This window comes from Mustelus asterias, chromosome 17 (genome assembly GCF_964213995.1).
Source record: "Mustelus asterias chromosome 17, sMusAst1.hap1.1, whole genome shotgun sequence".
NCBI classification, from domain to species: domain Eukaryota; kingdom Metazoa; phylum Chordata; class Chondrichthyes; order Carcharhiniformes; family Triakidae; genus Mustelus; species Mustelus asterias.
Window position 1 is genome coordinate 69,164,492 of NC_135817.1, and position 71,660 is coordinate 69,236,151.

Here is a 71,660-nt window from a genome sequence, read left to right on the forward strand (position 1 = left end):
GATCAGACAGCTTTGTCCTGAGCTAACTGACTATTACCTTGGAGCACAATTTCTTATATCTTGCTCTGTGCATGCTCCCAGTGTGATCGGCTCTGGATAGGCTAAACCTACCACCCCAAGGCTCAGTGATTGGCCAGTTGTCTGTTGACAGATGTCACGGCTGCGGAACATCAGTGAAAATCTGTCGGCCCTCTCACTGGTCTCATCATCAACCATCCGCTTGGGTTATTGGCTTTGACCACATGGCATTGCTCAAGTTCCTTGATCTTCAGCATTTGCATGATAACCAGACAATACACAACTCCACCAATGTCTCAGTCTCCAAGCAACCAACCCACATAGTGTTCCAGCTTCGAATTCAATGATGATTTTAGCAATATTTTGACCGCTCTGTACAACCCATGCATTTACTTCCCTTTTGCAATTGCACAATTACAACAGATTCCAGACCTGGTTAATCCACTGGTTCCAACTTCCAGACACTTGCTCACTACACTTTTAGTGTACATTGTTTATTTATTTATGTACATTGTTTCCTTGACACCAATCTGTTCGCAAGTTGGATGGAGGGGATGTCACTTACAATGATGGGCAGGCTTTGGGGAGTTGGGAGGTCAGTTATTCGTCACAGGACTCTTAGCCTCTGACCTGCTCTTGTAGCCACAGTATTTATATGGCTTGTCCAGTTCAGTTTCTGGTCAGTGGTAGGCCCCAGGCTCCTGGCTCTCTACGTCCTAGTCCCTCCCATTACCCCACATTATCACATGACCCTGCATATCTAAATCCACCTTCTATTCCTTTAATCAAACCCCCAGAGACCATTTCTTTTTTTGTAAACAAAAGTCCATTAGCTCCATCCTAAGTAAACACTGTATGATTAAAACGAGTAATTATCCTGCTCTCCCAGCATCTGACTTGCACTCCCCCGCCAGACATACCAGCTGCCTGTAGAAAAAAACTGCATTTTAAAACAGTCCCCTTAAACATAAAATATATATATATATATATATATACAGCAACTACTATCATTGCAATATAAAAGAGAAGTTCCAGTCAAGCTGAAAAGATTTAAAACAAATAAGTCTCCCAAATGCTCAGAAAATCCAGTGAAGAGATTTGCATGCCACTGACAATCTTTGTTCGGGAGGCAATGAACATGAGAGACCTACTAGGAAATGAACTGGTATAGTGCAAAATCGATCGAAAGGCAACCGTGCATAATTCTAGAGCCTTGGTCTTATTTCAGTTTTGTGTAAAATAATGGAATTGATTTATCAGGACTAAATTTTTCAACAAAACATAATAAACATCAGTCACCATTGCTTCAGGTAGAGACGATCCTGTTGGATGAATCTATGATATACTTTGAGGATGTGACAACCCTTCTGTACCCTCTGGGCAGCACGGTGGCACAGTGGTTAGCAGTGGTCCTAGAGCTCCAAGAACCTGGGTTCGATTCCCGGCTTGGGTCACTGTCTGTGTGGAGTTTGCACAATCTCCCCGTATCAGCGTGGGTTTCCTCCGGGTGCTCTGGTTTCCTCCCACAGTCCGAAGGTGTGTGGGTGAGGTGCATTGGCCATGCTAAATTCTCCCTCATTGTCCTGGGATGCATAGGTTAGAGGGATTGGCGGGCTGAATTTGTGGGATTGCGGGGATGGGACCTGGGTGGGATTGTTGTCGATGCAGACTCGATGGGCAGAATGGCCTCCTTCTGCACAGCAGGAATTCTATGATTCCATGATACTTAAACTTCCAAAAGGCATTTGATAAAATTCTGGATGAAAAATTATTAATGGAACTAAAAGTTGTGGGAATTCAAGCTTCAACATGGATAAGAAATTGGCCAAAGGGTACTGACTACTGAAGCATGCTGAGGCGAGGGCAATACTGAGTGGGTGTCTGGGAGCTTGGTATTTCAACCACATCTGCTTCTAATTTACATCATATGAGGTGGATTCCGAAACTCTTGTGCAAATGAGTTAGACTTACAGATAATACCAAACTTCGAGGAAAAGGAAGCTGCTGAGAATCTTATATAATGAAATGTATATGTGGGTGGAATAATGCCGACGAACTTTGTGCATTGCATTGCACAGAGGAATGAAACATTAGCTAAGGATGAGATTGGAAGAGACCAAGGGACCCCCGTAGGCTCAAAGTTCTATGTTCAGCGACATAGAGCAGCAATCAACAAAGCCAATAGAATAAAAGCAAAAAAGTAAAATTTATTTATTAGTCACAAGTAAGGCTTACATTAACACTGCAATGAAGTTACTGTGAAATCCCCCTGGTCACCACAGTCCGGTGCCTTTTGGGTCAATGCACCTAGACAACACATCTTTCAGAATGTGGGAGGAAACCGGACCACCCGGAGAAAACCCACCCAGACATGGGGAGAATGTACAAACTCCACACAGACAGTGACCCAAGCCGGGAATCCAACCCAGGTCCCTGGTGCTGTGAAGCAGCAGTGCTAACCACTGTGCTGCCGTGCCGCCCATACTGCAGCTGCTGGAATCTGAAACCAAAGAGGAAAAGGCGGTAGATGTTTGTCAAAGCTTTGACAAAGGGCCGTCTGGACTCGAAATGACAGCTCTTTTCCCTCCTTATAGATGCTGTCAGACCTGCTGAGATTTTCCAGCATTTTCTCTTTTGGAAACCAATAGAATGATGAATTGCAAGGCCAAAAGAGTGGATTGTATGTCAGGGAAAGTCATGATCAAATGGTCCCGTTCATTAATCAGAACCCATCCTGAACACTGCATCAGCTGCTGAAAAATAAGGGAGATAGTGAAGTGTTGGAAACAGTGGGGAGAAGAGCGACACGGCTGCCACTTGTGTCAGTTAAGAGGAAAGATTAGAGAGGATTGGGTTGGGAATTTCTTCAAAGCTGTCTTTGCATGTTTGGAAGTGAGGTGGAAGCTTCACTTCCATTCACAAATGGGGTTTCCATGACACTAACGGCAGTGGAGCAGGCAGAGCTCAAAGGAATTTGCCCGTGGACGTTTCAGTCTCATGAGGTGACTTTATTGGCTCCGGTGGCATCACTCTTGCCTGAGTCAGAAGTTTGTAGATTCAAATCCCACTCCAAGGTTTGATGTGTGTAATCTATGCTGGTACTTCAGTGCATACCAATTGGAGGCCTGTATTTTTTTTGTATGTTCAACCAAAGCCCGTTGGCAGCTTTGAAAGAAAGGCAGGGAGTTCTCTAGTGTCCTGGTTGTCACATCCTCACCAGTACCTAAAACAAATGATCTGGTCTTTTATTTCATTAAATAAATAAATGAAGGTGGCACGGTGGCACAGTGATTAGCACTGCTGCCTCACAGCGCCAGGGACCTGGGTTCAATTCCAGTCTTGGGCAACTGTCTACGTGGGGTGTACATGTTCTCCCCGTGTCTGTGTGGGTTTCCTCCGGGTGCTCTAGTTTCCTCCTGCAGTCCAAAGATGTGCAGGTTAGGTTGATTGGCCATGATAAATTGACCCTTAATGCCAGGGAGATTAGCCGGGTAGATAGGTGGGGTTACGGGAATCGGGCCTGGTTGGGATTGTGGTCGGTGCATGTTCGATGGGCCAAATGGCCTCCTTCTGCACTGTAGAGATTCTATGAAAAAGTTATAGGCTTGATTGTTCCTAAATTGGTTATGTGTTTCCTACATTAAAACTGACAGCAGCTCAGGCATGTCATTGGCTGTAGAAAATCTGAGGTTATATATGTTTCTCCATCTTTTCTACAGAAGTCAACAATATGGAAAAAGCTATTTTGGTGCACTATAGTAAATGACAACTTTAAATCTGATATCAAAAGGTTTCTCTGTTTTTCAGAGTGTGGTAGGAACACAGGAATTAGGAGCAGAAGTGGGCAAATTCAGCCCTTCGCACCTGCTCCACCATTCAATCAGATCATGGCTGATCTCTCCCTGGTCTCAAATCCACCTCCCCACCTGTTCCCCATATCCCTTTTTTACATTAAAAATATATCTATCTCCTTCCTGAAATCAGTTAATGATTCAAACTCCGCCGCGCCACAGGGCAACGAGTTCCACAAATTCTCCACCCTCTGCGAGAAGTAGTTCCCCCTCATTTCAGTTTTAAATCTATCACCTCTCAACCTATATCTGTGACCTCTTGTTCTGGATTGCACCATAAGGAGAAATATTTGGTCTACATTTACCTTATCAATCCCCTTTAAAATTTTATATACCTCGATCAGATCTCCTCTGATCTTTCTAAAGTCCAGTGAGTATAAGTCCAAATTGTTTAATCTCTCCTCATATGTCTACCCTTTCATCACCTTTGTGGCTAACATATAGAATTGACTTTTGGACAGTAGTAGATGTGAAAATCCTGGAATTATTTAAAAAACAACTTAATGCGGCAGAATTTTAGATAGTTACATGGGTACGATGGGTATAGAGGGATATGGGCCAAACGCGGGCAATTGGAATTAGCTTAGGGGTTTAAAAAAAGAAAGGGCGGCATGGACAAGTTGGGCCGAAGGGCCTGTTTCCATGCTGTAGACCTCTATGACTCTATGACTCTATGAGAAGAGGAAGTTGGATTCTGGATGGTTGAACTAAGATATGTTCATTCATAAATATTTGTGATCTTATGAAATGGTGACCAATATTAAATTAATTGAAACTGTTAATTCATTGTCCATTGTACCGAAATGTACACCTAACTTGACAATAGGCACGATCCCTTGCTACTAATAAAAAGCTGCTGAGAATACTCAAAACTGTTGATATTTTGGCAATTAAGGGGAGATGGTGATTTGTAATCCAGAGCCCCAAAGTAATGCCCTGGGGACCTGGGTTGGAATCCCACCACGGTAGATGGTGAAATTTGAATTCAATTAAAAATTAGAATTAAAAGTCTAATAATGACCATGAAACCATTGTCAATTGTCAAAAAAATCCATCTGGTTCACTAATGTCCTTTAGGGAAGGAAATCTGCCGTCCTTACCTGGTCTGGCCTACACGTGATTCCAGACCCACATCAATGTGGTTGACTCTTAAACGCCCTCTAAAATGGAGGGCAGTTAGGGATGGGCAATAAATGCTGGGCCCAGCCAGCGATGCCTGTATCCCGTAAAATGAATAAATTAAAAAATTGTGGAAAAACTACTGTAAACCATTGTCCCCAAACACATCTTTGGTTTGCCAGCAGTTGAAATTGACTTTAATTGGGCCCTAAGTTTTCGAATTGAAAATGCAAAGTGATGCCAAATAGAGGTAAAAATTATAACAGGCTATAAAAGATTTTAAGTTATTGTAACAACAGGGTAACTGATAAAAGAGACATAGGATAAACAAAGATCTCCTTCATAGGAAGATCATATTGGACTCAAAACATGAACTCTGTTTCTCTCTCCACAGATGCTGCCAAACCTGAGGTTTTCCAGCATTTCCTGTTTTAATTTCATATCTCCAGCATCTGCAGTATTTACCTCTTATCAAGAAAGAGCTTCTACACAGGTTGTTACTCCAAGTGTACAAAGGACAAGACTAGCATAGGGTATTTTCTCTTCAGTACCAGTCAGGAGGCTGATCTCTTGACTGTCGTGGAGAAATGCTTTGTTCCGGTTGCATGTTTGTATACTTCAATTAGTTCAATGTAGGCTTATAATATTTCGTGCGGAAATCCTTGTATCACTATTATTGAAATGGCTCGCAGAAATAACCCCTTCCTCAGAAAGGCATCCAAAATCAAATTGAAGAAGGGAACAACACTTATTTTAATGAAGCATTTTGATATAGGTTTTTCTTCCATTTCCGTAAATTAGAACAAATAGTGAGTTACCACAATGACTCCAAGTAAACCAGCACATATTCATGTCATTGTTACTATCTTTACAAAGAGCCACCACAGCTATACATAACACAGAAAATTGAGATGGTCAGTATAAAAAGGTAACAGTGGGGAAATCATGAGACGTGAGTGAGAAAAAACAGATGGTGGGGGTGGTCGAAAAGGAAGCACCTGCTGCTTATGTTTCCAATGCAAGGCCAACTGATTCTGTCTCAAAGGACCTGTCTGGAAGGTTCAAATGTCTTTCTGAACAAGGTCGTCTGTAGGAATTAAAATGCACCTCCACTTCTGGCAAGTGTTTGGTAATCTGCCACTGGAACACTGTCGAGATGTTAAATCCCCACGTATGTTTAAAAAAAATCCCAGTGGCACAATTCAAAAAAGAACAGGAACATTGTCATCTCCTGCCCTTGCCGCAGTCCCCTCGATGGTACAGTAGTAACATCACCCATCGATTGTCAGGTTATAGCTATAGAACTTTGGGAATGACTCTAAAATAAGTTCCCTACTCCAAATTCAATAGATTAGGTGTTCATAGGGTAGAATCATAGAATCCTTAAAGTGGAGAAGGAGACCATTAGGCCCATCCAATCTGCACTGACAGCAAATTCACCCAGGTCCTATCCCCTTAACACTGCATTCTGCAGCTTGAGGGCTGGAATCCAAGCATAAATCAGGGGAGATAACTGCCCAGTATGGAGTGTCCAGCAATACCAGTTTATGGGCATACAACCAGTGCAATTGCCCATGGCATGGGGACAATAAAAGGCTAAATATTTACAGAGGACCATGTGCCTTAGCCTCTGTCCACAGGAGTCCGACTCTGGTGCTGGTGCTCAGTGGTAGCAGCGTGAATGAAGCCAGCTACAGTTGCAGGATCTCCCCACATCTGACCAATCCAGCACTCCTGTGCAGTTAACTATAGAGAATCCAGAAAATCTCCAGCAGTAGCAGGCCTCAGATTCAACCACATCCTAGTCTGCCGCTACACATTCATCACAAGCTACAGATCAGAATTTAGCAGCGTTGCCTGTAAGCCTCCGGTAAGCCATCTCACATACTCCCTCCAAGAAGGAAATATTCACAGAATCATATAGTGCAGAAGAGGCCCTCCAGCCCATTGAATCTGCACCGGCACAAGAGAAACACCTAATCCCATTCGCTAGCACCTGACCCATATTAGGGAAGTAAACACACTCAAGCCATCCGCATTAGGACTAAGGCTAATACAAGTGGACCCACGATTTTCATAATGCGATTAGTTTGACTTTAACACATATGGAAAAAAACATGTTTGTCATTCAGTAGTCTGGAAGGATATTTACATACGGGTTTGCTGGGTCAGCTTATTTTTCTATCCATAGGAGCAACGATTGTTATAAATCCTGATTAACTTGCTGGGCTGCGTGGTAACTACAGTAAGAAGTCTCACAACACCAGGTTAAAGTCCAACAGGTTTATTTGGTAGCAAATACCATAAGCTTTCGGAGCAGAGCTCCTTCGTCAGATGGAGTGGATATCTGTTTATCCACTCCATCTGACGAAGGAGCTCTGCTCCGAAAGCTTATGGTATTTGCTACCAAATAAACCTGTTGGACTTTAACCTGGTGTTGTGAGACTTCTTACTGTGCTTACCCCAGTCCAACGCCGGCATCTCCACATCATGGTAACTACAGTGCAGACTTCAAAAAGACACTGCAGCAGTGTAATGCGAACAAGTAAATTAAAAGGGATGCCAACAGTCTCTCTCACTGTCAACTATAGTGATTACCAACCACATGGGTTCTCCTGTATGTCCTTCATAATCTTGATTATACCAGTTACCTGGAATTTCTGCTGTTTTTCTCCCAAAGTTATCGGCCATGAACAAGATATTTCATTGGTGGAAGTTCAAAGCGGGGAGTCACGAATGACTGTTGCTTTTCAAGAACATCTGTTGAGGCAACAGCTGTCACAGACAGCCAGCCAGCCAGCCAAACAGGGCATGACTCAAAGAAGAAGATGTCACAGGTTCATGACCTGACTACAAGATCTCTTTTAAACTGATATAGGGAGATAGGGGGGAGGTGCGAATGCAGAGTTGAGGTTACGATTAGATCAACTTGCTCTGACGAAGGGTCATCCTGACTGGAAGCGTTGCCTCTATTCTATCTCCACAGACGCTGTCAGACCTGCTGAGATTTTCCAGCATTTTCTGTTTTTGTTTCGGATTCCAGCATCCGCAGTATTTTGCTTTTAATTAGATCAACCGTGATCTTATTGAATGATGGAGCAGGCTCGAGGGGCCGAATGGACTAATCCTGCTCCTAATTTGTATGTTTGAGCCACAGGCTGCTGGGCAACAAACCTGGAAGAAATGTCAGTTGTGCTCTCGGATACGCTGAGGGAGAATTTCACATGGCCAATGCACCTAACCAGCAGGTCTTTCGGACGGTGGGGGAGAGGTTGTTTCTGTGGGAGAGTCTAAATTAAATATGATTTCACTTTCACAAAACCCTGACTGCCTTGAATTTTTCCGAGAGCTATGGTATAACACCTTCAATAATGGCTTCTAACATTTTTCTTATGACAGAAGCCAGGCTTACTGACCTATAATTTCTTGCTTTCTGTCTCCCTCCCTTTTTGAATAAGGAAGTTACATTTGCTATCTTCCAATCTAGTTAGTGGAAGCTTCACCAAATCTAGAGAATTTTGGAAATATCACATTAGCCTCTCCTTTCATGACCTTAGGGAGAAGTTCACCCAGACCTGAGGATCTGTCAGTCCGCAGACCCAACAATTTGCCCAATGCCACTTCCCTGGTGATTGTAATTTTCCTGAGGTGCTTCTTCCCTTCCATTTGCTGATTCACAGCTATTTCCCGATGGCGCTTGTGTCCTTTATAGTGAGGACAGACACAAAATACCTGTTCACTTCATTCACCTTAGCCCTTTGTCCCACTGCAGGAGTTCCTCAGGGTGGAGTCCTAAACCCAACCATCTTCAGCAGCTTCATCAATGACCTTCCCTCCATCATAAGACCAGAAAGAGGGATTTTTGCTGATGATTGCACAATCTTCAGCATCATTCGTGACTCCTCAGATACTGAAGCAGTCTATGTGCATATGCAGCGAGGCCAGGACAATATCCATGCTTGAGCTGATGATTGGCAAATAACATTTGCACCTTACAAGTGCCAGGCAATGACAATCTTCAACAAAAGAGAGTCACTCACCTGATGAAGGGGCAGTTCTCCGGAAGCTTGTGCTACCAAATAAACCTGTTGGACTTTAACCTGGTGTTGTGAGACTTCTTACTGTGCCCACCTCAGTCCAACACCGGCATCTCCACATTAGAGAGAATCTAACAATCGCCCCTTGGCATTCAATGGCATTACCATCACTGAATCCCAAGCTATCAACATCCTGGGGTTACCATTGACCAGAAAATGAACTGGACTAGCCATACAAATGATGTGGCTACAAAAGCATGTCAGAGGCTAGGAATCCTGCAATGAGCAACACCCTCCCATACTTCCCAAAGCCTGTCCACAATGTACAAGGTTCAAGTCAGGAGTGTGACAGAATACTCCACACTTGCTTGGATGAGTGCAAGGTACAAGTTAGGAGTATGATGGAATACTCCCCACTTGCCTGAATGAGTGCAACCCCAAGAACACTCAAGATATTTGACATCATCCAGGAAGAAACAGTCCGCCTGATTGGCACCCCATCCATGAAGCTCCCCGCACCACCGACACATAGCAGCAGCAGTCTACAAGATGCACTGCAGGAACTCATCAAGCCACCTGAGACAGCACCCTCCAAACCAATGAGTGCTACCATTTAGAAGGACAAGGAGAGTAGATAATGGGAACACCACCACCTGGACGTTCCCCTCCAAGTCACTCACCATCCTGACTAGGAAATATATCACCGTTCCTTCACAGTTGCTGGGTCAAAATCCTGGAACTCCCTCCCTAACAGCACCTGTGGGTGTTCCTACATCACATGCAGCAGTTCAGGAAGGCAGCTTACCACCATCTTCTCAGGGACTATGAGGGATGGGCAGTAAATGCTGGTGTGGCCAGCAATGCCACATTTCTTGAATTAAATAAAAACCCACTCCAGGTCAGTGTACCTTGGGGGCTGCTTCAAAGATGCACTGGGGAATGCCTAACCAGCTACAACCATGTCCCTTGACGGAAGTGGTCATGGAATCCCTACAATGCAGAAGGAGGCCATTTGGCCCATCGAGTCTGCACCGACAATGACCCCACCCAGGCCCTATCCCCGCAACCCCATGCATTTATCCTGCAAATCCCCCCAATACTAAGAGGTAATTTAGCATGGCCAATCCACCTAAACCGTACATCTTTGGACTGTGGGAGGAAACCGGAGCATCCGGAGGAAACCCACGCAGGCACGGGGAGAATGTGCAAACTCCACACAGACAGCGACCCAAGCCGGGAATCGAACCCAGGCCCCTGGCACTATGAGGCAGCAGTGCTAACCACTGTGCCAACCACCACTGTGCCGCCATGCCACCCACCAGACCCTGTTTTAGAAGGTGCAGGAGGTGAGGAAGTGGTCATCACCAGACTGGGCAGGGGGAATATACAAGTGGTGCAAGGCTGCCTAAACCATTGGCACTCACCGGTTTGCAATTTTGAAGACTGGGGAGACTTACCATTCATTGGAGATCCAAACCTCCAGCACACTGGAAAATCTGACTGGACATTGGAGAAGATGAGTAGAAATGCAGTTGCCGCGGGAGATCTGTTAGCTAGTGGCATAGATAGATGTTTCTACAACCACAAATTCCTCATAGTGCTGCCCAGGTGCCAGGATAGGGGATAATACAGATGGATATGAGAGTAGATGCTGAGGAAATGTTTCCTCTGACTGGAGAATCAAGAACATAGTGTCACACTTTCAGAATTAGGTGCTGGAGGACTGCCATGAGGAGAAATTTCACTCAAAGGGTTGTGAATCTTTGGAAACCTCTGACACAGGGTGACTCTGGCTGCTTGAATATGTCAGGGCAGAGGTTGAGTAGTTTTGGGGGTACTTAGGGAATTGAGGGATATGAAGATAATAGAAGAAGGTGGTGTTGAGGTGGAAGGTCAGCTGGTTGAATGGCAGACTAAGCTTGAGGGCAGCAGAATGGTCCAGCTCAGGTTCGAATGTTTTAATGTTCTTTCTGCTCCCCTGAGCAGGTCCCAGATTCTGGAGTTCTTCACAGTTCCCTACCCCCAGCTGGGTACACCAGGCAGACAGACTGCTGTTCTCTCTGCTTGCTGGGCTGCTGACCTCCCCGTGGAAGGGGGCAAATTTGAAGTGTAAAGTTTGGTCTGTTTGGGGGGGGGGGAGTGTGCAGGTATAAAGACAGCACTTTGTCAAACAGCTACCTGGGGGATGGTGGCAGCCCCTTCACTTAACTGAATCAACGAGTTGGGAACTGATGGCAAACGGTCCAGATCGTGGTGTCGCTATGTTTGTAGCTTTCAAATAAACTCACTCATCTCTTCACAGAGAGATAGAGAGAGAGCACAGAGTGCAATGTGGTCTGAGTCCAGCAGTGAACTTTACCGATGAGTCTAACCAGAGTGACCTAAACTGGTTGGTTATTTATTGAGATAAAGGCAAAATACTGCGGATGCTGGAATCTGAAGCAAAAACAGAAAATGCTGGAAAATCTCAGCAGATCTGACTGCATCTGTGGAGAGAGAATAGAGCTTATGTTTCAAGGGCAGCATGGTGGCACAGTGGTCAGCACTGCTGCCTCACAGTGCCCACGGCCTGGGTTCGATCCCCAGCTTGGGTCCTGTCTGTGCGGAGTCTGCACGTTCTCCCCGTGTCTGCTTGGGTTTCCTCTGGGTGCTCCAGTTTCCTCCCACAGTCCGAAAGACGTGCTGGTTAGATGCATTGGCCATGCTAAATTCTCCCTCAGTGTATCCGAAAAGGCGCCGGAGTGTGGCGACTAGGGGATTTTCCCAATAACTTAATTACAATGTAAGCCTACTTGTGACACTAATAAATAAACGTTTAACTCTCTCTGAAAACCAGCCCATCTTTCAAACCGGCCTCCCACCCAGTGTCTCTGTCTACACTTCCCGCTGCCTCAGAAAAGTAGCCAGTATAATTAAGGGCCCTACACACACTGGACATATTCCCTTCCACCTTCTTCCGTCGGGAAAAAGATACAAAAGTCTGAGATCATATACCAAGCGATTCAAGAACAGCTTCTTCCCTGCTGCCGTCAGACTTTTAAATGGGCCTACCTTGCATTAAGTTGATCTTTCTCTACACCCTATGACTGTAACACTACGTTCTGCACTGAATCCTTTCCTTCACTATGTAGGGTATGCTTTGTCTGTATAGCGCACAAGAAACAATACTTTTCACTGTATACTAATACATGTGACAATAATAAATCAAATCAAATCAAAATCAAAGGATGCTGCCAGACCTGCTGAGATTTTCCGGCATTTTCAGTTTTTGTTGGTTATTTATTAAATCTGGTATGCACTCTTTGTGAACAGGACAGTTTCTTTCAGGCTGTGTTGCTGGTCCTATACAGTGAATAGTTTTGTTTAGTTTGATACATATATATATAAATATATATAGGCGTGGTTTATGCAGCAATTTCCCTCTTTCATTTTAGACATTGTGGGTTCCCTTTGCAAAGCTGCTCTCAGTTTCCTTGCTGGGGATCTCTTCCCTCCCCACCAACCACAATGCTACCCACACACTGACTGCTCCAAGCAGGAGGACTGCGTCTCTGCGAATGCTCGACTCAAAGTAAGGAGAGTTTTATTTTCCTTTTGTAACAAGTGGGAGGTTTTATTGCCTTGTAGGTGGTTAACACCAGAACCTGAATAGTGAACTAAAAGTGTAAAATGATGTTTGTGCGCCCACATTGAGTTAATCTCAATGCTGGAGAAAGAAGCAGAGAAACTGCATGTAGCAGGAATCAGACTGTGAAAACTGATGAATAACCGGCACCATTCTGGATTAGGATGCAAATTATTTTCAGAGAAATAAATGAACTTTCTCAAAAAGAGTTAACGAATCATAAATAAAATCTGAGGGGAAACTGGTGTTAAGTTGGTGGTGAGAATGGAATTTATTTTCCTAGTGATATATATATATGAAAAATATTCTCAATGTCATAAGACGGTCATTGTGCAATCAGAAAGTTAAACTGTTGGCGAGTTTGTAATTGCGTATGTAATGGAGGCATTTAAATGACATTAAAGAGTTGATGTTGAAATATTCTTCACTGTTTTATCCATTGGCAATTTCAGAAACGCAGGCTGTCCCCCTCGATCAAGTAACTGGCCAAGTGAGATCCCCGTTAGGTGGGATCTCTGCCTCTGTTACATGTTGTAGCAGTCATTGTTCCTTTCAGCTACTTTGCTAAGATCAGGGTGTCAGCTGTAAGTCGCTCAGTTGCCTCTGAGCCACAGGGTTCCAATTCTAGCTTTGTTAACCTGTGACATTGCACCGTATCCAGTTTAGTGGGAATTCCAGCCTACCCTGGATAAGACAGTGACTGGCGAACTGCAGTGTAGCTGGGAATCTGAGAAGTTTCGAGATATCTAAAGTTTCAGGGTGTGGTCACCTGCCAGACCCTGCTTTAGAAGGTGTTGGGGGCGAGGAAGTGATGGTCACCAGACTGGGCAGGGGGAATATACAAGTGGTGGCAAGAATGTCTAAACCATCGGCACTCACTCATCGGTGCGCAGTTTTGAACACTGGGGAGAGTTACCATTCCTTGGAGGAATTCAGTAAGATCCAAACCTCCAGCACACTGGAAGATTTCACTGCACAATGGAGAAGATGGGTAGAAATGCAGTTGTCAGAGCAGATCTGTTCGTGGCACAGATGTTCCTCCAACCACAAGTGTAATTCCTCATGGTGCCTGCCTGGTGCCAGGATATTTCTGAGTGGATGTGAGAGGTTCTGTGAAGGGGCGACACAGTGCCACAGTGGTTAGCACTGCTGTCTCACAGCGCCAGTGCCCAGGTTCGGTTCCAGCCTCGGGTGACGGTGTGGAGTTTGCACGTTCTCCCCGTGTCCGCGTGGGTTTCCTCCGGGTACTCCTGTTTCCTCCCACAGTCCAAACATGTGCAGGTTAGGTTGATTGGCCATGCTAAATTGTCCCTTCGTGTCAGGGGGATTAGCAGGGTAATTATGTAGGGTTATGGTGCAGGCTCAATGGGCCAAATGGCGTCCTTCTGCATTATAGGGATTCTATGATTGTATGATTCTTCTATGAAATAGCCTAAGCTCATAGCCCATGTTGGGACCAATGCCACAGGTAGAGCAAGTGTTGAGATCTCTTTGGCAGAGTTTCACAAGCAGCTGTTTCTTCAGTTCTCTGTCCACAACGCCACAACCTCCATCACCATCTGGGCAAGGAGGCAGCTCCTGAATCCACACCAGCCGGAACTGGGATTGAACCCTGTGCTCTGGACAGTAATCTGATCTCGAGCCACCACCCACCAACTAGATATTTGTACTGACTATAATATTCCATTGCTTTTAGATTCTGTGGTCCCCCATCTAGTAGACAGAGACCATTCCATTCTCACACACCGTTTTTCACTGAGAGGCTGCAAGGTTTTGTCCGATTTTGCCGTGGTCGTTATAATTTGACACAAACTCATAGAAATCCTCGACACTGACAACTTTTTTATATGGTGCCTTGTTCTAAGTTTTCTCATTTTGCTATTTGAGAAAGAAGGGTATCTAATAAAGTCAAGAGTTAGTAAACGGCAAGGTTAGATTTTAGTCTTGAACAATAAAGTTCAATTTGAACAATTAGCATTCTTGTTAGTAACATAATAATAATCTAACAGAGAGTTTCGGATTGTTAGGCATTGCGAACAGTTTGGAGTGTGGAATGGAGTAGGGGATGGGTGGGGAGCTGGCTACCTGTAGAAGATGGATGTGCTGCATCTGAATAGAACTGGGACCAATGTTCTCCCTGAGACGGTCACTCATGCAGTCAGGGAAAGTTAAAGTAGTTAGAGTGGGGAAGAAGAAGAAAGAGGCAGCAATGAGGTCAGAGGCAGAAACTGCGGTTAAATTAGAAATATCTCAAACTGTAAGGACTAGATTGAAGAAATCATCAAAAGGGATGAAGGAGACATTAAATTATATGGCATCAATGTGCATAGAGTAATTAAAGGTTGGTGAAGGCAGCGTGCAATTTACCACATGGGAAAATGATACGGTTGCATTCGCAAGGACACGGCTCAAACAATGCTCACAGTTAGTTCTCATATTCCTGATGACCATGTATTCAGGGAGGAAAACGGGGAGAGAGTCTCGCCATTAAGAGAAATGTTAAGTTTTCAATAGAAAGGGTTATATGATTCTGAGACTGGATGCATTTGGCTTGAGTTAAGGAACAGAGGGAGAACTGTTACACTGATGGGAGCCTTTCTTAAAATAAAAGCTCCAAACAGTCTGAAGACGGTAGACGAACAAATTTCAAAGTTACATAACAAAAATAGAATTATAAATTAGTCAGTTTTAATTGTCCAAAAAAAGCCTCCAACTAGCAAGGAAGCAGTGTTTGATCCAGTTCAAGGGAATGAATAAGGACAAAAATGGACCATGTTGCAGAAGAATATAATCTAACTGACAGTGACCTTAGTATAACTAAGATTAGAGTAATTATGTAGAGACCAGAGATCTGAAACTAGCAATGGTAAAAATGAATAACTAGGGAAGAGCTCATTTCAGTGATTTTAAGAGAATCGGTTGATTGGAAAAGGCTATTGCAACAACACAGTCACAGAAGGCATGCACGGAAGAGAGAGTTCAGGCACAAGCCAGATATATTTCCACCAGAGGAAAAAGTTTGAGTATACAAAACCACCATGATATCAAGGGGAATAACGTTTCAAATGAAGCAGAAAAGTATCAATTTAATAATGAGAAAGATTGTGGAGAGTTCTGAATATAAAAGAAAGCGTGGCCATAAGAAAAGGTTAGCTGACAATATTAAATTGTTTCCAAAAATATTCAATAGGCAAAATGTTACACATGATGTGCCTGCATGGCGGGTGGGACTTGAAGCGACCACATTTTCCAGACCTGCACAAGAGCAATTAACGATCATGAAAGATCATGATTCAGAAAGAATGTTCCCGATGGTGGGGGAATCCAGCACTGGGGGTTATAGTTGGAGGCTAAGGGGTAAACCTTTTAGGACTGAGGTAGGAGAGATTTCTTCACCCAGAGGGTGGTGAATGTGTGGAATTCAATTTCACAGAATGTAGTTGAGGCCAAAACTTTGATTTCAAGAAGAAATTAGATATAGCTCCAGGGGCTAAAGGGATCAAGGGGTATGGGAGGAAGGGGGGATCAGGATGTTGAATTTGATGATCAGCCATGATCTAACTGAATGGCAGAGTAGGCTCAAAGGGCCGAATGGCCTACTCTTTCTTCTAGTTTCTGTGTTTCTATGATATTACACTAGTTGGTCACTTAGATGGCAGCCAGAGTGAAACACGTCCAGACAGGGTCGGTGGGGTCGGTGGGAGTGTGGTGGGCGGCAGGTGCACTGGCGGCCTGGCGCAAAGTTTAAAGGCTGCTGCCAGAGGCTGCTGATGACATCGGAGGAGGCAGAGGGCGGTCTGCACCATGGCGGCAGCAGCACCCGGAAGACTGTCCAGGCAGGGGGCACTTCCGTGGGCAGCCTGTTCACCCTGTTTTTCTGATGCATGCCTATACGCCCTTGTGGAGGCAGTGAGAGCCAGGAGGGATATCCTGATGCTCCAGGATAAAAGGAGGAGGCCATCCCACCTCACCGAGAGAGGCAGAGGTGGTCAGCAGGCATGACCTGGTCCGGTGCACGTGTATATAGTCATGATGTGGAGATGCCGGCGTTGGACTGGGGTAGACACAGTGAGAAGTTTAACAACACCAGGTTAAAGTCCAACAGGTTTATTTGGTAGCAAAAGCCACACAAGCTTTCGGAGCTCTAAGCCCCTTCTTCAGGTGAGTGGGAATTCTGTTCACAAACAGAGCATATAAAGACACAGACTCAATTTACATGAATAATGGTTGGAATGCGAATACTTACAACTAATCAAGTCTTTAAGAAACAAAACAATGTGAGTGGAGAGAGCATCAAGACAGGCTAAAAAGATGTGTCTGGAGACAATACACATCTTTTTAGCCTGTCTTGATGCTCTCTCCACTCACATTGTTTTGTTTCTTAAAGACTTGATTAGTTGTAAGTATTCACATTCCAACCATTATTCATGTAAATTGAGTCTGTGTCTTTATAAGCTCTGTTTGTGAACAGAATTCCCACTCACCTGAAGAAGGGGCTTAGAGCTCCGAAAGCTTGTGTGGCTTTTGGTACCAAATAACTCTGTTGGACTTTAACCTGGTGTTGTTAAACTTCTTACCGTGTATATAGTGCCAGAAAAGGTTCAATGATCTTCTGTGTGCGGCAAGGGTGAGTTTAGAGTTGGCATTGTCCAGTGTGGAGAACTTAGAAAGTTCACAGCCCGTCCATAGCTGCACTTATGGATGAAGAAATGAGGGAGTCTCAGAACACCCCTCTGCCCGTGCGTTGAAAGGCTGCAGAGAAGATCCGAAGTCTAGTCTATAAAAGGGTTAGGTGTGAAAAAGGGGTTTGTGAACATCCACATGGCTAGTGGGGGTGTAGGAGGGTGGGAGGGCAGCATGGTGTGAAGTTGGAGGTGGAGGGCTGAGTACTCAATGGAGCTCTGCATTTACTTACAGGAGAAATGCAGCCATAACAACACTGAGATATCTACCATTGGTGGTAGGGTGCTTAACCTGGCAATCTTCACCAGCCACGAGCTGGGAGCCCTGGACTTTGAGTGTGAGTGAGGAGGGAGGTCATCAGGTCGTGGAGAGGCTGGCGTCTCTAAGGAAGGTAAGAGCTTGTCTGTAGCAGCTGATGAGGGAAGCAAAAAGAGCACAAGAAAACTTGACAATGACCTCATCTGCCTGCCACAGATGCATCTGTCCATGATGGTATCGGTAGAAGTGACCACCTCACAGTTCTTGTGGAGACAATGTCGTGGATTCACATTGAAAATACCCTCCATTGTGTTGTGTGGCACTGTGACCGCACTAAATGGGATAGATTTGAACAGATCTCACAATGCAAACCTGGGGATCCATGAGGTGATCATGGGCCATCAGCAGCAGCAGAAAAATTGGATTTGACCACAATTTGTAACTTTATAGCCCAACACATTCCCCACTCTACCATTACCATCAAACCAGGGGATCAACCCTGGTTCAATGAAGAGAGTAAGAGTTTTAACAACACCAGGTTCAAGTCCAACAGGTTTATTTGGTAGCAAATGCCATTAGCTTTCGGAGCACTGCTCCTTCGTCAGATGGAGTGGATATCTGCTCTCAAACAGGGCATACAGAGACACAAAATCAAGTTACAGAATACTGATTAGAATGCGAATCTTTACAGCTACATTTAAAGATACAGACAATGTGAGTGGAGGGAGCATTAGGCACAGGTTAAAGAGATGTGTATTGTCTCCAGACAGGACAGCCAGTGACATTCTGCAAGTCCAGGAGGCAAGCTGTGGGGGTTACTGATAGTGTGACATGAACCCAAGATCCCGGTTGAGGCCGTCCTCATGTGTGCAGAACTTGGCTATCAGTTTCTGCTCAGTGACTCTGCGCTGTCACGTGTCGTGAAGGCCGCCTTGGAGAAGGCTTACCTGAAGATCAGAGGCTGAATGCCTCTGCTGAAGTGCTCCCCCACAGGAAGAGAACACAGGAAGCTCCTGTGGGGGAGCACTTTCAGCATCCACTCCCTCCACTACTGACATAGTGGCAGCCGTGTGTAACATCTACAAGACAAACTGCAGCAACTTATCAAGTCACCATCGACAGCACCATCCAATGCTTGGCCTCTAATACCTAGAAGGACAAGGGCAGCAGATGCATGGGAACACCACTACTTGCATGTCCCTTCCAAGCCACTCACCATGGTGACAAAATCCTGGAGTGCCCTCCCTAACATAACTGTGGCTGTATTTACACCATATGGACTGCAGTGGTTGAAGAATGCGGCTCACCATCACCTTCTCAAGGGTAATTAGGGATGGGTAATCAATGGTGGCTGAGCCTGCAATGTTCACAGCCCATAAAAGAATCAAAAAAGGTTATGCATTCAGAGCAATAAATGCTGGTCCTGTCAGTGACATTCCCACGAGCTTAGATCATACAATCTCCCCTCATAAATATGACAGAAGAAACCCTGGTAACACATTATCTACTTGTTCCAACTTCAGCATATCTTTTATTCCAGTGTTGTGCCCATAACTGTGGACATATACCACTCCAGCTGTGGTCTACCTTTTCATTTGTTTTGCCGTTATATTTAAGGAACAGGAATTGATCAGATGGATTGATAACACTGGCGAACTGTGAGCGCCGAGCATGGATTCACGAGGAAGAAAAGATTCATCCCATTCCTGGACTGTACACCAGTTCCTCTTCAGTCTGTTGTTACTGGTGGCATTGTTGATGCTGGTGAATCTGAAACTTTATTGCACGAAGGTGCGTAGAATGATAAAACAGATTGTTCATAATGAACCAAGATGTTCTTAATAAACTGGGATGGAGGAGCAGAGTTTAAAAATGTGATGCCTGTGTCTGCTGATGGCTACAAATAGGCAGCAACATGTTTTTTTTTGGTTTGGGAGGAGTTTGTAGTTTTTATCAAATTTCTCTTTCTCTCCAACTTTAACCACTCATTATCCTATTTTCCTCTCTCCTGATGCCATTGTCCCTCCTGCAGCAACATCAGTCCACTGGCAGCTGCTGTTCTCTTGCTGAAATAACCCTTTGAGCCTTGGCAGTAAATGTTGACCATCTACGCAACGAAAGATTACTTCAGATAAGAGTTAAATATGGCTGTAGCTGAAATGCCAACGCCCAGCAAGGTGAGGGCAATCAGAGTTGGAGGCACTGGCTGATTATTGGGTATTTTCCTTTCTAAACCCACATTTGCTGAGGTTGATTGTTCCGTTCTTAATGCTGTCCAGTTGAGATCAGTGAACTCTGCACCAACCACAGATTCAACATGGAGTGTTCCTGATCTGCAGAGTTTAGGAATATTGGGAAAGAAATTCCATTTTAGCTTCAGTTCCTCAGAAATGTGGAAATGTGAAGCCTTAATCCGCTGATCTTATCCCAAATCAAGGATAATTTCCATAAGTATAGCAGGTATCCTCACCTAGAGTGACCCAGCAGAGGTACCTGTGCTTCACACAAGCAGCAAGCCTTGGGCTAATTCATGCTCTTTGTCTCTCACTTCAACAGCTTTTGCTCCATCTTTATTGCTGCTTTTTCCCTTAATGCAGCCTATGCTGAATGAAAGACCTGTGATTTTCACTGGCGTAGTGGTATTGTCACTGGGCTAGTAATCCAGAGCCAGGGTAATGCTCTGGGACCCAGGTTCAAATCCCACAATGGCAGATGGTGAAATTTGAAGTCAATAAAAATCTGGAATTAAAAGTCCAATGAATCGATTAGCCATGGGGAATGTGTGGGATTACGGGGATAGGGTGGGGAGATGGCCTGGGTAAGACAATCGATCAGAGAGGTGGTGCTACTCAATGGGCCGAATGGCCTCCTTCTGCACTGTAGGGATTCTAAAACCCATCTGGTTCATTAATACCTGTTAGGGAAGGAAATCTGCCACCCTTGCCTGATCTGGCCTACATGTGACTCTAGACCCACAGCAATTTGGTTGACTCTGAAATGGCCCAGCACTTAGTTCAAGGGCAAATAGAGATGTGCAATATCCCCTGAACAAATGAAAAAAAAACAAAGCTTGTTCCTTAAGGTGCACACATAGGATCATTCTAGAAAGTCAATATTTCAGCTTGTTCCTGTTCGACTGTTTTAGTCTCCTTTGTTCTTGGCTCAATCTTTTTTCCCCTTTTGCAGCCTACACTCACTGAAAAACCTGTGTTTTTCACTGATTTCTTTTATCACTTGGCAATTTCATGTCTCTGATTTCAATCTTCTCCTTCTCACCCTGAACATCAACCGTGTCTGCACCCTCACTATTAGATAATCTCTGCTCTATCTTCCTTGAACAATTCCAAACTTGTTTCCATCCAGCAAGATCCTCAACAACTCTCGGAAACTTTATCTCCTTTGTAAATCACTGCTTCTTTTTTGGCTGGAGGTCGGCATGTTTTAGAAAGTTTACGTGAAATTAAATTATATTATTTTATAAAGTTGCTCCTTTCCACAGTACAAGGAAGAATCGACCTCAGGAACAGAAGCAAATTGGGAGAGGTACCCACCTCCAAAGCATTATTCTACGAATGTACAACCAAAGCAGAATAAAACATCTTTTTGGACAGACAAACTGTTGCAATGTGGCTACCAGAATCACAGCTTCACCCCCGAAGAAAGGTCAGAGGGGATGTTCCTTATGAAAATGATCCAATGGCCAAGTCCACCTGACCCTGCTGTGACCTTTCTGAAAAGCAGCGACCCAGCACATGTTCGCTTTGTAATTTTAAATTCTACAAAGACTTTCTATGTTGGAGATCAGTTACAAGTGATGCTGCAAATGAATGATTTTGAAGGAAGCCCAAAGCAATATGGGGGTGACTATCTCCAAGGCCGGATCCACAGCCCAGATTTAAAAGCTGGTTCAGCCGGAACAGTTATAGATAACCAAAATGGATTTTACTATATAAACTTTAATTTATCTTGGCCAGGGAAAGTGGAAGTGTCTGTTTCCCTGGTTCATCCCAGTGAAGGAATCCAAGCACTTAAAAGGCTACGCAAGGAACGGCCACAGAGAGTGTATTTTCAAAGTACCTTTAAATCAGGAGCTGCCACCGAGAGCACTGTGTGTAATCTCTGTTTACCTCAAACTAAACCGCTGTGTAACTTTACTGACCCCAGCACCGGGGAGCCCTGGTTCTGTTACAAACCTGAGAAGCTTCCCTGTTCAGCTCGAATTAACCATGCAATGGGAGGTTATGAACAAAAACTCTTAATGACAGAAGAAGAACATTTTTTCCAAAGGTATGTGACTTCACATTCTCCTTTCCTTTCATCACATCCCTGAGATGAGGGTAAATTCACCAATCTCACGCTCCGCTGCTTGTGAATGATAATATATCTGAGTGTTATATCCTTATCTCTGATTCAAACTCCATTGGATAGTAGCTCATTGCTGAGCGTGTGGCATTGATGAATGTACTTCATTGAACTAAACCTGTTATTGCTGGAATGTCAATTTAAAAATATGTACGTTGAGACTTCTGGGCACGTCGTAGCATTTAATTAGCGATTAGAAGCTGTTGAGTGGCAGAGAGGTGCCTGTAAATTTAATAAGCAGGAAGCGTGGAAGGAAAATGAAAAGTGTGAGTCATCCTAGACCACTCCAAAGAGATGCCTGAAGGCCATCGTTAGCAGATACCTTGAAATTGGTCCACTTTCCAGACAGGGAATGTTTTGCAGTACAGAAGGAGTGGGAGACAGGGAGAGAGATAAAATTCATGAAAATTGTAAATTCTTGCTCGGTAACTTAATATTCTGCAGCCATGATGCGGCATCTTACTAGAACTGTCCAAAAGGTTTCCAAGAATTGGAATTAATCTATCCACCCAATATCAAAGATTCAATTGTCTTTAGGTAAGAAGAATGATATTATTATTCTCCACCAACATTGTCTTCTCCACTGAAGCTGTTGATTGTTGGCTGGCATGTGGGTCCCCAGATGCCAGTCACCCATTATTACTATCCTTAAGTGACCCTTGTTAATGGCAGCGTCTGAGCCACCAAGTATGTCTTTACACAGATTGCCATGTATGTGCACATCTAGCAACTTTGCAGGATATTGATCAGGATGAAGGATCCTGAGTGACTTCACCTGGACCAGACCAAGAGCGCTGAGGTTGGTTCAAGCACCATCATCAGTCTAGGCCTTCTAATACAGCATACACAAGGGATCAAATCTGACACTTGGAGATGTATTTTCCTCTGAAGTTCAGGGACTATGAGTCGGGCCATTTCCCGACGTTGCAGTCTTGACAGAAGATTACAATCAGAGTAGCTTTTGTGAAGGATATCTTTTTAAAAAGTGTAAATTGTCAGGGGATGAATATCTGCCAATGTTCTCAGAGTCTGAATCTTACGATGTTGAATGGCGGAGCAGACTCAATGGGCCGAGTGGCCCAATCTGCTCCTATGTCTTATGATCTTATGGTCTTAAGACCAGTGAAAGAATGAAATGGATATGTAAACACAGGGTATGCCCCTACTAAAGAGAAAACAAGGTACGACCTTGGATTTGTCACTTCCGAACACAAGAAAAATCAGAAGCTGAGTGCTTTATAAGCTGGATGTCCATCAGTTAGATACTCAGGAAAGTTTAATTCTTCTGTTAGGTTTTGTGACTATAACTTACCAGGAAGAAAACATATCGGGTGCCAATGAGGCATGGTCAGTGTTTAATACATTTCGAAAGATATGCGGTCAGTCCATGGAAGAATATATCAGGCACTTTCACAGATTACTTGAAATATTGAAAGATTGAAGGAATTCATTTAGGGGGTCCCTGGTTCATTGCTCATATTGAAATTGTTGGATTATGCTATGGACAGGGTCTTCGACTTAACTGAGGTTTGGTATTCGGAAAGGTATCCTTTTTGAAGCAGATGTCCGCTGTCTTGAGAAAACCTCTGGGGAAGCAATCACTTCCAGACACCTTGATGAGATATTCTGCATTGTTCCAAGGATGGAGGACTCATAATTGTGGCATTTTGAGATCGTATAGATACTACAGACAGGCACCAGTGCAAAAAAAGAGTGACAGTCTGAAGGAATAAAATGGAGGCAATTTCAGCAGACTTGGATACCACAACAGATGATGGGATTGGAGCAGTGATACTAGGTGAACGTATCCCAGGAATGCCAAAGGAATAGTTGGGGTGGCACGGGGGCACTGCTACCTCACAGTACCAGGCACCCGGGTTCAATTCTGGTCTTGGGTGACTGTACGTATGCACATTCTCCCCGTGTCTGCGTGAGTTTCCTCCAAAGTCCAAAGACGTGCAGGTTAGGTGGATTGGCCATGCTAAATTGCCCCTTAGTATTAGGGGGATTAGCAGGGTAAATATGTAGGTGACAGGGATTGGTCCTGGGTGGGATTGTTGTCGGTGCAGGCTCGATGGGCCGAATGGCATCCTTCTGCACTGTATGACTCTAATAGTCCATAGGCGCTTCAGATGTGATTCAAAATATCATGCAACAATCTGCCCACAGCTGAACAGTAGGGTTCTTGAAATGACACATGACATTCAGAAGCTAAGGATGATGCTAATCATCAGTCTAAAGGAACTGTACTAGTCATAAGAAGCTTCAGTCTGGTGATGAGTGTACTAGTCGGGGATTCCTTTAACTGTGATGTCTTAGAGGGTGCATCCCGACAATGTGTGGAACAAATTGGTTAAAGTGTTATCTAGATTCTTTCAGTAGTGAGGATTGTTTAAGGTTAGGGAGTATGAATGTTTAGGTTGGAGATAACAGCTCTGCCCAAGACCACAAGAAACTACAAAAGGTCGTGAATGTAGCCCAACCCATCACGCAAACCAGCCTCCCATCCATTGACTCTGTCTACACTTCCCGCTGCCTCGGCAAAGCAGCCAGAGTAATTAAGGACCCCACGCACCCCGGACATTCTCTCTTCCACCTTCTTCCTTGGGGAAAAAGATACAAAAGTCTGAGATCACGTACCAACTGACTCAAGAACAGTTTCTTCCCTGCTGCCATCAGACTTTTGAATGGACCTACCTTGCATTAAGTTGATTTTTCTCTACACCCTAGCTATGACTGTAGCAGTACATTCTGCACCCTCTCATTTCCTTCTCTATGGATGGTATGCTGTCTGTATAGCGCGCAAGAAACAATACTTTTCACTGTATGCTAATACATGTGACAATAATAAATCAAATCAAATCAAGTCAAAAGCACATTGAGGTCACTAAAAGGAGTGATGAAACAGCTGGAACAAGTCAATCCTTTCATACAGATGTGAGATAGATGTTCAGTTATGTTTCTTCTGTGAAAAAAAACCGAATGGAATTGGATATGAAGCCTGAAAGAGCAGTTGCTTTTGGAACTGGCAGTTTACACAATTAGGATGTTATTGCAACCCCTTCACAATCCCTGATGTTTCTAATCACAGTGTTAGAAATGTATTAATGATATCAGGCAAAAAGAATCAGAAAGGATAAAAGCAATTTGTCTTCAGGCTGCGAAGACAATTTGTGCACCTTTCTCGTCAGAGATTAAAATTCTACTAAAAGAAGCAGGTATGCTTGATGTGGAGTATACCTGGCTCATCGAAAGATTAGTGCAAAATGTAGCACATCCGACTGTATGCATTCCATTATTTAATAAGATAGTTACCAAGGATCTAAAGATATGGGCCAAAGATAGAAAAAGTTTCATTTGACTACTTATAAACAATGAAACCAGATTTAATCTTTCCACAGTAATACATAGCTTGATCAAAAGCCCGATTGTAGATTAAATTGGACATGGACTGGATTTAGCAGTGATTAAGTTTCTGATGATGAAAAAGGCAAATTTTCTAATGATTTGTTTGAACATATGTGAAAATATGAACACTGTGTCCATGAATACCACAGGTGAACATCAGAAATAAACTAACTATACGAAAGGAATCGCGAGGTGCCAGATGAAATGCCGTATAAAATCTTGGCAGATTAACCAGACTGCAAGTTGACAGCCGCACTGGCATGGGCAGTTCATGCAGCACGTTAGCTTCAGATGGTTAGAGGGAATAGAGTCATGATGCCATTGAGGCTGATACCTTTTTAAATAAACATTTAATTTCCCAGCGACCAATGGAAAGTATCGCAGGAAACGATTTCACGTTTTAAGACATTTACTGTAACAAACAAATTAAGATCCGCATAAATCAAACACTACTTAACAGGTAGCTAATAGACAAAACTAAAGAAAAGGTACTTCTGTATGAAAAAATTAACTTAATTCAGATTATTCTTTCAATTCCTCTTGCTGTGCACAGTACTTCTGGTTAATGGTTAGCAATAAATCCCAAGGTATTCTTACTTCCAGCAGGTTAACTTCTCCCTACTACACCAGATCAAATCTTTTCAAAGTCATTCCATTCGATCTGAACATTCAAGAACAGGCTTCCACCAGAAAGGCCCACCTCAATGACCCTTTTTTCCTTAAATCTTTGGAAGTTCTGCCATATCCCCTTCCTTTCAAACAGAATACCAACTTGTATAAGCATTCTTGCCCATTGGTAATGTAGTTAAAGCAGTTCACCCTGCTTGTCACAGCTGTAGTTGCTACTACTCCATGTAGCAGTAATTTCTTCCTCTCTTTCTGAGTCTCTGGGTGAGATTTTCCCACTGCATTCACCCCAAGGTCGGAAAACCCCGCCCAAGGTCACCGGACCTTTGCATTGCCCGTGTCCCGCCCGCTACGATTCCCATGACAGGTGGGACGGGAAAGTTCCACCTTCTGTGTCCCTTTCTCCAAAACATCAGCTCTCTCTCTCACTGTCAAGTTGTTAAAAAATGATGCTTGATTTTCAATAGAATTTGGTTTGGGTGTCTTTCCTTATGACAACCAGGTCACATGGGCCTGCCTCCAGGAAGAGTTAGTTTAATCACCACCCCCCCAATTCAGAACTTGTGTTGCCCTTAGGTTTAAAGAGACATTCTGAAGTATAACTGTCCTGCAAAGCAAATTATAAAAACATCTTTCCCACACTCATTCACTTCCTCTCCCACACATGCTCATTCTCTTTCTCTCTCTTTCCTATACTCACTCGCTTTCATTCTCCCGCTCACTTATTCACTCTCCAACACTTGCTCCCACATTTATTCATTCTCTTGCACTCACTCACTCATTCATTCACTCATTCACTCTCACATACTCTCTCACTCACTCACTCATTCACTCACTCATTCACTCACTCATTCACTCACTCCACCTCACTCACTCACTCGCTCATTCACTCACTCCACCTCACTCACTCACTCATTCACTCACTCCACTTCACTCACTCACTCACTCACTCACCTCACTCACTCACTCTCACATACTCTTTCACTCACTCACTCATACTCTCTCACTCACTCACTCACCTCACTCACTCACCTCACTCACTCACCTCACCCTCTCACTCACTCACTCCCACATACTCTCTCACGCTCTCTTTTTCTCTTGCACACCTTTTCTCTCTCTCTTTCTCCTCCTCTCCCCACACCACCGAGCAGTGAGTCTCTTCACCCTCACCACCCTCTGTCTGCACCATCGCATATAGCACCTTCTGGCACAGCCCGGCCTAGCAGTGTCTTCCTTACTCACCCATCCCAACCTGGCCATGCCTTCCTCCTCCACACATCCAGCCCAGAAGCCAACCCCTCTCTCACTACCTCTCTCTCTCTCTCTCTCTCTCTATCTCTCTCTCCCCTCACCTCCCCGCCTCCTCCACCACCCACACTTCCCAAATACCTTTTTATTCCAGTGCACACTTGCTCCCATCAATGTTGTTGTTACTTCAATCACAGAATGCTTGCCTCCCACATTTGCTGCGGGGTAGGTCCACTCATGATATGGGAGAAGAATGGGGAGGAGAAGTGTCACTCAGGACCTTCCACTCCATTTCGCAGTATTTTGAAAACTGAATCTGGAGGCCACATTGGGAAGCTTCACTGGCCACATCTGGTCTATGGACCGCATGTTCAACAAGCCTGACTTAAACTGTAACCATCACCCAAATGTCACAATTTAAGCTTTAAAGTCCTACTTGTGTAGCTGGCCTCAATTTAACCTACTATAGATAGGACAACAGGTATTTTATGAATCAATTAATATTCATTAAGTAATTATGCAATACTCAACAAAGGACAATAGTTGATCAACAATCAATGACTCCTGTTTTCCATTCCACCATTTCATTGTCTTTCATGTTAACAGCTACAATTGTAAATATCAGCACACGTCCTACCATTCACAAATTCTTCAAACACTGCATCTAAAATTACATTTCTTAGTGTAGTGAACATAATTTCGGATGTGAGGTGTACAGCTTAAGCAAAATGTAGTGTAATGGTACACAGTACAGAGCATAATTATCCACTAGCGTAAGCACGTCTTTTCCAAAAAGCATCCCTTGAAAGAATGTTACTTTAAAATATATCAATCCATTAATATTCATCAGATCACTCCTAACATGACCTTTACTCCAACACGGAGTTTCAGGCGAGGGGGTTTTACCCACGTTCATTAATTTTAGCAAGTACCCAGTCCACATTGCCCAGCTGTCTAGGTACATTTCCCCTTTACGTGACTTTGCACATGCAAACTCTCACAAACTACTTTTGTACAGCGTTAACCATCGTGAGATGCTAATTGCCCTTGGCGTAAAAGATCGTTAAAAATCAAAAAGGTAATTAAAACAATCAAAATTTTCCAAACCTTACACCGTGAGTTCTCGAAGACCCAGCAATCTTGCAGATGAGAGTTTTTTCCACTATAGGCAGATTCACATCTGAACAATCTCCAGAAAAGATCTCCTTTTTCATTTTGAGTACTCTGTGGGCGGAATTTTCCCATCCTGTCCGCCATGGGAATCATAGCGAACGGGGGCGGACCATGCAAAGGTTCATTGACCTCAGGTGGGAATTTCCAGCCTTGGGGCAAGGGCGGTCAAAAAATCCCACCCAGCATGTTGTTTCCATGTCCTTGGTTAAAAGATTGCACCATGGTGTTGCATCCTGCATGTTACTTTTTTAAAATCTATATTGCATTGTCTGTACTCTAGATCCTGAGCTAGAATTATTGATGGACAGAAAAGCTTCACAATTCATTTGTTCTGGTTAGCCTTGTCACAAACAACATTGCTGACCACTGGCAAACTGTCTAATGTCTGGATACTGATTGCTGCAAATTGGAATCCAAGGAGAAGTTTTTGGTCAGACCAATTCTCATCCTCTGCATTCAGTAACTTCCTTTATTTTCTTCAAAGTCAGACACTAAATTGTCATCAGCATTTCCACTTTTCAATACAGCCCCTGAAATGCTCTGTTCAGGTTTGACCCCCTGATCTCCATTCCCCTCACTTCCTGTATCTCCTAAATGTCCAAATCTGTGAAGAAAATCTCCAGAAGAAGTCTCACAACACCAGGTTAAAGTCCAACAGGTTTATTTGGTAGCAAGAAAATCTCCACCAGCCCAACATCTGAATTGTGCTGCAGAATAATTGAATTCACCTCATCCTGTTTAAATTCAGGGACACTTTTATCTTTCAGTGTGTTTTCATGGTTCAATCCTTCAGTGTTCTTTTCTCGAGGATGCTACTTTCACACTGCCACATTCTGTACAAGCATTTCATTTCTCTGCCGAGCAATATCTTCAGCCGCTTTAAGAACCTCCGTAAGATTATGTCAATGCTCAGCCGAAAGAATTTTTGATATTTTTATCATGGCAGGTTCACAGTTTGTTTCATTTCATTTTGCTTTTTGTCCTCCAGTCTTTCCCACACCTTGCGTATGTCCCCCATGTATTGTTAATTCGTCTCCTGTTGCCATTGACTTAATTTCAGCCTGATGCTACAATGTCTTATTCAAATTCACAGTCTCAGTTTCTGACTCTTTGGACACATCTTCAGTTGAAACAGTAATTATTGGAGCGTGGTTACAGAAATGCATTGATTGTTTAAAAACACACAACTTTTTTCTGACTGACTTTGGTTTTGAAACCTCAAAAGGAATTGCTGAAATCACTGGAGACAGCAATAACGTATTCACTGCCAACTCATTTCCGAATGAAAAATTTACATCATCAATTGCAATTGATGAATAACCCCTCCATTGCAGGACTTGAAATTATGCCATATTTTAAAATGACTCTGTACAAACAAATTTCCATCGATGCACCCCATCTAAAGATATATTTTATTTAGCAATTTTCTGTTATCTGCCAGTATCAGAGATTGTGCTGATCCCATATCTCCAGGGATAACAATTAGCTTTCCTGCTTCAGCAGACGGGAAGCTACCAGGCGGCACGGTGGCACAGTGGTTAGCACCGCTGCCTCACAGCATCAGGGGCCTGGGTTCGATTCCTGCCTTGGGTCACTGCCTGTGCGGAGTTTGCATGTTCTCTCTGCGTGGGTTTCCTCCAGGTGCTCCGGTTTCCTCCCACAGTCTGAAAGGCATGCTGGTTAGGTGTATTGACACAAACAGGTGCCGGCGTGTGGCGACTAGGGGAATTTTGCAATAACTTCGTTGCAGTGTTAATGTGACTAATAAATAAACTTTACCATAATTTCCTACACCCTCTCCCATTCTTGTTGTGAATACAGGATAACCTACAGGTTTGCCATCGTTCTTAGCCAGCCACGCAGTATTTTGTGAAGGAGACATATGCAACCTCACACGGCTGACTTTTAAATTTCCAACATTCAGCTTTCAAAATGTCCTTTTTTGTGATAACGGTAATATGTTGATAAGCTTGAATGAACCCCAACCTCTGGACTATCTCTCTTACTCATCTGCAGAGGGTCTCTTTCTCTCTTCTGGTCATGTTCTTCATTTTGAGTTGATTCCTTATTTGCCTTGTTCCTCTGTGAGATGACAAGCAAACGCTATTGCGAACATGTTTATCAGGCAACTTGTAGTCATTGGCAGCCTCAATTACCTTAGAAACTTTGTGATCTTCCAGGTAGGACCTTATTCCCTGAGGGATACTATTTTTAAATTCTTCCACTAGCATCACTTCTCTAAGATTTTCAAAGTCTTGTTCCATCTTCATCAATCTGTGTCACATTTCAAATATAATTTCCTTTTCCCAGCAGGTTCCACAAAAGTCTGCCCCTGTTTCTTCCTTAATTTTCTGTCTGTTAACTTCTGGCACTAACTCACGCATTGAGAACACAGTTTTCACTGTGTCATAATCATCAGACTGTCCACCTGAAGCAGGCACGTACTCTAAAGCCTTCCCTTAGAGTACCTTCTGCAATAAAATGGTTCAAACTTCTTTTGACGATTTCTGTTTCATGGCATTTTCCTCAAATTACACAAAATACATTTTTGCACTGAATGCCGGCAGAAAGGGGTTAAATCTGAGTCTGCAGAAACACAGGGCTCTTGTGGCAGCAGTGGATATGGAATTGTATTTATCAGCTATTTAGGAGAAATTTTATATAAGGGGTGAACTGAAAACAGTTATAGTCATAGAGTCATAGAGGTTTACAGCATGGAAACAGGCCCTTCGGCCCAACTTGTCCATGCTGCCCTTTTTTTTAAAACCCCTAAGCTAATCTCAATTGCCCGCATTTGGCCCATATCCCTCTATACCCATCTTATCCATGTAACTATCTAAATGCTTTTTAAAAGACAAAATTGTACCCGCCTCTACTACTACCTCTGGTAGCTTGTTCCAGACACTCCCCACCCTCTGTGTGAAAAAATTACCCCTCCAGACACTTTTGTATCTCTCCCCTCTCACCATAAACCTATGCCCTTTAGTTTTAGACTTCCCTACCTTTGGATAGTTTTCTCATTAGATGTTACATAGATAATTATCCCTTGTGAGATCATCTACATTCTACAAAAAAATGAAGGATTCATCTTGCTAACATGGTACAAATGTTAGAAAAGAAGGAAATCTCTAGCATTGAGTTATAGCCTTCTGATGGAGGCACTTCGCCTCTCTGCCATCATTCCCAGTTTTCCTCACTGATACAGATTACATTACTTTAGATGCCCTGTCCCTAGCCAATCCTGGTATTTCCAATCTGGAACATGTTGACTGCCATCTATTTTGCACCTTGTAGTGTTGTAAAATGTAAGACCTGGCAGCAGAAATAAATGCAATACTTCCCTTAAAAGTGTGTTTTCTTTAGGCTTTACTAATTTGAGGATTTAAAATGAGGCTGGAAGATTTGCCTAGCTTGTGCTGGAGAGAGAGAATCCAGCGAAAAACCCTTAGCATGAAAGACATTTCTGAGGTTGAAAGTTACCAGGATGGAAAGAAAAAAAACAGAAGTAACCCGTTAGAAGCTAAGAATCATTTTGGATTGTGTCCAGGAATACCGATTGCCTACTCAAGGGACAATGTATCTGCGAAGTGGGTTTCTCAATTATGTTAAACATAAAAACAGAAAATTCTGTTCTGCAATGGAAAGTATAAGTTGCTGACAAAATACTGGATCATATATTCCAACTTGTGTTGCAAAGTGATGGTCTGCTGAAATGAAAAGTGTTTGAAGGATTTAGAATTAGACCTGCTGTTTGCGGGGTGAGGTTGGTGGGTTGGGGAGAGGGTGGGATTCCCGTGCGGCTGAAGATCGGTGGGGTGGGGGACTCCCGGGTTGGGGGTGGGGTTTATGATGTGGAGTTTGGAATACCCTGGGGAAGGTGCTAAACCTGGAGGGTGGGCAGTGTCCCATGTAGGGTGTCATAAATAGTTACGCTGAAGTTAGAAGTGGTTTTATTTGTTCCATTAACTATTTGTGTAACCATCCAAAGTTGACAATTTAAGTTGCTTTGTCGGATGGTTCCCAGAGCAGCGCAGTTGTGCAGGGAAAGTTAGCGCGTCTGGACAAATACTGTGTAAACCCTTATCTGGGAACTACTTAAGGGATTTCCCCTTTACCTTTGGGGTAGCCCCTAAAATCTGACCCTGGGGAGCCAGGAAGTTATGGGCCAATGTCTAGTCATTACTACTTTTAGTCTGCTGTTTCAGCAAGCTTTAAAATGTGAAATCTTGTCAGGCCATCCCTTAAACTATTAACTGGAAGTTTGCACTTTTCAAAAAAAAACTTTCAGTTGCCATGGGGATCATAACAAAATTTCAGGATTGAATCGGGCAAGTGCTTCCCATCCAAGAGAATTGCAGCATGAAATAGACAAGGGTTGTATATCGGGGAACGTGCGTCACTTTGTCTTTTGTTCATCAGGCTGAGGGAAATAAAATTCCTCCTTGGGTTATCATAGACAAAGGAGACAGCCCTGAGTACGTCATGGCTAAGGGCTCTGGGAGGGCTGATTTGCTAACTGTGCTTCCAAAGGACAAGATCTGTCTCTGTATGCTTAATTTTTTTGCCATATGACATTTTCAAGAGGCTGATGGACCTCTTCTGCACTGGATGATTCTATGATTCATTTGTTACAATTCATGGATACAATTGTTTAACAAACAATATGATTCTATTTTCAGTGGGGTCAATATCAAGAAGCCTATATTACCCAATGGTGCCGGTTGTGTGATCGTAAAGCCTTCACCTCAAACAGGTAAGAGAAATGGAAACTATGACAATGACTGGCACAATAGAGGTTTAGCGTGTGAGAGGACAAGTCAGACGAACGTTGGAGTTGTTCTTTGCTACAGATACTATATTAAACTCCAAAGCTGGAGCTTGCTATAAAAGGGGAAGATTTTAGCAGCGACAGAACAGTGAACTATTTGTTCTCATTGGCACAGCAGCAACATGTTGGCATCTTTCAAATCATAGAACAGGAGGGTGGGCCTGTTTAGATTTCCATTGAATCACAGTTGCCAGCTTCATGTTGCCAATCATATCAATGGAGCCACCCAGATCCTTTATATCTTCTGTTAGTGAGAGAAATTGACTGGATATTGGGAAGAAGATGATGGTAATCCTGAATGTTCTTTAGATGAGGAAATCCCCTGTCCTTACCTGGCCAGGCCTACATGTGACTCCAGACACACAGCAATGTGGTCGTGTCCTAACTGTCCTGTGAAATGACTTAGCAAGCCACTCAGTTGGATCAAACTGCTATGAAGTCTAAACGAAGGAATTAAATCAGATCGACCACCTGACCCTGACCTAGACATTGAAATGACAATGGCACACAAAGCCCTGTCCTCCTTGCCAACATCTGAGAGCTTGTACCAGAATTGGGAGAGCTGTCCCACTAACCAGCCAAGCAACAACCTGACACAGTCACACTAACACATTCATATCTTGTCTCAGACAGTCAGCACTATCCCTGCGTATATCCTGTCCCATTAGCAGGACAGACCCACCAGAAATGGCAGCACAGTGGTGTACAGTCAGGAAGAAATTGCCCTGGGAGTCCTTTACATTGGCTCAGGAATCTGTAAAATCTCATGGCATGACCAAGGAAACTACCTGCTGGTCACCACATACTGTAGCCCCTCAGCTGATGAATCAACACTCCTCCAAGTTGAACACCACTTGGAGGCGGCACTGAGGGTGACAAGAGTGCAGAATGTAAGAACATATGAACTAGGAGCAGGAGTAGGCCATCTGGCCCCTCGAGTCTGCTCCGCCATTCAATAAGATCATGGCTGATCTTTTTGTGGACTCAGCTCCACTTACCCGCCCACTCACCATAACCCTTAATTCCTTTACTGTTCAAAAATTTCTCTATCCTTGCCTTAAAAACATTCAATGAGATAGCCTTCACTGCTTCACTGGGCAGGGAATTCCACAGATCCACAACCCTTTGGGTGAAGACATTCCTCCTCAACTGAGTCCTATATCTGCTCCCCCTCATTTTGAGGCCATGCCCCCTAGTTTTGGTTTCACCTGCCAGTGGAAACAACTTTCTTGCTTCTATCTTATCTATTCCCTTCATAATCCTATATGTTTTTATAAGATCTCCCCTCATTCTTCTGAATTCCAATAATATAGCCCCAGTCTACTCAGTCTCTCCTCATAAGCCAACCCTCTCAACTCCAGAATCAACCTAGTGAATCTCCTCTGCACCCCCTCCAGTGCCAGTATATCCTTTCTCAAGTAAGGAGACCAAAACTGTACACAGTACTCCAGGTGTGGCCTCACCAGCACCTTATACAGCTGCAACATAACCTCGCTGTTTTCAAACTCTATCCCTGTATCAATGAAGGACAAAATTCCATTTGACTTCTTAATTACCTGCTGCATCTGCAAACCAACTTTTTGTGACTCATGCACAAGGACACCCAGGTCCCTCTGCACAGCAGCATGCTGCAATTTTTTACCATTTAAATAATAATCCATTTTGCTGTTATTCCTACCAAAATGGATGACCTCACATTTACCAACATTGTACTCCATCTGCCAGACCCTTGCGCACTCACTTAGACTATCTATATCCCTTTGCAGACTTTCAGCGTCCTCTGCACACTTTGCTCTGCCACTCATCTTAGTGTCATCTGTGAATTTTGACCCACTACACTTAGTCCCCAACTCCAAATCATCTATGTAAATTGTAAACAATTGTGGTCCCAACACTGATCCCTGAGGCACACCACTAGTCACTGATCGCCAACCAGAAAAACACCCATTTACCCCCACTCTTTGCTTTCTGTTAGTTAACCAATCCCCTATCCATGCTAATACATTACCCGTAACACCGTGCACTTTCATCTAATGCAGCAGTCTTTGGTGCGGCACCTTGTCCAATGCCTTCTGGAAAGTTTCCTTCTGGAAATGTACTCCGGGTGGGGAACATCAATGTCCATCACCAAGATTGGCTGGGTAGTGCTACCATGGACCAAGCTGGACTGGTCCTAAAGGACATAGCTGTTAGATTGGGTCTGCAACAGGTAGTAAAGGAGCCAACAAGAGGGAAAAGCTAACATGGTCTCTAACATGCAATCTACCTGTCACGGATGCATCAATCCAGGAGACTATTGGTAGGAGTGACCAGCACGTTGTCCTTGTGGAGATGCAGCCCTGCATTCACATTGAGGATACCCTCCATTGTGTTGTGTGGGACTAAATGGGATAGATTTCAAACAGATCAGCAGCTTAAAACTGGGCAACACCCCCAAATCCAGTAAGTTACCAGAACTCCTCCTGCAAAACGCCCTGCTCTACTTCACAATCTTTGCTACAGCAACAGCAATTGGAAAATACCTCACCTGTAAGTTGAATGACTGGTACTTTAAATTGTGCTTGTGGTGGCATCTCTCATGGTGCTGGGTGGTTGTTTGAGATCACAATCTGTCCACTGTGAAAGTTTGTGGTTAACACCCTTTCCAACATGAGGCGCGGCTGCGCAAACCAGACTAAAAGTCAATACGGTCACTTGAGGGCCTTCGTATTTCACCTTGCCAGATTCAGTAGTCGATGGAGCTGAAATTCACTGCTCATGGCCCTTGTGCCCTGTTACTCTGATACTGAGATGTTTGAGGATAGCATCTTTTACCTCTTAATGAAGTTCCAGGACTTTGAAATGCTGAAAAGTTTTGAGTAATACTCTTTATTAAGTCAGATATATAATGAAACCTTCCTGTACATGTAGTGTAAAAATGCCAATACATGAGGCTTGATCAGTTACGCTGACTTCAGAGAGATAAGGTTGAAGTTGCAAAGTGTTGGAGTAAACTCAAAATTAAAGGATACAAGATGGTTACCTGGCACAAAATGGACTCTGGGAAAAGACATTAAGATGTGCTGACTTGGGCACAGACATTGCACAATGAGTTAAATCCTGTTAGTGTCTAAATTACTGCAGGAAATAAATCAGACCTTGAGGCACCTTAGCTTGAGATAAAGAAGAACCAAAACAATGAGTTTTTGTAACGAGATCAGTCGTTAAAGGGGGGCATAAATGCATAAATGTATCGACTCTATGTATAACGATGTGCTAACGGCTAATGTCCGTACTCGTCCATTATTTGAAAATGTATAAAAGATGCTCAACTGCCATTTTAAAGTTGAGAAGGTGACTGCATGCACTGCGGAGAGCCCAGCGCTTCTCCCAAAGCTTTGTCCAATAAACTGCATGTTGAATCTTTAAATCTGACTCTGAGTGGTGAATATCCCACAACAAAAGTAACTCAAGTGTGCTGCATTTTTAATAGGGGTTTTAGCGCAAGACAAACATAGGTCCCATCACATATCTTCACGTTCTGTGCATATGTTAATATGTAAATTTGTTTAGATTAGTTGCTACCACTTGTTGCCGTTGCAGGAGGTTGGGGTGCAGGATTCAGCTGTAAGGGCTTCAGGGAGGTAGTTGAAAAGTGGTAAATAAGGCACAAAATGGATTTACAGTTGACTTCTCACGAGAGTGATTAGTGACCCGTCTTCTGAAAAATAGGAGACACAAACAAGAGTTCTTTGCATCATTCACAGCTTTGTACCTTCACCCAGCCTGTTCTTAGTGTTATTGTTCAGACTCTTGTTTAATCAGATAGAGATGAGTTATTTAAGTGCCTGTTCCTGTACTGTACTTTTCTTTGTTCTCTGTAACAAAAAATTCTCCACAGAATATCAGTGTGGCAGGGTTCACTTATGAAAAATATTGTTAACATTAAGGATGTATCTTGTGCAAACTCAAGACTACAACACTGCCCTTTCTTCTTTCCTTTCGAAAAGAATGTGACTTATTTTGGGATATTATTCCATAAATTACAGAAATGCTCAAGCAGTTCACACAATGGACCATGTTTTACATGTGATGCCAGTGGTTAGTAAGCTCTGGGCCCGATGCCTTCTTTGCTGCTGCCAATCTTACCTATTGTCCACAATCATATTTGTTTTTTGGGGTCACTACATGTCTGCTAGGAGTGGAAACTTTGGATGATTCATTTCCGATTCTCCCTGTCTTTGGTCCAGGTAACGATTGGCTGATTCCTCAGAATGGAACATGGTAACTTCCCAATTTATTTTGCTCAGTTTATTGCATCAATCAATGTCACAATCACGAGGAATGCTCTTTGAGCCTTTTCCCTCATCCTTCCATAGTGATCCCATATCACAGCCTTATCAATGATACCACAAATTCTGCCCACAAGACCCAGCTGGGCCTTTTTAATCACACTTTGTACAGAATGTGCTTTGTATCGTTAGTGCTGAAGCTGCCTTTTGCCAGTTAGTATCTTTGTTTCCATGTCCTTCCGTTGTCATTTAACTTGCAATAACGCACAAATTCCACATTCTATTTTAAAATGAAAAATTACTTTCATGACCTCCTGATGTCCCAAAGCAATTTACAATTACCTTTACAATGTGGCCGCTTCTGTAATGTAATGTCAGGAAGAGTGGCAGCTGATTTGTACGTCGCAATAGTCCCACCAACAGCAACGCAGTAACGACAACATAATCGCTTTACTGATTTTGGGTGAAGGACACTGGAGAGAACTCCTATCTACCATTTACAAATAACACCATGGGATATTTTATACTGTCTGCAAGTATAGATGGGACATTGGTTAAATGTTCATGTAAAAGATAGCACCTCCAACAATGCAGCATTCCCTCTGTGACGCCCTGTAGTGTCAGTCTAAATATTGTGCTTAAGTCTTCAGGGATCTGTATATATCTTGTGTCACTCTCTAGTGATCAGTTCCTTTCAAGACTCAGGAAGCCAGGTTTTCTCACCTTTCATCATTGAATGTTCCTCTCTGACCAGGGAATGACGTTGTGCTCCTTCTGTGCACCATTGCCAGGACTTAATATTTTCTCTTATGCTTTGGTCACTGCAGAAATGGAAGAATTTTTCTAGCAGTATGGCCACTTAACTTTTTCCCTCTTACGTTTCTGTCTGTCTCTGGTAACTATCGAAGACCTCTTGGGATTTTCCAGACATTGTGATTGACCAATTGGGAAAAACCTTGGCTGACAGATATTTCAGACTGACGGCAATGGTTTTTGTGTATTTAAATACTTTTCTCTGTATTTTCAGGCCCCGGTCTCGGAAAATGTGTCCCCGGGAAGCCTCTGCTTTTGCCATCTGGATTTTATTACCAGGACCAATGGATGTCAACGAGCTGTAACATTCAGCGCTTTAACAGACCTGCAAGTATAACAGACTGTCTCCGTGGAAAAAAAGTTCATATATTTGGAGATTCCACTATACGCCAATGGTTTGAATATTTGACAGACTTTGTACCAGGTTAAGTTTAGCTTTTTCTAATATGTTTTTTGATATAATCTTCCTTATGAATTACTTATCCAGTTTTGTGTCGTGCCCAGGAAAATTATTCTTCCCTGAATGTGAATACACAGGTTAGGATTTCTACACAAAATGTGTAGGAATATGGGGGTAGGGCCTGGGTGGGATTGTGGTCGGTGCAGACTCGATGGGCCGAATGGCCTCTTTCTGTACTGTAGGGTTTCTATGATTTCTATGATTTCTAATGCACCTTAATGTGCTGGGAAATGGAAAATTCTGCAGGGGAAATGTTTTACTGGAGGGAGCTAAAGGCCGTTTTCATCCATTCTTGACATTCATGCCTTTGGATTCAAGGTTATTCCCAGTAAAAATTCCACATCAATATTATTTTCATGGCAAACAAGCAAAGGTGATAAGTACTGAAGTAAAATTAGGCAGATTACAGCTCGGCAATGGAAAGACTGGATTCCTTTGCTGTGAGTGTTGCAGCATTCCATTGTAGATCCAGAAACGTTGCAGCAAACTCAAATGGTGCACTGGACCACAGCTCCTGTGCGGAAAAAGGCCAATGGAATTGCAAATGTTGAAGGGAGGGAACCATGTTGCAATCCCAGGGAGAGGGCTGCAATCTGACCTTTCCAAGTGTTGCAAGTGCTTATTAGGCCCCAGCTATATCGTTACGTTACCTTTTTTGGGATTCACGAGTGCTTGTCCTAGTATGTGGTTGGAATATCATCTCGATCCATCTAGTTCATCACCTGTTAGCCATACTCTGAAGTGCAGGGATAGGTACAACTCATAACTCAGAAGATTTCAAGAATGCAGGGAAGGAAAGTACTGCTGAAAAAAGACATATTGTTGAAGCCTTTGGTGTTTCACTCAGCAGGCCATTCACAAGAATACCAATGTCAGGGGAAATTACTACTTTATTCTGTATGAGAAGAGAGTGCTGATTGATTGGAAGTGAATTCTGATTGGTAAAGGCTTTGGAATGAGAATGTACCAGTCAATGTTTACTGACAGCCAACTGCCAAACATTCTTTGAAAAGCTGACTCAGCCAGCTTAATGCTGAATGGTCAAGTGTGGGATCCTTGTGTCACTGTTCGGGCACCAGAATTGAAGGGTTCGTTTATTTCTTCAGAATAAACTTGAGCATGACTGGTCCAAAGTAAATACTCCTTTATTTAAGCGTCTTTTATAAGCATTTTACAGAAAGCGAAATAAGGATTACTTAAGAGTGAGAGAAAGAGAGAGAGGGAGAGAGAGCAGCCAGAAGCCAGCGCTGGATCGAACAACTCAAAACAGAGTCTGGATCGAACTAACTAAACAGAGATCTGTGTCTACAATATAACTGAATAATTATATTATTAAAAGCTGGGTACAAGCAGTCTCCAGCTGCAGTAAAAACTGGCTTTTGTGGCCATGTGCAAGCTTGTTTACCTTACATTGTACTTTCAGAGAATGCAGATAAGTCTCTAGACTGGACCCAGAATTCCAAGCTGATGTGGCCAAATTAGCTTAAGTTAGCTTAAAGCATAGCACAATTAGTTACATTAGGCAGAAATATCTTAAAATCAAGCCTTTTAACTGGGCAAACCATATAGAAGATCCCACATCAAGCATTGCCCTGAGGAATGAACCAGCGAATGGCAATCGCTTATTTTATTTAGCTGAAACAGGTGCAAAGTGTGTACATAGAATCAGAAAATGCTGGAAAAACTCAGCAGGTCTCCCAGCATCTGGAGGGAGAGAAGCAGAGATAATGTTTTGCATTTGTGTGACTTCTTCAGAATAATGTGCGTCCATTTCTATTGTCTCTGCAGAGAACAGGGCCCTGTGTTTTAATATATGTAGTTTCCACTACACACAAATGCGCCACTCTGTGAGCCTCGCCGACAATAATATGTCGTCAGCGTAAATTTTAACACATTGAGGATTATTTAGTTAATGTTGTCTAGTCGCAGAATCACATCTAATGCTGGATGCTGTGCTTTGAGCTTTGCAACCATGGGCTGATTGGGTACAGTTCTTATCCTTGGGTTTCTTGACAACTTGTAGGAGTGAGAGTCAAGTAGTCAGCTCATCCCCAACTTCCTCAATAATGTCAAGTAGGCATTAATGTTCCTTCTCTGTTTGCTTTCTGTTAGGAAATGATGTGGATGTGTCACTGGGTACCTTAGCGACTACATTCAGCTCACATGCAACACTTCAGTTTGCTGATACCAGTGAAATGCTCATTTTTACGATTTAAGATTATTGTTAACATGTGTTGGAATTGTGTATGTGATTGCAATCGTGTGCTGATCTGTTGCTGTGTGGAAACTGATCCCCGTGTCATTTTCTCCAGATATGGACATAGCATTTATTCCATGTTTCCTCGGAAGGAACTCTTCGAATGCAGACAATAAAAATATAACAAAACTTACTCCAACTTATAAATCAAAGGAAGGGTTTAATAAAGAAACGTCATTACTCCAAACTTGGGGCCTCACCCTGGGCCACTCCAAGCTCCCCACAATCCCACACAGGCTCTTATTTATAGTGAGTCAGCTGGTCAGCTGACTATTACATTATTCTGTAATTGGTTCCATGGTTCACTGGGTCAGCTGACCCTTACAGCTTGTTATCATTGATCACATTACATCCAATGCAAAAGTTGTCACCGGTTACATTCTAACATTCCAGTCTCTTTGAATGAGACCGGTATTTCCAAAGCCCCAGGAACTTTCAGTGGCTTCTCACTGTTGTAGGGGAATTGTTCATATTTCCTGGTTTGCAGAGGATGGAGCAATCCTGAAGTTTTTGTCTCCCAAGACATTGGCAAATGCCCCTGTATCTGAGATAATCTACGTCTGAGCAGTTAATGTTCTTCGCCACACATGGCTGGCCACTATGTCTGAAAGAGAGCACAAAAATACATTCAGGGTTATCTGCTTCTGCAGTGGCTACATTATCTTCCCCTTTTGCTGTGGTGTTCTAATGTGGCAGCCTTCTGATAGTATTATTATTAGTAATTGAATTCGCTGATAAGCAACAAACAGGAGCAAAATGACTGAGTTGTCCACAAGCTTTGTGCCGTTTACCAGCAGCAGGACACAATCTGGTGTGGGTAAGTACCACCACACCGCAGCACAGTGGTTAGCACTGCTGCCTCACAGCGCTAGAGACCCGGGTTCGATTTCCGGCTCGGGTCACTGTCTGTGTGGAGTTTGCACATTCTCCCCGTGTCTGCGTGGGTTTCCTCCGGGTGCTCCGGTTCCTCCCACAGTCCAAAGATATGTGGGTTAGGTGAATTGGCCATGCTAAATTGCCCCTTAGTGTCAGGGGGGCTATCTAGGATAAATGCATGGGGTTGTGAGGATAGAGCCTGCATGGGATTGTGATTGGTGCAGACTTGATGGGCCAAATGGCCTCCTTCTGTACTGTAGGATTCTATGATTCACAGTGGACACATTCTTTGGACTACTCTGTTTAGGGAGCTGCTGTTGTTGCCTTGTAGGTGGTTTCTGAGTATGTGGGTGATGAACTCTGTTCACAGGAGCTGAGTTTTGAGTGTGGTAGTTCCTGTTGGCAAACTTAAATATCAGTAGCTCAAAAGTGATAGTGATCTTGTTAATTCAAAGAGCTTTCTCACTTTCTTGAGTGTTTTTTGGTAGTTGACTGGAAAGTTTACCTACAATTTATTTGTGTGTTTTGATTTCTCTTTCAACATGTTCAACACCACCAAGGTCTTGCTAGTTGTCTCAACTCAATTGCTGGGCGGCACAGTGTCACAGTGGTTAGCACTGCTGCCTCGCAGCTCCAGGGACCAGGGTTCGATTCCTAGCTTGGATCACTGTCTGTGTGGAGTCTGCATGTTCTCCCCATGTCTGCGTGGGTTTCCTCCAGGTGCTCCGGTTTCCTCCCACAGTCCAAAAGACATGCTGGTTAGGTGCATTGGCCATGCTGAATTCTCCCTCAGTATACCCGAACAGGTGCCCGAGTGTGGCGTCTGGGGGATTTTCACAGTAACTTCACTGCAATGTTAATGTAAGCCTACTAATAAATACACTTTAAATTTTAGCTTCCTTTGCAGCTAGTTCCATTGAAATAGTAATTTCCGTGGTCTTTTTCAGAGTAAGGTTACTATTGGTTAGCATTGCTTCGCTGCATAGAGCAGAGACAAATCTGTCCCAAATTCTCAATATTCCACAGGTAATTTCAATACAGTCACAAAACGTGCAATTGGCTCCCCCCTCTTGATTTCTCTTGTGGAATCTGAAGTACTCTTCAATCACCAATTAAAGGCTTTGGCAAGAAATGTGCTTGCAAAATTTCTGCCCCTCTCCCCCATCACACCCAGTCTGGTGGACTCAGAGCTTCATTAATACTAATGGAGAATGAAACCTCGACTGCCTCTTTTTGCCCTGCCTTTGAATTCATTTGCTTTGATTTATTATTGTCACATGGTGTATTCGTATACAGTGAAAAGTATTGTTTCCTGTGTGCTCTACAGCCAAAGCATACTGTTCATAGAGTACATAGGGGAGAAAGAAAGGAGAGAGTACAGAATGTAGTGTTACAGTCATAGCTTAGGGTGCAGACAAGGATCAGCTTAAAACGAGGTAGGTCCACTCAAAAGTCTGATGGCTGCAGGGAAGAAGCTGTTCTTGAGTTGGTTGGTACGTGATCTCAGACTTTTGTATCTTTTTCACTGACTTGCTGGGGGCTGGTTCAGAAAGCCATTAATCATAGCGTGCCCATGTTTCACAAGTAATACAAGCTTAAAGTGCTACCCAAAACAAGTTGAACTTGATTTGCTTTGTTATCCCACCCTCGAGCACTGAATAATCCGCACACAACTGTCGGCTGTGGCTCCTTATCCTAAATAGATGCTAATTTATATCAAAAGTTACAAAGCCAATGCTCAGAGTGGACCGATCAAACCCAAAATCCACCTCCTTGCTTGCTGCAAGAAACAGATTCACATTCCAATTGAACCCAATACATGGTCCCCACAAGAGAGACAAGCTAGATCCTGGGTGACAAGGTAAGGCATTGCATTCCATTTTGGGCTTGATCTTAGCCAAAAGGCCGTCTATCAAATTGCACAATCTTACCAGGACAGGAAGGTAAAAGTGGCCAAGGGGACCCATATGTCAGAGGAATTTGAGGTCATTTGCAGAGAATGGGAAGTGCTATGTCATGAAAACTATGTGTGAAATGTCCTTTGTTCTTTCACTGTGGTTCTCATTCAGGCTGCAGGGATTTGTGCTAATTGCTGATGACACTGTGTGGACCGTCTGTGTAAGATTGAGAGATCAAGCCCAGCTTTATAATAAGAGAGTTTAGACCCTAATCCAATTGACACATGGGCTGCAAACACCTGTTAGAGAGCGCTGCAAGGTACTGGGCAGTTTTTTTATGTGTAAAGTGAATTTATTTATTGAAGATGCTTTATGCAAAGTAGTAGCTCTCAAGTGAAGCTGGAAAAAGGGTTTGAAAGGGGTTTCTGCCTGAGGACAACTAACTAAGAAATGCTTCAAATCCAGGTTCAACTGGACAGCCCCAGGGATGGTTCGGGCCCCAAGTGGCTGATGTTAGAACTTAAGGGACAAATGGAGACCCAGGATCACAGCACACACACACAAACACACACACACACAGATGAGAATCCCCAATATACTGGAACATGGAGTGCTTGCTGAAGCAACCAACCAACTGGTTACCTTTACTGGCCACACAATGACATCAGGACGCCAGAATTTTCCTTTGTTCTCTTCGTAAAATCCCTACAGTGCAGAAGGAGGTCATTCGGTCCATCTAGCTAGTGTAAATGCTTGGGGTTATGGAGATAGCACCTGGGTGGGATTGTGGTTGGCGCAGACTCGATGGACCGAATGTCCTTCTTCTGCACTGTAGGATTCTATGATTCTAGTTTGCACCCAGGCCCTATTCATTGCTAATCCCCCCCCCCGACACTAGGGTCAATTTAGCATGGCCAATCAACCTAACCCACGCATCTTTGGACTGTGGGAGAAAACTGGAGCACCCAGAGGCAAACCACACAGACACAGGGAGAATGTGCGTCAGACAGTGACCCGAGGCCGGAATTGAACCCAGGTCCCTGTCGCTGTGAGGCAGCAGTGCTAACCACTGTGCCACCGTGCTGCCCTTTTATTGCACCCGTTTGCTTAGGCAAGTAAGGAATGTTAAGCGCTACTGCCCATCAATCCGCTTTGCTACAGGCTTAACCTATGTTTTTATAACCTTCTGGATTGATTTTTAAAAGATCTCTCCTCAAAGCTTTCCTCTTTTCTATCCTTCAAGCTTCAGTTGGTCCAGAATTGGTGACACACGTCCTCTCTCACATTCCCATCGCAAACTCTAGCGTCAACATATTGTACAATATCCCCTTTGCTTTGATAAAATGTAGGGCAGTACGGTGGCACAGTGGTTAGCACTGCTGCCTCACAGCACCAGGGACCCGGGTTCGATTGCGGCCTCGGGTCACTGTCTGTGTGGAGTTTGCGCATTCTCTCCCGTGTCTGCGTGGGTTTCCACCCACAGTCCAAAGATGTGCGGGTTAGGTGGATTGGCCATGCTAAATTGACCCTAGTGTCAGGAGATTAGTAGGATAAATATGTTGGGTTGCGGGAATAGGGCCTGGGTGGATTGTGGTCGGTGCAGACTCAATGGCCGAATGGCCTCCTTCTGCACTGTAGGGATTCTATGAAAATAAGAAATTGGGTATATAAATGATGCTTTTTCTGCACTCCTGGAGATATGGATGTGATCTAAATAATCCAATGTGACATTTATGAGCGATCAATTTAGCTGGGAAAGGCGGATGTGCCGTGGGATTGTTTCCCTCAGTTACGCCGTGTTACTGAAAAGATTGGGAACCGCTGGCCTGGCTAGCATAACTTGAGAGATGGGAGATTCTCTAATTTTGAGTTTCCAAGTGATTTGTCTATTCCATGCCTGTTAATTATTATCTACAGAATTATGATTCAGCATCAAGTTAAATGATGTAACATCTTCTGTTTTAGGTCTAAGAAAGTTTGATCTCGGCAATTCTAAGAATACTGGCCCTCATCTTGCTTTGGACATATACAACCAGATCAAAGTGGATTATTATGCCCATGGCAAACCCATCCGAATCGCCCCCATTTCCAGTCAGGATCTGCCATTCATTGCAAACAAACTGGATGAGATTAAAGGAGGAAAGAACACAGTGATAGCCCTCACCATATGGTGTCATTTCAACACTTTCCCAGTTGAGGTGTACATCCGAAGGCTCCAGAACATCCGCAGGTCAATCCTACGTCTGCTGGATAGGAGTCCAGACACACTGGTTGTAATAAAGACCGCCAATGTCCAGGCCCTTCCACAAGATGTCAGCCTCTACAACAGCGACTGGTATTCCTATCAACTCGACTTAGTGATGAGAAAGATGTTTGAGGGCATCAAGGTGTCATTTGTGGATGCCTGGGAGATGACAATAGCCCATTACCTGCCACACAACTTACACCCACTGCGGGTCATTATAAAGAATGAAGTAGATGTCTTTCTTTCACATGTGTGTCCACCCGAAAGGAGTTAAATACTGTGTCAGATTGAACTTTCTAACAGGGGATTTACGTTGCGTGATAAAATGAATAGATTAGCAATTTGAACTCTAAGAAATCTGAAAATGCTTCTTCAATTACTATCCTATTTGATTTTAAATGTGGATGCCCTACCGACTGCAATGTTTTTGAAATTGATATACTCCAATGTGAAGAATGCTTTGTGAGAGAAGATGATTCGTGGTTTTTTATACTGAGTCATGATGCCTGCAGGAAGGGAATTAGGTTGTTGTATCTTCTATTCTTGATTACTCTTCTGAAACATCCTTCTTCGTACATTGTCCCACTGATGTCTCTTTCGCCAAATAACTCTTTGATGGTTGTGAACCCAGAAAATGTACAATGCTTCAAGGAAATTCGATATACGGTTAGACGGGTGATGGTAGAATTTACAAGACCAGATTTGCAACCTTTGAAATGTTGCAAATTACTGGGGAGGGTGGGGGTGTCAATGACCTTCACTCTGCGCTCACACCAAGGTGTGTGTTGAAGGGTAAGGTAACCCACTGGAATTCTCACCAATGCTGCTTCTGACCCCAAAGATTAAAGTGGATTCTGAAGCTTGTTCATGATCATTTTTATCACAGCATTTGAACGATGACCTTTCTGCGGGAGGTGCAATTTCCATCTCTTGGATTTTTTATCTACCTGATTAGCGAGTGGTGGTCAATAATAACTTAGCAACATTGCCGATTCCCGGCTTGGGTCACTGTCTGTGTGGAGTTTGCACATTCTCCTCGTGTCTGTGTGGGTTTCCTCCGGGTGCTCCGGTTTCCTCCCACAGTCCAAAGATGTGCGGGTTAGGTTAATTGGCCATGCTAAATTGCCCCTTAGTGTCCCAGGATGTGTAGGTTAGAGGGATTAGTGGGTAACGATATGGGGAGAGGGTCTGGGTGGGATTGTGGTCGGTGCAGACTCAATGGGCCGAATGGCCTCTTTCTGCACTGTAGGGTTTCTACGATTCTACGATTCTACGATTGCAATTCTTAATTCCATCTTCCACAGTGAGCTGATAATAGCCTCGATTGTCTTTCCCGATAAATTACCTGAATCTGTGAATTCCACTGGGCTTAGACACATAACTGAATGGCAAAAGGGAGTCCCTGTCTGCAATCGTTGTTACAGGAAAATGGAATTGTGAGTTACTGCAACCAGAGCAACATCTGGATATTCCACCCTGAAGAATATTACAACTTGATGTTGTTCGGAGCCCAGTGTTCATACACAAAAGTCATTCCATAACAATGGAAAAGGGGAAATTACTGAGAGCTCCTCCAACTTGTCCTCCAGGTATCTTGTCCCTCAATAATAGCAGTTGTTAGAGATTGGCTGAAATCAGCAACAATCTACATGTGTTAAAGTGTTAGGGATAGCAGCTGGGACACTGCTGGGATGTAAGGATTAACACACACTGGGGTGATGTATGACAACTATCCGATTGCAGGGGCAGAGGGGGACTCTGGAGTTTATGGCTTTTCTTTGAATTGAACTGAAAATGCTCTTACTAGATTTCCCCACTCCTCCGCCATTTGATAAAGATGACATTTCTACTCTGATGTCTGGACAGCTATTCCAATTCAGCATTCCTAGCATGAAACTTCTACTTGGAATCTGTATAATAGAACATGATGTGGAGATGCCGGCGTTGGACTGGGGTAAACACAGTAAGAAGTCTCATAACACCAGGTTAAAGTCCAACAGGTTTATTTGGTAGCAAATACCATAAGCTTTCGGAGCACAGCTCCTTCGTCAGAAGGAGTGGATATCTGTTCTCAAACAGTGCAAACAGACACAGAAATCAAATAACAGAATACTGATTAGAATGCAAATCTCTACAGCCAGCCAGGTCTTAAATGTACAGACAATGTGGGTGGAGGGAGCACTCAACACAGGTTAAAGAGATGTGTATTGTCTCCAGGATGAGGAGGATCGCAACAGACACAACATCGTGGGCCGAAGGGCCTGTTCTGTGCTGTACTGTTCTATGTTCTAGACACCTCCAGACGCTGAAAGATGCCCTCATAAGAACAGGATATGGCGCTCGACTCATCGATCAACAGTTCCGACGCGCCACAACGAAAAACCGCACCGACCTCCTCAGAAGACAAACACGGGACACGGTGGACAGAGTACCCTTCGTCGTCCAGTACTTCCCCGGAGCGGAGAAGCTACGGCATCTCCTCCGGAGCCTTCAACATGTCATTGATGAAGACGAACATCTCGCCAAGGCCATCCCCACACCCCCACTTCTTGCCTTCAAACAACCACGCAACCTCAAACAGACCATTGTCCGCAGCAAACTACCCAGCCTTCAGGAGAACAGTGACCACGACACCACACAACCCTGCCACAGCAACCTCTGCAAGACGTGCCGAATCATCGACACGGATGCCATCATCTCCCGTGAGAACACCATCTACCAGGTACACGGTACCTACTCTTGCAACTCGGCCAACGTTGTCTACCTGATACGCTGCAAGAAAGGATGTCCCGAGGCATGGTACACTGGGGAAACCATGCAGACGCTACGACAACGGATGAATGAACACCACTCGACAATCACCAGGCAAGACTGTTCTCTTCCTGTGGGGGAGCACTTCAGCAGTCATGGGCATTCAGCCTTGGATCTTCAGGTAAGCGTTCTCCAAGGCGGCCTTCACGACACACGACAGTGCAGAGTCGCTGAGCAGAAACTGATAGCCAAGTTCCGCACACATGAGGACGGCCTAAACCGGGATGTTGGATTTATGTCACATTATCAGTAACCCCCCACAGCTTGCCTCCTGGACTTGCAGAATTTCACTAGCTGTTCTGTCTGGAGACAATACACATCTCTTTAACCTGTGTTGAATGCTCCCTCCACCCACATTGTCTGTACATTTAAGACCTGGCTGGCTGTAGAGTTTTGCATTCTAATCAGTATTCTGTAATTTGATTTCTGTGTCTGTTTGCACTGTTTGAGAACAGATATCCACTCCATCTGACGAAGGAGCTGTGCTCCGAAAGCTTATGGTATTTGCTACCAAATAAACCTGTTGGACTTTTTAACCTGGTGTTGTGAGACTTCTTACTGTAATAGAACATGGGCAGCCACGCATGATTTTCTGTCAATGTACGGGGTACCCTGGTCTCTATGTTGAGAATTAGAATCTGTTTAATCCTCTCCTGCGTGAGACAGTACCAAGGCACTAAATTATATAATCTATTTTTACAGCAACCCTAGGATAGGGAACACTCTTTCTCCTCCATCTCAAATCGTATTACACCATTTTATATCAGAAATAAGAAATAAGAGTGGAGTTAAGGCATCAGCCCTCAAGCCTGCTCTGCCATTCAAAACAAACATGGCTGATCTTCAGTCTCAATTCTCTACCAGTGGAAGCTTTGTAATGGAATTCCCTGGGATTTGGAGAGGTTTCAGTTTTCTTTCTGCTGACCAGGAATCTCTCCCATTCTTACTGATTGCCAATGGCTTCCGTTGGAAGGATCTGCAGGTTGATATTCAATTTGTTTGGCCACATAATGAACACACTTTCCTTGGTTATCCAGTCCTGGGTGGGACTCAAACCCAGCTCAGAGACAGAGCCACTACATACTGCATCACAAGACCTCCATATCCGACAATTTTAGCACTTTAGGCAGACTGGGCTTTTCTGAGCTGCTACACTGTACATTTTGTATAACTGTTAAAGACTTTATTTTTGCTGCAGCCTCAGTTTAACCACAAAGGCTCAAAATTCTGAAGACAGAAGACCTTCTACCTCGGTGGAATGAGGTGATGGGTGTGGGTTGTATGAACTGGTGTGTTATTTATGTGTGTGATGGTGGGCAGTGAGTTGTCATTATTAACACAGTGAATGTGTTCATTGTAGTTGCACTGTCCGTTCCTCTGTGGAATAAAACAGATCAATGATTCATAAGGAACCTGCTCTTACTTTGTGTGAACTTGATGCACATTTGAAAAGATTGGAGAAGCTCGAGGACAGACAGATGTCCACATGATCATGGGCTGGAACTTTGGTCGCTGGAGCACGTTGTGTTGGTGCTACGTTATTTGTTACACCCACAATACAGCCAGTAAGAAATTAACACAGACCAGATTCTCTGACCTCGCCTGCAGCTGGGATATTCCGGTCCCGCTGCGGTGAATGGAGATTTGGCTAAGCACCAAATTTTCCATACTCGCTGGCAATGGCGGCAGGGCGTGAACGACTGGAGAACTCAAGCCCACATTTGCAAAGTTACATTGCGTAGAGAGACAACACTCACAATGCCAGCAGCATGAATCACCTATGCAAGCCCCTCGAGCCTACTCTGCCATTGAATGAGATCATTAATGAGCTGATAGTAACCTCAAATCAACCTGCCCCCGATAACCTATCACCCCCTCACTTATCAAGAATCTATCCACCTCTGCCTTAAAAATGTTTAAAGTCTCTGCTTCCACCGCCTTTTCAGGAAGAGAGTTCCAAAGACACATGATCCTCTGAGTGAAAAAAGTTAGTCTCATCTTTGTGCTGAATGGGTGACTTCTTCTTTCCAAACAGTGACTCGTATAAAACTAATCCACAAGTATAAGGCTAATCTACTTTCACCCTTTAAAGAAATTAGCAGAGTCCAATTGAGTCACATCAATTGTACAGCAGAGGAAAAGGCCATTTAGCCCAGCTGCTCTATGCCAGTGTTACACAAATGTGTGCAGCACAAAGCTGAGTAATGGAATCGTGGTATTTATTTTGGAAATCTTGAATGCTGAGGTGACAAAAGTGAAAGGAAGGTAATAGATAAATTTTTTGAATAGTTGTGAAGTTGTTCCAAACTGGAAAAATGTGACAAATGTGAGTATTGTTCATTATCCCTTCTCATTCTTCTCAATCTCCTGACACAATTTGATATCGCAGCCTGCACCATTCTCCTTTAATTGGCTCTTTTAATTCTCCACGCAGTCTATTGGCTCCGATCACATGTCTAGCCATAGTCAGAGCATCCACTACAAAGATTATTCTTCCCATCTCTCAGATTTACCCTTTGGAGTTCACCAAGGCCTTTCCTTGATCTCTCCTTTCCATCGTCTGGGATCAGATTCTACATGAATGCTATGAGCAGCCATCTCTACCTCTACACCAGTTCTTCTAACTTCTCCATTGCCTTTGACTCTATTTTTCTGACTCGGTCCTGAATGAGTTAATTTCAGCCCAGTTAAACATTGGGATGACTGAAGCCACTTTCCTACCTCCACCTCTACGATACATTTCTGTCACCAATTCACCTCCTGCCTGGCCATTGTTTTAGAATGGACCAAACTGTCCCCATCCTATTTCACTAAGAACTGAGCTTCCAACCACATATACTCCCCATTACAAACAGAACCTATCTCCATCTCCAGAACATCTCTGAGATCTCACGTATGCTTAAAAAAAAACCTCACAATCCAAAAGAAAATCCTCAAACATCCTAATTGGTTTGTAGTCAATAATTAAATAAGATCTGAAATCGGAATCCTTAAGTCCCTGACTTATTCCAAAGCCACTCATTGCTCTAAAATATGTATTTCATATTTTAAAATCCCCCATTCACTTTCTACAACATCCAATGCAAATTTCAATGAAGATTACTAAGATTTCAAGAAAAGTCTCCAACCACAGCATGTTAATTTACTTTCATTTCTAGTTCTTGTGAAGGAATTTATTATGAAATGATTAAAATGTATAAAGTTTTCAAACATCGTAATTAATCTTTATGTTTTCAGACTCTGTCCAATATTAGAATGTTGCTCTCCATTTTGCCTCAAATGACATCAATCGATTTCACCTAACACTAAATATGATTCAAACTTCTCACGGTCTAACTACTGTTCACTCAACCAGAACCACCAACTCCGACAACTTTCCGTAACCTTGTTTCTTCTGGTTCTCCCACTGATGCATTTAAATCTGTATAAGATCAGACTATGCTTTCGTGATGTAACAGGGAACGTTATTAGTTTCGATTAAAGTTTCCGAACCAAAGTTTCCAACAAAATAGTTCCAAATTTTCACCCAAACATGAAACTTTAAAACACACATCTCTTGTGTTCAACAGCCAGGCTGGCCAAACTGCAGTCTACACATTGACGTCAATCCATCAATTTAAAACTGGAAGACAGGATTAAAATTACTCAACACTTTGTACTGAGTCGAGGGATTTCCCCACCAAATGTCAAACAGCAGTGGCTGTGCGGTATTGCCAGTGCAAGATTGGAAGGCTAGTGTCAAGGAGGTGCCCCATCCAAATTAATTCACTTGTATTTATGAAGGTCAGTTACATCTGCCAATTGTGCAAAATTAGCGAAACATCCTGGAAACCTGAAACAGAAACAGGAAACGTTGGAAATACAGAGCAGGTCATGGAATGTCTGGCCCATGTAAAGAGAGGTCAGCCTTTCATTGTGCCTCTACCTTGCCTCAGTTGGTGTCAATCTCATCTCTGATTGAGAGGGCCATGGCTTCAAGTGTCACTCCAGACACCTGAGAATGTAATCCCAGCTGTCACTTCAGTTCAGTACTGAGGGAGATTTGTTCTGCCAATGGTCTTGAATATGTTATATTGCCCCATAGTGTCAAGGGGATCAGCAGGGTAAATATGTGGGGTTACGGGGATAGGGCCTGAATGGGGTTACTGCCAGTGTAGGCTCAATGGGCCTCCTTCTGCTCTGTAGAGATTCTACCTCCCACAGTACTGAACTGAAGTGACAGCTGGGATTACATTCTCAGGTGTCTGGAGTGACACTTGAAGCCATGGCCCTCTCAATCAGAGTTGAGACTGACACCAACTGAGCCAAGGTAGAGGCACAATGAAAGGCTGATCTCTCTTTACATGGGCCAGACATTCCATGACCTGCTCTGTATTTCCAACGTTTCCTGTTTTTGCTTCAGGTTTCCAGGATGTTTCGCTAATTTTGCACAATTGGCAGATGTAACTGACCTTCATAAATACAAGTGAATTAATTTGGATGGGGCATCTCCTTGACACTAGCCTTCCAATCTTGCACTGTACAGGTATTTTTTGAGGAAACTGGATCAAACATAGATGTGTTTTCTGGGAGCTTTTGAATGTTCTCTGGCCTTCTGCTCTGAGGCAATATATGAGTATCGCCACCTTGTGGTTGGCTTCTACACCTGAACAGCCCGTCCCTGCGATGTGCAAGTAGCTCTTTAACCATGAAATCGATCTACACCACGAGATGTGAAGAAAGAAACAGTGCTGGGACCATTAAAAGTTAAATCTTTCTGTACCATCCTCATTGTTACTTTGTTCTATACTTTATATCTCCCATCTATGGGGGGGTGACAATAATTTCCCCATGTGTAACAGATTCACTCACAGTGTTTTAAAATGTCTACTCCATCCTCTAACTCTGCCTTCCAGCTCTTTCCACTGGTTTGTTTACTTTTCTCTGAGTCCACAACCAGCCCTAACCAACCAAATTGAGTCAGAGAGTTGTATCACGGCTTGGTATGGGGCTCCTGCTCTGCCCAAGTCCACAAGGAACTACAAAAGGTCGTGAATGTAGCCCAATCCATCACGCAAACCAGCCTCCCATCCATTGACTCAATCTATGCTTCCCGCTGTCTCGGCAAAGCAGCCAGCATAATTAAGGACCCCACGCACCCCGGACATCCTCTCTTCTACATTCTTCCGTCGGGAAAAAGATACAAATGTCTGAGGTCATGTGCCAACTGACTCAAGAACAACTTCTTCCCTGCTGCCATCAGGCTTTTGAATGGACTTACCTTGCATTAAATTGATCTTTCTCTACATCCTAGCTATGACTGTGACACTACATTTTGCACTCTCTCGTTTCCTTCTCTAAGAACGGTATGCTTTGTCTGTATAGCGCGCAAGAAACAATACTTTTCACTGTATGTTAATACACATGGCAATAGTAAATCAAATCAAATCAAATCAGAGATTTACAGCATGGAAACAGGCCCTTCAGCCCAACTTGTTCATGCCGTCCTTTTTTTTAACCCCTAAGCTATTCCCTATTGCCCGCATTTGGCCCATATCCCCCTATACTCATTTTAGCAATGTAACTGTCTAAACGCTTTTTAAAAGACTAAATTGTACCCGCCTCTACTACTACCTCTGGCAGCTTGTTCCAGACACTCACCACCCTCTGTGTGAAAAAATTGCCCCTCTGGACACTTTTGTATCTCTCCCCTCTCACATTAAATCTATGCCATCTAGTTTTAGACTCCCCTATCTTTGGGAAAAGATATTGACTATCTAGCTGATCTATGCCCCTCATTATTTTATAGATCTCTATAAGATCACCCCTAAGCCTCCTACGCTCCAGAGAAAAAAGTCCCAGTCTATCCAGCCTCTCCTTATAACTCAAACCATCAAGTCCCAGTAGCATCCTAGTAAATCTTTTCTGCACTCTTTCTAGTTTAATAATATATTTTCTATAATAGGGTGACCAGAACTGTACACAATATTCCAAGTGTGGCCTTACCAATGTCTTGTACAACTTCAACAACTCCCAACCCCTGTATTCGATGTTCTGACCAATGAAACCAATCATGCCGAATGTCTTCTTCACCACTTTGTCCACCTGTGACTCCACTTTCAAGGAGCTATGAACATATACCCCTAGATCTCTTTGTTCTGTAACTCTCCCCAATGCCCTACCATTAACTGAGTAAGTCCTGCCCTGGTTCAATCGACCAAAATGCATCATCTCGCAGTTATCTAAATTAAACTCCATCTGCCATTCGTCAGCCCACTGGCCCAATTGATCAAGATCCCACTGCAATTCTAGATAACCTTCTTCACTGTCCACTATGCCACCAATCATGGTGCCATCTGCAAACTTACTAACCATGCCTACTAAATTCTCATCCAAATCATTAATATAAATGACAAATAACAGTGGACCCAGCACCGATCCCTGAGGCACACCGCTGGTCACAGGCCTCCAGTTTGAAAAAAACTCTCCACAACCACCCTTGGTCTTCTGTCATCAAGCCAATTTTGTATCCATTTGGCTATCTCACCATGGATCCCATGAGATTTAACCTTATCCAACAACCTACTATGTGGTACCTTGTCAAAGGCCTTGCTAAAGTCCATGTAGACATCATCAACTGCACTGCCCTCATAGACATTCTTGGTTACTCCTTCAAAAAACTCAATCAAATTTGTGAGAGCCACAAAGCCATGCTGACTGTCCCTAATCAATCCTTGCGTCTCTAAATGCCTGTAGATCCTGTCCCTCAAAATACCTTCTAACAAGTCACCCCTTACAGATATGAGGCTCACCGGCCTGTAGTTCCCAAGCTTTTCCCTGCAGCCCTTCTTAAACAAAGACACAACATTTGCCACCCTTCAATGTTCAGGCACCTCACCTATGACTATCAATGATTCAAATATCTCTGCTAGGGGAGCCGCAATTTCCCCCTTAGCCTCCCACAATGTCCTGGGATACACTTCATCAGGTCCCGGGAATTTATCTACCTTGATGCGCTTTAAGACTTCCAGCACCTCCTTCTCCGTTATGTGTACACTCCTCAAGACATCACTATTTATTATTGCAGACATCTTTAACTCTTCCTTATGCCGATCTCAGGTCCCTACCTGCTTCAAGAAGATGACCATCATACCTGTACTAAAGCAAAGCCAGGTAGTGTGCCTTAATGACTATTGCCCGGTGGTTTTGACATCCATCATTATGAAGTGCTTTGAAAGGTTAGTCATGGCAAGGATCAGTTTCAGCCTCCCAGACTGCCTGGATCCACTACAGCGCGCACATTACTGCAACAGATCTCCCTGGCCGTCACTCAACCTTGGAACACCTAGATAACAAAGACACTTATGTCAGACTCGTGTTTATTGACTACAGCTCAACCTTCAACACCATGACTGCTGCAAGAATCATCTCCAAACTTCGTGGCCTGAGGCTTGGCTCTGCCCTCTGTGACTGGATCCTAGACGTCCTAACTCACAGACCGCAATCAGTCAGGATAGACAACAACACCTCCTTCACAATTATCCCCAACACCGGTGCCCCGCAAGGCTGTGTCTTCAGCCCCCTGTAGCGGGATCCCTCTTTTTAACTCCACTGGGCTTATTTTAGGTTTGGTTCTCCGTCACCCAAACCCCACCAATGCACGAGTGATTCTCTCTCTTGCCGATGGAACAATGGCCACCTTGCGTCTACTTCACTAGAGTAGCGCTCCCAAGAGAGAGAAAAGGAAACTGCTGCCTATCCACTACCTGGCAGCCTTTCCTGAGTGGGCGGTTTCGAAGCGCCCAGGGTACCCTCAGTTCTAGACTCCGGAATTATGGTAAGGAATATTTATATTGTGGCTTAGTCAGAGATCATTGGTGAGAAATTGAAAAGATCAAAACGGACTGCAACGGAAGTCAAAGATATATATATATATATTTATTAAAACATCAAGGTCAAAGGTCACCAAACACCAGGAAAACAACACACAATGCCTTATGCTCTATAAGACTATAACTATGGAAGGAAATACTAAAACGGACACCACGGAATTCTTACTTTATACAAGTTTACCAGTGTCTTAAACTATGAAAGGTGCATGCAAAAGCCCCCCCCCACTTTCCCCAAAGCCTCATCCACTATGATGATCTAGGGAACTTCGCGAATTACCAGGGGATACTCACAATCCTAGTTTAAATTGCTCAGTGGGCTTCAGGCTGCGTACTGGAGACGACCGAGTGGAGAGTGCTGTCATGCTGGTCCGAAGAGAAAAGAGGAAGAAATGGCCGGCCTGACCATCCTTTTATATTGTAAAACTTGAATTATTTTCCTGCCAACTCCGCCCCCCTTCCAGCCGGCAGTTCCACAGACAAAGGCTTGCTCGTTATCTGCAGCTGCGATCTTACAGTCCATAGAGACCAGATGGTCCCATCCCAGGTGATAGGTCTCTTGCTGTCCTGTATTGTTCCATCGGAGATCGTTTAATTGTTTTCCCACTAGGGAAATGGGCTTCTCCTCGCTCTGGGACAAGGCCATTATCACCTGTATTGAGTCCAGACCAGGTGCATTGTCTTGCTGCCGGCCTAGTCTGGTGATGTCGTCAGGTCCTTTTGTGCTGCTGATAACCTAATCAGCAGTCTGTCTGGTTTCTGGCTGCTTGCAATTTTTGGACTGGGCCTCTTCACACACACACACACACACAGGCTGGCTGGGCTCCCTGGGACATTTTTGGTCAAGTCCTAAAGCCAAGTGTGGCCACTTTCACAGTTCTTTAGGGTTCAAGTCCTTTTCCCAGCTCATAAAAAAGGCCTGAGTTGCCCGAAAAACTTACACCCCTACTATACTCCTTGTACACTTATGACTGTGTGGCCAAATTGTCCTCCAACTTGATTTTCAAGTTTGCTGATGACACCACCGTAGTGGGTCGGATCTCAAACAATAACGAGACAGGGTACGGGAAAGAGATAGAGAATCTGGTGAACTGGTGCGATGACAATAATCTCTCCCTCAATGTCAACAAAACAAATGAGATAGTCATCAACTTCAGGAAGCATAGTGGAGGACATGCCTCTGTCTACATAAAAGGAGGGGGGGATGGGGGGTGAAGTGGAAATCGTCGAGAGCTTCATGTTTTTAGGTGTCTAGATCATCAACAACCTGTTCTGGTCCCTCCAAGCCAACGTTATAGTTAAGAAAGCCCATCAACTCCTCTACTTTCTCAAGAGGCAAAGGAAATTCAGTATGTCCACTACGATTCTCACCAATTTTTACAGATGCACCATAGAAAACATTCTTTCTGGTTGTATCGCAGCTTGGTATGGCTCCTGCTCTGCCCAAGACCACAAGGAACTACAAAGGATTGTAAATGTAGCCCAATCCATCACACAAACTAGCCTCTCATCCACTGACTCTGTCGACACTTCCCACTGCTTTAAAAAAAAAGCCAGCATAATCAAGGACCCCCACGCATCCCAGCCATACTCTCTTCCATCTCCTTCCGTTGGGACAAAGATACAAAAGTCTGAGGTTATATACCAACCGACTCAAGAACAGCTTCTTCCCTGCTGCCATCAGACTTTTGAATGAACCTACCTTATATTAAGCTGATCTTTCTCGACACCCTAGCTATGACTGCAACACTACATTCTGCAACCTCTCCTGTCCTTCTCCCCTATGTACTCTATGAACGGTATGCTTTGTCTGTATAGCACACAAGAAACAATACTTTTCACTACATGTAATAAATCAAATCAAATTTAAGGTAAGGGGCAGGAGCTTTCGAGGATATTGGAGGGGAAACTTCTTCTCCCAGAGGGTGGTGGGAATCTGAAACTCACTGCCTGAAAAGGTGATAGAGGCGGGAATCCTTGCAACATTGAAGAAGTATTTAGATGAGTACTTGAAACACCATAGCATACAAGGTTACGGGACAAAATGCTATGATTTTCATAGAATCCCTACAGTACAGAAGGAGGCCATTTGGCCCATCGAGTCTGCACCGACATTCCCAGCCTATCCCTGTAACCCCACATATTTGTCCTGCTAAAGCCCGAAACTAGGGTCAATTTATCATGATCAACCTAAGCCGCACATCTTTGGACTGTGGGAGGAAACCGGAGCACCCGGAGGAAACCCACGCAGACACGGGGAGAATGTGCAAACTCCACACGGACAGTAACCCAAGCCGGGAATCGAACCCAGGTCCCTGGCACTACGTGGCAGCAGTGCTAACCACCGTGCCACCGAGCTGTAATCCAAAGTTGAATTTTGGTATAAGATATAAATTGTTGTTGTTTTATTTTGCCAATTATTCAAAGACCTGGGGTCATAAAATTCCCAATAATGTTACAGCCAGTGAATTATAAAAGGAGGAACCATGTTTATCATGACTAATTCTGGTCACTATGCTGCAAAGGAGGGTCTGTCTACACTTCTCGCTGCCTCGGAAAAACAGCCCAGACATATTCTCTTCCACCTTTTTCCATTGGGAAAAAGATACGAAAGTTGAGGACATGTACTAACTGACTCAAAAACAGCTGCTTCCCTGCTGTCATCAGACTTTTGAATGGACCTACCTAATATTAAGTTGATCTTTCTCTACACACTAGCTATGACTGTAACACTACATCCTGCACTCTCTCGTTTCCTTCTCTGTGAACGGTATGCTTGGTCTGTATAGCATGCAAGAAACAATACTTTTCAGAGTATGTTAATACATGTGACAAACCAAATCAAATTTAAGGTAAAGGGCAGGAGCTTTAGAGAGTACTTGAGGAGAAACTTCTTCTCCCAGAGGGTGGTGGGAATCTGGAACTCACTGCCTGAAAAGGTGATAGAGGCAGGAATCCTCGCAACATTGAAGAATTATTTAGATGAGCACTTGAAACACCATAGCATACAAGGCTACGGACCAAATGTTGTGATTTCCATAGAATCCCTACAGTACAGAAGGAGGCCATTCGGCCCATCGAGTCTACACAGACATTCCCAGCCTATCCCTGTAACCCCTCACATTTACCCTGCTAATCCCCCTGAAACTAGGATCAATTTAGCTTGGACACTCAACCTAACCAGCACATTTTTGGACAGTGGGAGGAAATCAGAGCACACAGAGAAAACCCACAGAGACACGGGGTGTGCAAACACCACACAGATAGTGATCCAAACTGGGAATCGAACCCAGATCCCTGACACTGTGAGGCAGCAGTGCTAACCATCGTGCCACTGTGCTGTAATCCAAAGGTAGAACTTTAGTAACACTTCATGTTTGATCATTTGGATTATAAATCTGAATATAAATTGTTGTTATTTTATTTTGTCATCGATTCAAAGACCTGTGGTCATAAAATTCCCAATAATGTTACATCCATTAAATTATAAAAAGAGGAACCACCTTTATCGTGTGTAATTCTGGTCGCTATGCTGTAAAAAGGGTGTGAGGAGGGTACAGGGGAGATGATGGGTCCAGTTACACAAGTCAGGGAATGTGATGGAATAATCTCCCTTGCTTGCATGAGTGCAGCTCCAACAACACCCAGGAAGTCAAGCCACTCGCCATCCTGGCTTGGAGATATATTGCTGCTGCTTCACTGACGCGGGATCAAAATCCCACAGCTCCCTTCCCATCAGCACTGTGGGTGTACCTACACAACATGGACTGCCGTGATTGAAGAAGGCAGCTCACCATCATCTTCTTGGGTCAACTAGGGAGGGGAAGAAATACTGGCCTAGCCAGCAAAGCCTACAGCCCTCGAATAAATAACTAGAACACGTGATTGTCATCAAACTTCCAAAAAAAACTCAAAGTAGCCCAATCCATCACGCAAACCAGCCTCTCATCCATTGACTCTGTCTACGCCTCCCGCTGCCTCGGCAAAGCAGCCAGCATAATTAAGGACCCCACGCACCCCAGAAATTCTCTCTTCCACCTTCTTCTGTCGGGAAAAAGATACAAAAGTCTGAGGTCACATACCAACCGACTCAAGAACAACTTCTCCCCTGCTGCTGTCAGACTTTTGAATGGACTTACCTTGCATTAAGTTGATCATCCTCTACACAGAATGTAACACTACATTCTGCACTCTCTGATCTCCTTGTCTATGAACGGTATGCTTTGTCTGTATAGCGCACAAGAAACAATACTTTTCACTGTATGTTAATACATTTGACAATAATAAATCAAATCAAATCAAATTAACTTCCATCGAATTTAGTAACTCTATTATGATACTTATTGATCCTAAGATATTGTTAAAGAATCTCCCTAAACCTAAGGTAAAATTTCAAAACAGAAGTTGTAGCTTGATGAATTAAAGGCGGAATTAAACTGATACAAGAAAGCACAAAACCTCACAGCTGCCTGTGGAGTTAAACTTCACTGCATTAGAAAAGAAGTCACGTTGAGAGGGAATTTCTGGCCTCACTCGCCTCAGACTGAAAATCCCACCAGAGATCAACGAACCTTTGCATGGTCCGCTCCCGCCCGTTACAATATCCCTGGCAAGCGGGACAGGAAAATTCCACCCACTGTCTTGCATCTTTCAAGTAAACATGACCCCATCTTTCCTTTCCTCACTTTATTCACTTTATGTACATGCCTAACATTCATAACTGGGTTAAATATCCTAAATGATATTTCCTGGTTTAGAGAAAGAGAGAGAGAGAGAGAGAAAGTGTGCTTGAGAAAGAAATAAAATAGCCAGAGGAAATGTCAGCAAGATGTTAATTTTTAATTTTGCATTTATTATGCTGTGAATGAATGAGACTCCAAACTTCTGAAATAAAAGTTTCAGTGCCTGAGAGGAAGCTTGACAGCAATTAGGGCGAGTAGTTCTTGAAGGCTGTGTGGTGGGAAGTTGAAAGTCTCCACTCGGACCGCACACAAGATGTTACACACAAGGATTACGGGGAGAAGGCAGGAGAATGGGGATGAGAATCATATCCGCCATGATTGAATGGCCTAATTCTGCTCCTATATCTTATGGTCTAAAATGGCCACCCGTGGCTGCACATCCATACAAACACATTTATTGGGGATGTAAATGACAAAAATAAAATCACCCAAAGGCTCCAAAAAAATGATACGAAATGTTGCTTAATATGCTATTCAAAATGTACTCACTGAATGGAGAATCCCTAACTTGTCCTGGCCTGTTTGAGGGTTAACTAGTGGGGAGGTACCTCAACTTTATGTACGCTCATGGATCTCAATGCTTTGCTATCTGATTTATTCTTGCACAAGATGTGGGTGCTGATGGCATGGCCAGCTTTTATTGATGGCCCCTAGTTGTCCTTGAGAAGGTGGTTGTGAGCTGCATTCTTGAAGTGTTGCAGCCCTTATGGTGTCAGCACAACCACAGTGCTGCTTGGGATTATGATCCAATGACAGTGAAGGAATGATGATAGAGTTCCAAATCAGGCTTCTGTGTGGTTTGGAGGAGATGTTCCCATCCATCTGCTGTCCTTGTCCTTCTATGTGGCAGAGGCTGCAGATTTGGATTGTGCTGTTGAAGGAGCCTTGGTATTGCAGTTGTACAGCTTGTAAATGGTATATACAGACTACTTTTTTTATTCATTCATGGGACATGGCCGTCACTGTCTGGCCAGCACTCATTGCCCATCGCAAGTTGCTCTTGGAGGGCAATTGAGAGTCAAACACATTGCTGTGGCTCTGGAGTCACATGTAGGCCAGATCAGGTAAGGATGGCAGATTTCCTTCTCTAAAGGACATTAGTCAACCAGATGGGTTTTTCCGACAATTGACAATGGTTTCATGATCATCAGTAGATACTTAATTCCAGATTTTTTTATTGAATTCAAATTCTACCATCTGCCAGGGCAGGATTTGAACCCGAGTCCCCAGAACATTAGCTGAATTTCTGGATTAATAGTCAAGTGATAATACCACTAGACTATCACATCCGCCACTGTGCCTCATTGCTGGAGGGAGTGGCTGTTGAAGGTGGTGGATGGGGTGGTAATCAAGAGGGCTGCTTTGTCCTGGATGGCATTGGGCATCTTCAGTGTTGGTGGTGCTGCACTCATCCAGGCAAGAGGGCAGTATGCGATCACACTCTAGACCTATGTCTTGGAGATGGCGGACAGGCTTCAGGGAACTGAGTTACTCTCTACAGAATTCCCAGCTTCAGATCTCCTCTTGTAACCCCAGTAGTTATATGTTTGGTCCAGTTTAGTTTCTAATTAATGGTAACCCGCAAGATGTTGATGCTGGGGTGAGTCATGGGCTGGTGGTGAGATCCTCCTTTGTTGGAGATGGTCATTGCCTGGCACTTGTGTGGTGCGAATGTTACTTTCCACTTGTCAGCCCAAGCCTGGATATTGTCCAGATCTTGCTGCATTAGAACTTGGACTGCATCAGTATCTGAGGAGCTGTAAATGGTACTGACGTTGTATAGCCATCAGTGAACATTCCCACTTCTGGCCTTACGATGGAGGAAAGGTCATTGATCGAGCAGTTGAAGATGGTTGGTGCTAGGACACTACCCTGCAGAACTCCTGAAGTGACATCCTGGGACTGAGATGATTGATTCCCAACAACCGCAACCATTGTGCTGGGTAAGATGCCGACCAATGGAGAGATTTCTGCCCAAGTGGGACATAAAGCAGATTTCAATCAGTGTTTGGGGATAGAGCACACTCACAGACAAGGTCGACACGGGAGTGAGTGTGAATATCTTACCTGAGAGAATCCTGAAGGATATCTATCTAATCTTTGGAATTCAATTATACAACTTGCCACTGTCAAACCATCTCATTCAGTGCATCAAATATGTTGACATTGAATGCAAGCTACGGTGGCACCATAGTTAGCACTGCTGCCTCACAGCTCCAGGGACCTGGGTTCGATTCCCGGCTTGGGTCAATGTCTGTGTGGAGTTTGCACATTCTCCCCGTGTCTGCGTGGGTTTCCTCCGGGTGCTCCGGTTTCCTCCCACACTCCAAAGACGTGCAGGTTAGGTTGATTGGCCATGCTAAATTGCCCCTTAGTGTCCTGGGGTGTGCATGTTGGAGGGGGTAGCGAGGTAAATATATGGGGTTGCGGGATAGGGCCTGGGTGGGATTGTTGTCGGTGCAGACTCGATGGGGCGAATGACTTCCTTCTGCACTGTAGGGATTCTATGATTTTATGACTCCATGAAGTCTGCTTGGGAACCACAAGTATTCCACCTAGTGGACACAATCGGAACAGCAGTGGCAGGGTTAATGTAAATAGAACTCAGCATGGTGAACATTCACTTGATCACCAAGACACCAATCGCAGAAGAAGAAACCAAGTAATCACATTGCGTCATTCCATGACCCCAACAGAGATAACCAGATCACAGATGTCCATCTTCAGCTAATTTGATTCACTCAACATAAAATCAAGAAACAGGCACTGGAGACGGCAAAAGTTCTGGGCTCTGACAATATTCAGGTAATACTTTAGGGCAGCATGGTGGCACAGTGGTTAACACTGCCGCCTCACAGCGCCAGGGACCCGGGTTCGATTCCTGGCTTGGGTCACTGTCTGTGTGGAGTTTGCACATTCTCCCCGTGTCTGCGTGGGTTTCCTCCAGGTGCCCCGGTTTCCTCACACACTCCAAAGATGTGCGGCTTAGGTTGATTGGCCATGCTAAATTGCCCCTTAGTGTCAGGGGGACTAGCTAGGGTAAATGCGTGAGTTTATGGGGATAGGGCCTGGGTGGGATTGTGGTCGGTGCAGACTTGATGGGCCAAATGGCCTCCTTCTGAAATGCAGGGTTTCTATAATCCTATGACTCCTGAAGACTTGTGATCCAGAACTTGCTGTGTCCCTAGCCAAGCTGTTCCAGGACAGCTACAACACTGGCATCTACCCAGCAATGTGAAAAATGTCCACATCACAGAAAACAGGCAGAATCCAACCTGACTAATTACCACCTCAACAGTCCACTCTTAATCATCAACAAAGTGATGGAAGGAGCCGTCAACAGTGCTGTCAAGCAGCACTTACTCAGCAACAACCTGCTCACTGATGCGCAGTTTGGGTTCTGCTAGGGTCACTCAGCTCCTGACCGCACAATAGGCTGGGTCCAATCATGGACAAAAGAACTGAACTCAAAAGGTGAGGTAAAAGTGACTGCCCTCAATATCAAGGCATCATTTGATTGAGTGTGGCATCAAGAAGCCCTAGCAAAACTGGAGTCAATGGGAATCAGGGGGAAAGGCCTGTGCTGGTTGGTGTCTGACCTGGCACAAAGGAAGATAGTTGTGGTGGCTGGCGATCGATCATTTGAGTTCCAGGACATCACTGTGGGAGTTCCTCAGGGGAGTGTCCTAGGTCCATCCATCTTCAGTGTCTTCATCAATAACTTTCTTCCATTATAAGGCCAGAAGGGTGGTATTTGTTGATGACTACACAATGTTCAACACCATTGGCGAATCCTCAGGTACTGAAGCAGCCCATGCCCAAATGCAGCAAGACTTGGACAATATCCATGCTCGGACGGACAAGAGGCAAGTAAAATTCATACCACACAAGTGCCAGGCTTGAGCAAGAGAGGATCTAACCATCACCCCTTGACATTCAATAGCATTACCATCACTGAATTCCCCACCATCAACATCCTGGGGTTACCATTGACCAGAAACTGAGCTGGACTGGACATATCAATACTATTGGCCGGATTGTCCAGGCCCGTGTGGCATGTTTCACTGTGACAGAGTGGACCCACCATTAGCCTGTGACAGGATCTTCAGGTCCGGCCATTGTCAATAGGGTTTCTATTGTTTGTACTACTTGCTCCTGGCAACACGTGACAGGGGTTCATTGTCGATGGGACCAGAAGATCCCGCTGGCAGGAACAGCCAGAAAATTCTAGAGAAAATTCTATAAGAGCAGGTCAGGAGCTAGGAATCCTGTGGCGAGTAACTCACATCCTGACTTCCCAAAGCCTATTCACAAGTCAGGAGTGTGATGGAACACTCCCCACTTGTCTGAATGAGTGCAGCTCCAACACTCCAGACACTTGACACCATCCAGGATAAAGCAGTCCGTTTGATTGCTATCCCTTCCACAAACACTGAATCCCTCCACCGCTGACAAATAATTGCAGCCGTATGTACTATCTACAAAATGCACTGCAGGAACTCACCAAAGTTCCTTAGGCAGCACCTTCCAAACTCATAATCACGACAATCTTGAAGGACAAGACAGGAGACATCTGGGAACACCAGCCACTGGAGGTTCCCCATCCTGACTTGGAAATATACCATCGTTCCTTCACTGTCACTAAGTTAAAATCATGGAATTCCCTCCCTCTCTGCACTGCAGGTGTACCTGCACCTCAGGGATTGCAGCAGTTTAAGAAGGTAGCTCACCACCATTTTCTCAAGGACAGTAAATGCTGGCCTAGCCAGTGATGCCCACATCCAATAAATGAATTTTATAAAGACAGATTCATCACCATCAGGAAGTTCAGAGATGATGATCCATTGCATCTCACAGAAAATGTGATACCATCGATTGACACTCCAAAAATGTGCACGTACAGGAGAAGTTAAAGTGTGTGTTAGATGGCATGAAGAGTAAGCACGTTACCCGTTGTATGCATCAGATTGGTGCAAGTTCTATTGTATATCCATTATTTCAATTTTTTATGTGTCCAGGTCACCAACAACCTGTCCTGGTGCCCCCATGCCGACACTATAGTTAGGAAAGCCCACCAACTTTCTCAGAAGACTAAGGAAATTTGGCATGTCGGCTACGGCTTTCACCAACTTTTACAGATGCACCATAGAAAGCATCCTTCCTGGTTGTATCACAGCTTGATGTGGCTCCTGCTCTGCCCAAGACCGCAAGGAACTACAAAAGGTCGTGAATGTAGCCCAATCCATCACGCAAACCAGCCTGCCATCCATTGACTCTGTCTATACTTCCCGCTGCCTTGGCAAAACAGCCAGCATAATTAAGGACCCCACGCACCCCAGAAATACTCTCTTCCACATTCTTCTGTCGGGAAAAAGATACAAAATTCTGAGGTCACGTACCAACCGACTCAAGAACAGCTTCTTCCCTGCTGCCTTCAGACTTTTGAATGGAACTACCTTGCATTAAGTTGATCTTTCTTTACACCCTAGCTATGACTATAACACTACATTCTGCACACTCTCCTTTCCTTCTCTATGAACGGTATGCTTTGTCTGTATTGCGTGCAAAAAACAATACTTTTCACTGTATGCTAACAATAAATCAAATCAAATGAAATCATATGCATTGTAAAAGAATAGCACAATCCAGGTATCCTTGGGGCTGAGATGTCGAAATCTCATTTAAAGAGGTGTTCACAAAAGATTCCACCCTTAGAGGAATTGTATCCCCAATTCATAGGAGCAAGGATTTTCCACCAAAGACAGAAATTAATCGATTCATTTGGTGGAGGGATCTTAAGAAATCACTGATTTCAGGACACCATTTGGAAGTGACTGCTTCCAGAAATGACCCTTTGGATTATCCATTAGTAAGGATCTTTCCCAGCAACATATGGACAGAATTACAGAAAATAATGGATGAGGATGAGACAGTAAGCATTCGTGAACCCAGGAAAAAAGTCACAAATCTGTGACCAAAGATGTGTCAACAGAGAACAGCGGTCTGAGAGAAGCAGCCCTGACAGAAACAGACACGGTAGTAGGGGTCAGAGTTTAACAAGGAAGACAGAATCCAGAGGGTGGTTGTAGAGAGTTGTTTTTTAAACTGGAGGCCTGTGACCAGCGGTGTGCCTCAGGGATCAGTGCTGGGACCACTGTTATTTTTCACTTATATTAATGATTTGGATGAGAATATAGGGGGCATGGTTAGTAAGTTTGAAGATGACACCAAGATTGGTGGCATAGTGGACAGTGAAGAAAGTTATCTCCAATTGCAACGGGATCTTGATCAATTGGGCCAGTGGGCTGACGAATGGCAGATGGAGTTTAATTTAGACAAATGCGAGGTGATGCATTTTGGTAGATTGAACCAGGACAGGACTTACTCAGTTAATGGTAGGGCATTGGGGAGAGTTACAGAACAAAGAGATCTAGGGGTATATGTTCATAGCTCCTTGAAAGTGGAGTCACAGGTGGACAGAGTGGTGAAGAAGGTATTCGGCATGCTTGGGTTCATCGGTCAGAACATTGAATACAGGAATTGGAATGTCTTGTTGAAGTTGCACAAGACATTGGTAAGGCCACACTTGGAATACTGTGTACAATTCTGGTCATCCTATTATAGAAAGGATATTACTAAACTAGAAAGAGTGCAGAAAAGATTTACTAAGATGCTACCGGGACTTGATGGATTGAGTTATAAGGAGAGGCTGGAGAGACTGGGACTTTTTTCTGTGGAGCATAGGAGGCTGAGGGGTGACCTTATAGAGGTCTATAAAATAATGAGGGGCATAGACAAGGTAGATAGTCAATATCTTTTCCCAAAGGTAGGGGAGTCTAAAACTAGAGGGCATAGGTTTAAGGTGAGAGGGGAGAGATACAAAAGTGTCCAGAGGAGCAATTTTTTCACACAGAGGGTGGTGAGTGTCTGGAACAAGCTGCCAGAGGTCGTAGTAGAGGCGGGTACAATTTTATCTTTTAAAAAGCATTTAGATAGTTACATGGGTACGATGGGTATAGAGAGATATGGGCCAAATGCGGGCAATTGGGATTAGTTTAGGAGTTTTTGTAAGAAAGGGCAGCATGGACAAGTTGGGCTGAAGGGCCTGTTTCCATGCTGTAAACCTCTATGAATCAAACCAATGATAGGAATAGGAGCAGAAGCCCCCATGATAAGGGAAGTATTGATAGCTGCAAACAAACTGGAACTCGCAGAAGTAAGAGAGGCCAAACAAAGGGAGCTGGAAATGTGGAAAGAGTTGGGGTGAACACCGAGGTACCAGATGAAGGGCAGCCTGCTTTTTCTCACAGGTGGATTTGCACAGAGAAAGTTTGACAAGATGGGACATATAAAGCTAAAGCCAGATTAGTAGCCCGTGGGTATGAGGAACATTTGAATGGGAGAGATATTAGGGTTGATTCCCCCCACAGCAGGGAAAGTGACACTGAAATTTTTTCCACTGTTCCAGCATCTCATAATTGGATGTGTAAATCAATTGATTTCAAAGCAGCATTTCTGCAGGGTGAAACATTTCAGAGAAAAGTTTTTTTGAGGTCACCCAAAGAAGCAGGTAATACACAGGGACATTTGTGGAACTTTAACAAATGTGTACATGGGATAAGTGATGCATCAAGGGTTTGGTATTTCTCTGTACGATCTGTATTGCTGAAGACTGGCTGTGTCCATTTAAAAGTAGATCCAGCAATGTTTTACTGGAAGGCTAAAGGAAAATTAGCTGGAATTTTTATAATGCATGCGGATGATTCCCTATGGGGTGGCACAGGAGAATTTGTAAAAAGGATAATTGAGAAGCTGAAAACAGAATTTAAAGTAGGGAGTCAAGCAGCTGGTGCCTTTCGATATCTTGGTCTTTGATATCCGACAAAGTACATCTGGTGTAACAATGAGTCAATAGGGATAGTAGGAAACTAGAGGATTGGGAAATTTTTAAAGGTCAACAGAAAGCCACAAAAAAGCTATAAAGAAAAGTAAGATGGATTATGAGTAAATTAGTTCAAAATATAAAAACAGATAGCAAAAGTTTCTACAAATATATAAAACAAAAAAGAGTGGCTAAATTAATCATTGGTCCTTTAGAGGATGAGAAGGGGGATGTAATAATTAGAAATGAGAAAAGGACTGAGGCATTGAACAGGTATTTTGTGTCGGTCTTCACAGCGAAAGACACAAATAACATGTCAAAAATTGATGACAGGAAGGCTATGGCAGGTGAGGACCTAGAAACTACCATTATCACAAAAGTGGTAGTATTGTGCAAGCTAATGGGGCTAAAGGTAGACAAGTCTCCTGATCCTGATGGAGCGCATCCCAGCGTACTAAAAGAGATGGCAGGGGAAATAGCAAATACACTAGTGGTAATTTACCAAAATTCTCTGGACTCTGGGGTGATTCCCACAAATTGGAAAACAGCAAATGTGATACCACTGTTTAAAAAAGGAGGTCGACAAAAGGGGGGTAACTATAGGCCGGCTAGCTTAACTTCTGTAGTAGGGAAATGCTTGAATCTATCATCAAGGAAGAAATAGCGAGACATCTGGATATAAATTGTCCCATTGGTAAGACCCAGCATGGGTTCATGAGGGGCAGGTCATGAATTCTTTGAGAACATTACATGCGCAGTGGACTATGGGGAACCTGTGGATGTGGTGTATCTGGATTTCCAGAAGGCATTTGACAAGGTGCCGCACCAAAGGTTGCTGCATAAGATAAAGGTGCACGGTGTTACGGGTAATATATTAGCATGGATAGAGGATTGGTTAACTAACAGAAAGCAAAGAGTGGGGGTAAATGGGTGTTTTTCTGGTTGGCGATCAGTGACTAGTGGTGTGCCTCAGGGATCAGTGTTGAGACTGCAATTGTTTACGATTTACATAAATAATTTGAAGTTGGGGACCAAGTGTAGTGTGTCAAAATTCGCAGATGACACTAGGATGAGTGGCAGAGCAAAGTGTGCAGAGGACGCTGAAAGCCTGCAAAGGGATATAGATAGTCTAAGTGAGTGGGCGAGGGTCTGGCAGATGGAGTACAATGTTGGTAAATGTGAGGTCATCCATTTTGGTAGGAATAACAGCAAAATGGACTATTATTTAAATGGTAAAAAATTGCAGCATGTTGCTGTGCAGAGGGACCTTGGTGTCCTTGTGCAAGAATCACAAGGAGTTGGTTTGCAGGTGCAGCAGGTAATTAAGAAGGCAAATGGAATTTTGTCCTTCATTGCAAGAGGGATGGAGTTTTAAAACAGCAAGCTTATGTTGCAGCTATATAAGGTCCTGGTGAGGCCACACCTGGAGTACTGTGTACAGTTTTGGTCTCCTTACTTGAGAAAGGATATACTGCACTGGAGGGAGTGCAGAGGAGATTCACTAGGTTGATACTGGAGTTGAGAGGGTTGGCTTATGAGGAAAGACTGAGTAGACTGGGGCTATACTCATTGGAATTCAGAAGAATGAGGGGAGATCTTATAAAAACATATAAGATTATGAAGGGAATAGATAAGATAGAAGCAGGGAAGTTGTTTCCACTGGCAGGTGAAGCATGAACTAGGGAGCATGGCCTCAAAATAATGGGGAGCAGATTTAGGACTGAGTTGAGGTGGAACTTCTTCACACAAAGGGTTGTGAATCTGTGGAATTCCCTGCCCAGTGAAGCAGTTGAGACTACTTCATTGAATGTTTTTAAGGCAAGGATAGATACATTTTTGAACGGTAAAGAAATTAAGGGTTATGGTGTGTGGGCGGGTAAGTGGAGCTGAGTCCACGAAAAGATCAGCCATGATCTTATTGAATGGCGGAGCAGGCTTGAGGGGCCAGATGGCCTACTGCTGCTCCTAGATCTTATGTTCTTATACCTGAACAGTACTGATCCCATTCCCATCACCAGAGAGAGGTCAATGGGAAAAGAGGAACGGGCCAACAAAAAAGAAACAGAGTTGTTGAGGAGTATGATAGGGCAGCTAAATTGGTTATGCACATAGACAAGACCGGATGGGAGCTATAATGTCCTAGAGCTCAGTAATATGTTGAAGCTCGCCACAGTCAGAGAGTTCTTACAGGCTAATAAAACATTAAAAAGTTAAAATTAGAGCAGTGTGTAATTAAATTCCCAGCACTAGAACTGGAAGATATGAAGTTGGTTGTGTTTAGTGATGCTTCACATGCCGAT

The 71,660-nt window shown here is 43.8% G+C and overlaps 1 protein-coding gene across 1 annotated transcript; it reads left to right on the forward strand.

Annotated features, from left to right (window-relative positions):
• The first annotated feature begins 19,262 nt into the window (after nucleotides 1-19,262).
• On the forward strand, nucleotides 19,263-46,381 carry LOC144506188 (NXPE family member 3-like). The gene is made up of 5 exons (XM_078232043.1): nucleotides 19,263-19,382; nucleotides 21,091-21,878; nucleotides 33,089-33,162; nucleotides 38,536-38,745; nucleotides 45,778-46,381. Exons 1-5 carry the CDS (start codon nucleotides 19,263-19,265, stop codon nucleotides 46,329-46,331), a joined length of 1,746 nt encoding a protein of 581 aa, XP_078088169.1. The 3' UTR covers nucleotides 46,332-46,381.
• The last annotated feature ends 25,279 nt before the right edge of the window (nucleotides 46,382-71,660 follow it).

Coding starts and splice junctions, on each gene's coding strand:
- LOC144506188 (XM_078232043.1), top strand. CDS start 19,263: ATGGATTCACGAGGAAGAAAAGATTCATCCCATTCCTGGACTGTACAC. Junction 33,163..38,535: donor AAAGCCTTCACCTCAAACAG/GTAAGAGAAATG, acceptor CTGTATTTTCAG/GCCCCGGTCTCGGAAAATGT. Junction 38,746..45,777: donor TTTGACAGACTTTGTACCAG/GTTAAGTTTAGC, acceptor CTTCTGTTTTAG/GTCTAAGAAAGTTTGATCTC.